The sequence below is a fragment of the Chenopodium quinoa genome, unplaced genomic scaffold, assembly GCF_001683475.1.
Source record: "Chenopodium quinoa cultivar QQ74 unplaced genomic scaffold, ASM168347v1, whole genome shotgun sequence".
NCBI lineage: Eukaryota > Viridiplantae > Streptophyta > Magnoliopsida > Caryophyllales > Amaranthaceae > Chenopodium > Chenopodium quinoa.
In genome coordinates this window covers 3,780,572-3,852,660 of record NW_018743285.1, presented here as the reverse complement: position 1 = coordinate 3,852,660, position 72,089 = coordinate 3,780,572, and the positions used below count along the sequence as shown (strand labels likewise).

Sequence of the window (72,089 nt, the reverse complement as noted above, 5' to 3'; positions counted from 1 at the left end):
ATCCGGCATTCCGCATTCCGCATGCATTGAAGCAAAATTGCAAAAAGAACTTGTACGAGCAAAAATTGAAGCAAAAATTGAAACAAATATATCAAGGCAAAGCCGACTTAGTCGGCGAAATGTATTAACACAAAAAAAAATTGTTGGTTGTTAGCCGGACCCATGTCCAGGAAAATGATACACCAAATACACGGCACGCAGGCCGGAGACTAAAATCAATAAAGTTCAAGGCTGAGTCGGGTCTTTGGCGGCTGCTTTAAGGGCAGGAGGGACGTCCGTCTCCTCATTCTCGGCCTGGACCTCCTCATTAGAGACCGCCTCAGCTCGTATGGCCTCAATTTCCTTCTTGGCCCAGTCCTCATACGACTCCGGCCCCGGCTTGCCCTCTTCCTTTGCCAGAATGGCAAGATCTGTGTACTCCATCTCTGAGTGTATCAGGGACCAAGCCATCCTCATCCGGTTTTCACAGTCTTGTTGATTCTCCTCGATGAGTCGGCTTTGTTCCGCCTAAAGGGTGGCGTCAAAATTTGCGTTGGCTGCGACAGCCTCTTTCTTTAGGCGGTCATTCTCCTTTTTGAGGGAAGAGTTCTCCGCCTTGGTTTTCTCCAAGCCTTGAAGGGACTCCTCATTCTTCTTCAACTCCGTCTGAGCGTTATTAACTGCCTCCTGAAGGTTGAAAATCTTGGTCCGGGCATCATCGAGGGACCGTTGGAGTTTTCTGATGGAGTCCGCCTGTTGCATGATTTGACTTTTAGTTTCTAAATCATGCAGAATCATGGAATATTGAGCAACGTTATTGGCTTCGGATGCCTCTCGTTTAGCTCGTCTTACCTCCTCCTTCTTGTGAGCATAGGCCTTCTTCAGCCCCTCCACGCGCAGCAAAGACTGCAAAAGCTCAGCCGGTGTTAGAAGACCGGATGTATATACTAGTAAAATAAACAAAGTTTCACGGGTGTACCTCAGCCAGGCTAACCATTACCCGGTCAGCATTGAAGGCGTTGATCCCTGGGATCGCCTCCTTCTCGTCCTAAGGAATGGCCTTTAGCATGGCCCTGGCATATTGGGTCACATCCGGTCAGCGAGGAGAATGATCTGCACCAGAAAGAGATGGTGAGAAAGCCACATACGCCCCTCCTATAGACTGCCTGCTGCTAGAAGAGTCTTCCGGCTGGAGTTGGGAGTAAGACTTTACCCGCATGGGTTGGCCAAGCAAAGAAGGGGTGAAGGGGTTAGCCGTACCTTGAGTTTCCTGAAGGCTCCGATTACCCTCATATACTACACAACCGCTTGTAGCTTTAGGTGGCATGTCAGCCTTCGATGCCTCTAGGACATCTGGTTGTTTTGGCCGAGTGATCAAATCCCATGCCAGTGTTCTTTACGGTTTTTCCTCCAACAATCACCCGTTCGGCAACCGCCTGAGCGGAGGTCTTCTAGGCCTTGTTGGAAGCGGCTACCTCACCATCAGGTCTGGGCCGGATCAACTTGGTGAAGGAGCGAGGGGTCTTGCTCCCATCCTGAGTCAAAAGAGACATTATACTTAGACGGTAAACGCCAATTTTACACAGAATGAAAGTTGAGAGGCAGGCGGGCTTACCTTGTTTTTAGCCGCCTGGGCAGCCCTTTTCTTCTCCGCATTTTCCTTGCGGAGGTCAGCGGCAGACTTGGCAGGCGTCTTGTATGTGGGTAACATTCTTAAAGCTTCCACTACAAGAAGAGACCTTTTGATTAGACAAATATAAGTACAAAAAATTGAGCAAAATAGTTAATGCAGCATAACTGTGCCGGGTGTTCCGGCAACATACGTTTTTTAAACTGGGTGCTTAACCCACAAGCGGATAAGAACGCCTCATCTCTCAAGAACTCGTGCTTGTGTACCCAATTTTTGGGTACACTTATAAGTTCCCCGGTTGAGAGAGTGGTAGTAATAAGTTCAAAGAATCCCGCCTCTATGATTACTTCGTAGTCCTCATTCGGGACCTGGGGCATCTTGCATTTCTGCCCAAGCAGCTCAGGCTTCTGGTTGTAGGTCCGGAATTCATGGTTCTCTTGCTTGGTGGGGGTGGAGACAAGGTAGAAACGGTTCTTCCAATCTGACCACTTCGATGGTTTATCCAACGTCATTAAGTACTTGGGGTAAGCGGTCAGAGTGTACCAAGCTCTCCACCCGCCTGGGCTTCGGCTTAAATAGTGCATATGAGCGAAGGCCTCCCAGCCGGGGTTTAAGCCCTGCATCTCGCAGGCGGCAATATAGCCCAGGATATTAACCCAGGAGTTTGGGGTGAGTTGCCACACGCCCAGTCCATAGCCTCTCAAGATGGCCTTTATTGTTTTGTGCAAGGGGAAGCGGAGGCCGGCCAGAAAGGCCGCTTCGTAGCAGCCAAAATACCCGTCTGCATTGCGCTGGTTGTCCTCCTAGGCAATGGTCCCCAGCTCAGGCGGGACACGGATCTTATATCCGTCTCCTAAAGGCCTGATGAGTACGAAGTTTGATATGTTTTTCTCCGTGCTAGCCCTGTCTCTAGCTGAGACTTGGATCAGGAGGGGATCACCCTTATTATTCCAGGAGGGCCTCTCCTCCTCCTCGCTATCTACAACCGGTGTAAGATAGCTGCTGCTACTTTGCCCAGAGCTAGACTCAGAGGCGGTGTCCCTGTTGTTTTCATTGTCTGAGGATTTTTGATCCTCAGCTTTAGAGATAGAGGCGACCTCTTCTCCGCCTCCCATTTTGGACCCCGGGATACCATCGCTAGGGGTGCTTAGGGTACCTCCGGGAGACTCCCTTGCTATCTCAGCCTAGTTCATCTCAAGCGACAACTCTCTAGAGCTTTCGCCTCTATAATTTGGGTCTACAACTGTCTTTTTAGTTTGAGCCATTGTGTCCTGCACAGACACGGAGACGGTCAGATTGGGAGATGAACAACGGAAGTCCCAGTACCCAGAGGCGGCACCCCAAGTCCTAGACTCAGCTATACTAGGGGACCGGTTGACCTCTAAATCATTATATGCCGGGTGTATGTTTGATGGGTCAATTTACTTTTAAAACTAAAGAAAGAGAATACAAGAAACAGGCACAAACGAAAATACATGGAAAAGCTGAAAAGGGGAGAGACGGTACCTAAGAAAAAAGTTGAGAGTATGAAGTGTTGACTGGTTGCTCCAACAAGCAAAACCCACTGATGGCTTGCAAGAGGTACAGGCGTCTAACCAGACGTATTCTTTGAGAAAGCAGGTCTTCAAGTCCAAACTAGTAAATGCACAGACGGAATACCCGTATGAGCTCTTGAAACTAACAACAATCGCTCACAAACTCCTCAAGCGGTGCTGGTTCACTGTGTACAGACGTAGAACCGGATGTACTCACGGGTACACGCAGATGGATCTCACTAGGATTCTCTCTGAAGGCCGGCTGACTCTCTTTTTTTCTGAAGACAAAGGATGCAAAGTGTGAAAACGAGAGAGAAGGATCTCTATTTATAGATAACCTCAGAAGGCGAATTGTCACCTCGCCTTTTAAAATTCAAATTAAAAAAAAAAAAAAAAAAAAACCTGTCACAGGTGCCACATGGTAAAGCCACGTCACACCTGTGAGGGGCAAATGTTTAGGGTAAAAATTCCTGAACACGTGGCCCAATGGCCCGCTGAATCATGTCAGTCCCAGAGAGGCCCAGTGGGATCCAATCCTCTACTGACACGTGGCACTTGAACCCTAGAAGGGGAAATGATCCCCTTCCACTATAAATAGAGGAACAGACCTCATTTATTGGGCATTCATAAATACAAACATGAAAACCGAGCAATATTAATTGCATAATTCTCCCTGAATCAGAGAGAAGTATTTTCCTTTTCGCACGTATTTCAATCCGAACGTATACTAACTTGATCGTCGGAGGCAGAGCTCCCACCAACCGGAGTCTTCGTGCTTTTGCAGGTACAGACATCGGACGCGCATACTAGGAATTGTAACTTTCTCGTGGGACTCTAAAAAAACCCCGAAACAGTTTGAATAACATGTTTTACATGATTTTATTGGTGATTGAATTAAATTGATTTTATTTATGATTTTTGAAATAAAGTATGGTTGGATTTTTAATAAATGTATTTTTAAAAGATTGATTTTAATATCATATTTTGAATGATTTGAATTTATTTATTTACAGGAATTTGGTTTTTAAAAGTATGTTGGATTGATTTAAAGAGTTTTTAAAAAGGTTTTGGAAAGCTTATTGAATTAAATACAAAAGGAGTTTTTGAGTTATTCTATTATAAAGTTTGATTTTGTTCAAAAGAGGAATTTCATGAGAATTATTGAATTATTTACTAAAGCTTTACAAGCATAATTATTATATTAATCCCACTATATATGCGGATTCATTGAAGACTGTAGACTTTGTATGACCTAGTCTTTCTCCAAGAATAGGCTTGAAATAATAGGAGACTAGCTTGGGGGTGTGCACACTTAGAGAGGAGGTTGAGTTTTCGAAAATAATTGATTTGACTAATCATTATTATTATTGAGTTATTGGAATTATTTTGAGAATATTGAGAATTAGATTTCGAAAGAGGAATTGGTTTTATAAATCGTTTCATCGAATTATTGAGTTATTGAGAATTGTTTTAATCATGAGTTTTGGAATCCATTGTGATTATTGGAATTGGTTTTTAAAAGCATGTTTGCTAATAAATTGAATTTACTTATCTTGCACTTATCGTACTTAGCATATTTTGCTAACCCGTAATTCTTATTTGTTTTGGTTCGCCCTGTTTACCGTAATGGTAAGCAGTGTTGACTAATTTCAGGTGGAGTCAAGAATTATGCATATGGGAGTCCCGGGAATGTTCTTCACCTATATTAGGAATGTTGGGCTTTATTCAATTATGAGTACTCATGACTTGGTTACTATATATATATATATATATATATATATATATTATAATATATATATATATATATATATATATATATATATATATATATATTATTAATAATAAAGAAAGTATTGAAGTTTCCACTGCGAAGTATTGACTTTGGTTAGTAGTTGGAGTAGCCTTGCGTATTCACGCGGCAGTAATACGCCTAAATCTATCTCTACGGTATAAATGTACGTATTATTCTAGTATTTTTGTAGAGAGATATTTGGGGGTGTTACACTAACTAATTATATTTTGATGATTTTCATGATGATGATTGTTGTGTCAATTATACATTGCTTGATTATTCATGATTTATTACTTGATCACGCTCTTCATGCAGGGTTTAAAGGGAATTTATACTTGAAATCACGCCTAATAAGATAATTAATAATGTGAATTTAGGCTAATATGATTTTAATTCAAGTGATCGCCAATAATAGATTTATTTATGCATTAATAATCAACCAACGTAGATTAAATAACTTAGGTTTTATTTGATATATGTATGTTGATCGGAAAGCGCACATGAATATCATAAGGATTAAGTAGAGGCCAATTTAGGGCGGGTTCAATCTCTTTTAGGTTGGATTCGTACCATCATCTCCGAATATCCAGTCATGGTTCTGGACCACTATGGAATTAGCGATCTCTGTGATCGTGAATGGGGTGAACGGTTTACAAGTTCCTAAAACTTGTTGGCGATTCTTTTATCTCTAGCTTCTTTTCCTTTGGACGCCACCATGTTTAAAACTCGTCTTCCATTGTTGTACTGCGACAAAAGTCTCATTCAAGAACCATGGTCCGCCATTGAGTATTCTCTCGGCATCCACAGCTGTATCGAATTTTAAGATAAAGAACCCCTTCCCAATTGGAAAGGAGTAGATATTTCCCGTTGGCTTCCAAATTTTTTGGATGCCTTGAATAAAGTAATCTGCGGAGAAAGATTTCCCATTTGCCTTCGAGATTATAGCATTTGCCCATGGGGAGCATAAGGAAGTGTATTCCTCTGGGGAAATGGCAACAAAGACATCATTATCTTCATCAAACAGGGAGGTGGGTTTATGGAAGGGAAGGTTTGGAACTGAGTGTTTAACAGTGGGGAATGGGGGCTTGTAAGGCTTCTTTGAAGGAGTAGGTTGGAGAGGTAATATAATTGTTTCGTACACCCGGGTGTACCATGCGCATGGTACACCCGGAAGAACATCACTCTATGAATAAAAGAACATGGTCCATAAAAGAACATCTTATACGTTTTAAGAGTGTGCGCATTTAATTGGGGATGAACAGTTAATGGGCTTTTGAAAATTTCAGGGTCCACTTTAATTGAAGTAATTGAGTAAAATTTTACCTTTTCTCTCTCCTAAAATTTACTCTGCAAAAAAAGTAAAAAGTAGTTCATCTTCCCCATCTTCCCCCTTTCAAAAAAACCCTATTTTACTCAAAAATCGAATCATCTTTAGAAATTTATCAAGTTTTTTTGCAATTACGAAGGCCAAAAACGATGCGTAAGTGTGAATTTCTCATTCAATTCTATAATTTTTTACTTTTAATTGTGTTTTAAAAGATAATTGTAAATCAGAAAGTTAAGAAGTTCTATGCATGTTTGAGGTTTGATTTATTTTTTAATTTTTTTAATTTAGTGAACAAAAAGTGGTAAATGAGGAAGATATTCCGTTGAAAGCAACTTTAATTTCAAAAATATTAAAGAAAAAAAAAGCAAAAAGAAAGAAGAAGGTGAAGATGTTGCTCCAATTGTGGACCCTCATATCTTGAAATCCGTAGAGAGTTTGGCAAAAACAAAGTAAGTGGAGTACAAAACATCCTTTTCTCACTTAATTTGGCATTTCAAGTTGTTAGTGTACTAAAAAAAATTGTATATCTGTTTGGTAAGGTCTCTTTTATTGTTTATGAGGTAATTTGTAATTTTGAAGTTTTCAATGCAATTAAAAATGGTAGATCTGTTTAGTAGGAAATGATTCAATGATTAATTAATTATTTCCGATAATGTTCTTTTTGAGGTAATACGACTTTTTTTTTCAAATTTGTATAATGTTCTTTTATTTAAAGTTAATGTTCTTTTATTTAAAGTTAATGTTTTTGATAATGTTCTTTTTGATGTAATACGATGTTCTTCTATTGGATTATTGCTACTGCTTTATCTACTTGGAAATTTTAGCTTACTATTGAATTGTGATATTGGCAATTTCAGCGTGTCCGTTAATTATTTTTTATTTACATCCTTCACTATCTTTAGCATAAAAATCTATACATTCATACATCCTCATATGTAGCACCAAATATAATCCCTCACATTTGGAAATGGGAATGTAGGTTAAAGGCTGACAATGTAAGATATGTTCTTTTATACTTGCATAATTTTCTTTTAAATATGTTAAATGTTCTTTTAAATATGTATAATGTTCTATTTATTAGATCTAATGTTCCTTTTTGCTGATGTGATTTTCTTTTTTGTTTTATAGTTTGGTGTCCTGAAGAAGCTAAAGATATATTATAGCAATGAAATCCTTATAAGTGCAATAAACAAGAACAAATTTGAAGTGACTAACAATGCTGAAGTATGGTTTGATTACAAGTATTGAACAATTTTTAGACAATGCTAATGTTTTATTTTGAAAAAGTAACTTGTACTTTTTATTTTGAACAAACATGTACTTGTTAGTTTGAAACATATGTAGATTTTGAATTATATGACCTTTCAACATATATAGATGTAATTTAGTTTTGTTATTAAATTTATGTTATTGAAATAAAAAAAAGCAATCAAGTTAAATAATATATAAAATGTAATATTCAAAGTAATGATATTAATTCCAAAAAATCTATTATAATTATAGTAATCCAAGTTTAGAACAAATTAAATTCAAAGAAAAAATTTAAAAAGGGGTGACATTTAATTACTCCAAATTAATCATCAGGCTCGAAATACTCTATTGAACCACCATATTCAGACCAATGTGCAATAATATTTCTCAAAAGTACAGTCAATGCTTCTTAAAAACAAAATAGGTTTTAAAATAACATCAGACATAGAGTAAAAGAACATTAAGTAATTAAAAATAACATTGATGTAACTAAAATGAACATCAAGAATTTATAAAAGAACATTAGGTACAATGCAATAGTGTAAATCTTTCTTGCATGCTCCAATAACCCAATATCTACCCAAACTAAATGATGATTATCAGTGATACTATTATAGTCATGATTGCCTTCGTCACCCCTCCACTCATCAACAACCTCAATGAAAGAGTTATAAAAATCACAAAGACCGTGAGTAATATGAAGCCTACATGAAACGTACTTGTTTGTTGTTTCACTCTTTTGAGAAGACAAAATACCTCCACTAAAGTAGTCGTTAGATTACACAGGGCACCACATCTCTTTAATATTATACAGATTTATAATCCATTTGTTATCTTGGCATTGAAATTTGTCCAGCATGCTAAAAATGAAAAAGTACATAATGTCAATAAAAAGAACATAAAAAAATTAAAAGAACATTATAAATTAAAACAATTGTTAAAAAAAATGAAATATTAAAAAAAAAGAGTTTTACATCTTTATAGAAAGAACATTAGTTCATAATTATATAAACATTCAATTCATTAAAAAGGAACAAAATTTAGAAATTAAGAGAACATCAGTTCATTAAAAAAAACATAATGTAAAACTTAAAAGAACATCAATATATTAAAAAAAAAGGAACGTGATATAGAAATAAAATAATACCTTGACCAATAATGTTCAAACTCTGCAATTGTATCAGTATACTTCAGCACAATATAAAAAAGGACATACAATCAAATGAAAAGAACATGATCTAATATAAAAAGAACATGATCTGAAATAAAAAGAACATGATCTGAAATAGAAAGAACATGATATGTAAAAAATCATAAGATCAATATAAAACAATAAAGAACATTAGTTTATATTAAATGAACATACGACGTTAACAAAAGAATATATAGTACATACAATATATACATTGATTTTCAGTGCAAATAAAAATTACAACAAGCATAACAATAAATCAAAACTAAGTTCATCATCAACATTAGACATAAATCAAACAATTTAAATTTAAACATCACAAATAAATAGAAAATTATTCTTCAATTAATTATAATTTATCAAAATAGAATGTAAAAAAAATAACATCAAACAATTAAAATATAAAAATCACAAATAATCAGCAGCATTACCTTCATCACTATTCACGAAGACTTCAGATTCTTCTCCATCATCGTCATTATCAATGCCATCATTCTCTTTAGTAAATTCATTGACAAATCTTGCAACAGAATCATGTCAAAATTCGGATTGATAAGACATGAAAATTGTTGAAAATCTCTCGGAAACGATCTCTGTAATCAATTTTGTAATTGCTCTGTTTTTTTTCTCTCTCTAAAAAATTGAATAGAATATATTTCTCTCTAAAATTTGGGGAAGAATTTTGATTCTGGCAGTTTTATAAAAGGAAGGATCAAATTGATTGCATATTTATAAGGATGGAAATGTTTGAAAATTAGGAGGGAAAGTTTTCAATCAATTAATTTTTTTATTTTTTTTAATATCAAAAGGGGAAGATGGTGAGAGATATGAGGGAGGTGCACATGGTACACCTTCCCCTACCATACTATTTTCAAATATATAAGTTGATTTTTTGTGATCTTCCATAATTTGCTTTGGTGGTGGTGGATCTGGTGGCTTATTGGTGAGGGTTGTGGACTCCCTCTCTCACCTTTTTTCTACTTAATTTTACCTTTAAAGCTTTAACCTTGCCAAAATATAATAAGAAAACTCATCATATATGTGAATGAAAACTAACTCTTTTGTATTTTGACAAATTGTAGTGAACAATCTCATATACACAGTAGAATATTCAAAAATTTATGATACCCCAATAAAGATTAGGAAAATTTGATTTGAATAATTCAACTTTTACGCGATTCATTTTTTAATAATCCAATCTTTCGATTATACATGAATAATCCAAGCTTTATATCCCATTCTATTCTATCAAGGCCAAACCAGTCACCAACCTACAACACCAGGTTATCTTACCACGTGTTGCGATTTGATTCATCAAAACATATATATTTGGGAAATTCTACATGGTGGCCTCATGGTTTTGAGTTTTTTACGTGGAAGACGAAATTTTTTTTCAGCTCTCTTTAGTGGCACCAAGGTATAGAAAAATTGACTATAGTGATCTTTTTTAGGTTTATGGCTAACTTTTTTAGTTAAAATGGTTAACCTTTGTTTTTTTTTTTTTATTAAAAAATTATTTAAATTATATTTTAAAATAATAAAAGTTAAAAAAAAAAACCAAAATAATTCCAAGCCACCTATCCCAAAAAAAAAATATTTTAAATATAATTTAAAAAATTATTTAAATTATATTTTAAAATAACAAAATTTAAAAAAAAAATAATAAAAAAACAAAAAACGCATTTAGAAATTTTTGGGAATTTTTTTTGTTTTTTTTAAATTTTCCTAATCATGTACAATCAAAAAGTCGGATTAATCATGTACAATCAAAAAGTCGGATTATTGAAAATAAATCGTGTGAAGGTTAGATTATTTAAATCAAAATTTCATAAAGATTATTATTTTCATACTTTTACTTTAATGTAGCCGGAGAATGGTCTTACAGCTTTTACCCTCCCAGTTTATATTACGGTCTACCAAATTTCGTAATATGAAATTGGTTTTCATTGAATATATTTTTTTGACAAAAATCATATATGCCAAACACTTGGGGTAGCGCCTGGGCTAACAAACCTAGTTTTACCCTAAATCGTAATTAGTAATTAGTATGCTTTAATGTTGTAGTTCTTAGTTCTTACCTCCCAATATGCATTTAGTTGAATGTGCTTTTAAAAAAAAAAGGCGTGCATTACACTTCATATAATCAGTCATAACGAGTACCATGCAAAACCAGAGTAAGATTCTAACAGCAAACAACACACAATTCATGTCCAAATTAGAAATAATAATAACATTCACTTTTTATTCTTCACATTGAATTTCCAAATCGCCAAAAGTTGAGATCATTCAACAGCTTTTTTTACTCATCTGTTTATATTTGCCCAAGTATACAAATAATTAGAGGTGATCATTAATAGCCCGGTCCAAACCCGACCGAAAAAGTAATGAGTTACTAGCCTACAATCAACAAGATATTCAAAATTGCTAGAACAGGAGTAATGACTTACTAGTCTTAACAATGACTAATGAATCATGTTATTGTTATAACCATAAATTATGGGTTTACCAAATTACAAAAAGCAGAACAGAGTATTCTGCACTTAATCTGTTACTCCATATCCCCAAAACCAACAAAAGGAAAAATAAAATGAAAATAATACCCAATTAAAAGAAAACAAATTTTGATTCTAATTACACAAGATGACCCTAGAAAGACCAACAGCAAGACAAGAAAGGAAGAAGAAGAAAAGCGAAACGAAATCTCTAGCAGACCATTTCCTGACAGCTTTGGCTTCGATCCTCATACTCTTGGCCCTTCGAAGCGCATCAACCTCCTTCAACAAATCAAACTCGATCCCTTTTCTCTTCAACTCCTCAACACATTTTCCAAGCAATTTCCAGTCCTCCTTCTCCCTCTCCAGAAGCTTCTCCAGATGCCCCTCGACATCGGTCTTGTACCGGACCGCCCAAATCACCGACATCGAGAACAGCAATGAGCAGAGAGACGGCACCCACGATTTCTTACAGGCAGAAGTATTGGCAAAAGAGATGTTGAATAGCAGCAGCAGTGAGAGCGAGTGGAAGAGGAAGAAGATGGTGTAGAGGTTGGTGATCTCTTTTCGGACACCGTCGATTTGGGACTCTTTTAGGGAGATTCGGCCGAGTATTAGGTCTTGCTCTTTCAGCCACTGCTTTAGGAGGAGTTTGTGAGTTGGGGTTTCTGCTATTTGGTCGAGTGGATGCTGTTTTTTTGAATCCATTTTCATGGGATTTTGGGGGAGAATTGTTGTTTGAGCTTTGGGGGAGAATTGTTGAGATCTTAGTTAAAGAATAGAGAAGGGAGCGGGTTTTGCAACGGTCATGTCAAGTTTGGAGTTTTTAAATGTGACTAACGGTCGATTTTGTGGTGGTGTAAGTAACGGCTTACAAGCTTTTTTAAATGCAAGTAGATTACCATTTTGTCCTTGAAGGGATTTTTAGATTCTATATAGCATAACCCAATTGCTATATAGAATCTAAAAATGGAAAAAAAATCAATTAAATGAGTATTTATTATTTTAATTTATGTTACAATTTTATCATAAATTCATAACTTCTTTTCATTTTAAATATTACCTCCGTTTTATATTATTTACAACGATTTGACATAGAATAGAGAGGAAAAATGTATAATTGATGTAAATATATGAAACAGAGGTAGTAACATATTTTGGAAAAAGTTTGGTTGACCCAAGGGGTAGACTACCCACCCCTAATATAAGGTTATGATAATTATGTTAGTGGAATTCAACTTGACTTAAATACTAATATTCTAATAATCTATTAGTAGTGAGTTGTCTACCCAATAGGTAGAGGTAGTAATGTCCAAAAATGTTCCCCGACTGAAAACTATACTATGCTATCAATCTTACTTATCAATTAAGATTAGAACACTAAAATTTATCATAATCAAATACTCGATCAAGCGAAACAAGGGAATCGATAGTAATTATATGATAAATTTAGATGTGATCAAATGGGCGAGTCGGGCAGGCTTGTACGCTAAAATTTATGCCCAAACCCACCCAAAGAGTGCGGGTTTTGCAGGCTAGGTTCGGGCTTTCAACTAAAATTGCATATTTTTTATTGCCCAAGCCCTCATTTTTTTGGGCGAGTTTGGACCAGGCCAACGGGCCGAGTTATAAATGATCACCTCTAATGATAATGTGAGCATTGTCAAAGGCGAAAAATGGGCTTATAACATCAATGGTTAGGATTATAAATTTATAAATAGACGATTAAGATTGAATACATTGCAATGGCTACAATTTTAGGTGGCCATTGAAAAACTATCCCGACTAATCCAAAAGTTGGATTCTTCATAGGGAGAAAGAAAAAAGTTTAGAATATTTTCATTAAATTAGGAATATCTTCTTATCATCAATGTTGAATAATTCCTAACATAAAAGATGACAACATGTACCATATTGGGATATATCACTTTGATTGCACCAAACTCAATTCGTTCCTTTTTTTGGTTAGTTTTTTTCATTTACAATTACAATAATACCCTTATTTACAAACATACAACTTCATAATTAACCAAACCTTAATTTTCATTACATTTTAGTGAAAAAAGTACAATTACCAACCACTCAAATTAAACCCAGGCCACCACGACCTAATTCAAATCCACCACCACTGCCCAGTCAAATCAACACCACGACGCCCAGTTGAAACCACCATCATCACTGAAATCAAAACGACAACCACAACACCCAAATCTTACCCAACATCCCGAAATCTAGTATGACCGGTTTAGGTACCTTTAATCAAAGACCAAAAATTAAATGCATCATCCACATTAGAGTCACATAATTATAGGATCATTGGGAAATGTGCCCCTAGAAAATTTCATTTTAATGAACGTGCCCCCAAAATGGGGTTAATCTCCCTATTTATAGGGTCATTGGGAAATGTGCCCTTATCTAGGTCAACGTGACCTAGATTTGGTGGGCTGCGTCGCTTTGCGTCTTTCTCGGGAATTGGGCCCTAAAGACCGTCTTTTTCCCTGCTGATTGGGAATGTCACGTGTCAGCCGATGATTGGTCCTGTTTGGACCTCTCTTGGGATGACACGTGTCACCTTCTAATTGGGCCACGTGACGCCTGTGACACTTGTCAGTTTGCCACTGGTGAACAGTAAAAACCTTTCACCTTCTAGGGAAATTACGGGGATGCCCTTGAATTTACCCCTCTATAAATAAGGTTTTACCCTGCTCCTCATTTTTGACATTTTTCACAAAGTCTAGAGAGAGAAAGTTCCAACTTCTAGAGAGAGAGAGAGAGAGTCTAACAACCGCCTGAGCGTCTTCAAGGTAATTGCTTGATTTTCTTCCCATCTGTTACAGCCGGTCAGCGCTTGATACCTCTTTGTTTCGGAAAAACACGTTTGAGGTACCGTCTCTCTCCTTCTTATCCTTTTTACGTTTGTGAATATTGTTTTAAATAAATGGATTCACCATCAACACACACGGCACAACCTAGGACAGTAGTCAACCATTCTTCTGGTACGGCTGAGTCTAGGACTAGGGGTGTCGTCTCTAGGTGTTTGGTCCACCCTAATTCTTCCCCGAATCCGACCGTGTGTGTGTTTGTGCAGGACACGATGGCTCGAACCAAAAATACGGCACAGGACCCAAAGTATAGAGAGGAAGACACTTTAGAAGTGCTGACAGACGAGGTCACACCGGTTGAGGAGATAAATATGTCGGCTGACCAAGAAGCAGAGTTTCCCTCGGGTGTAGCACTCCAAGTGATGGGATCTTGGAGGAATCTGAACAAGGGAATGAGTCCGAACAGGGAGACGACGAGGAGGCCGGCTCTGTATCCGGATTTGAGAGAAACAAGTGAAGAGGCCGCCTCTGGGTATGACTCTAAAGAGAGTAGTAGTAATTCACTATCACCGCTTGAGGATAGTGAGGAGGAGGAACGTCGTCATTGGCTTGATAAAAATGACCCGTTTCAAATGTATGTATCTTCCAAGAACAGGGCAATCATGAAGAAGGGTTTGGAGGACTTTAAAATGAAGCGTCCCCTTGGGGGGAATTATGACATCCGGGTGCCGCCTGAACTGGGCACCATAGCATAGGAAGATAACCAACCAAATGCCAATGATTACTTTGGTTGTTATGAGGCAGCGTTCTTAGCCAGCCTCCGCTTCCCCCTCCATGATGCAATAAAGGCCATCCTTCGAGGGTATGGCTTAGGCGTGTGGTAGTTGACCCTAAAATCCTGGGTCAACATTCTGGGCTACATCGCCGCCTGCGAGATGCAGAACCTCCATCCCGGCTGGGAGGCTTTTTCCAAGATGCACAACCTGAGCCAAAACCCAGGCGGTTAGCGGGTGTGGTACACACTGACCACTTACTCGGAATACCTTATGACCTTAGACAAGCCGTTTAAGTGGTCTGATTGGAGAAACAAGTTTTTTTTTGTCTCCCCCCCCAAACGGCGAGAAAATCATCAATACCGTCGTTACAATAAGAAGCCAGAATGGTTTGGCAAGAAGTGTGCCATGCCCCAGATCCCGGATGAGGACTGTGACACAATAATAGAGCCGGATTTCTTTGGGCTAACCACCATGCCCTGTCAACCGATGAACTAATAAGTGTGTCTAGAAATTGGGTACCTAAACATGAGTGGTTAAGAGATGAGGCTTTTTTGTTCGCCAGTGGTCTCAGCACCATGTTTGATTGACGTATTTAGAGTGGACATCCGACATTCTCATGCCGTCTCTGTTGTTTCTAAGCTTTTACTTGCAATTTTCTTGTTGTTTAATGATTTAACAGACGATTCTTGTTGCAAAAACCGGCAGAGGCATGCTTCTAGAAGACAAAACGCCTGCCCGCTTTGCAGCTCAGATAATGAAGGACAATGCAGAAGAAAAAAACGGGCCCAACTGGCGGCCAAGGAACATGTATGATCCGCCTGCTCTAGTCTTTCCTCAGTTTACTCTTCCTCCTTTAATATAGGCGGTTATAGCCGGTTGTGTCTTTGACACTTTGCTCTCTTCATCCAGGATGGAGACAAGGGGCCTCCCAGATCCTTTTCAAAGCTGTTCAAGAGAAAGCATGAGTACGAGGTCAAAAGTTTGGCCAAGCCTAGGAAGGTGTCCTCATCCCAGACGGTTCCCGACCTTCCGCTTGGGAAAGGATGCGTGTCTACGGCTGGGAAGAGCTTGAAAGGTTTTGGGATTGACCTCACAAAGAAGTCGAGCGCCTCTGGTACGCTGAAGAGTGGCGTGCCACTCAACACTGCAAGCGGTTCTGCAGTGGCAGTAGGCGATCAAAGCCTTTAGCCTTTCTCCCAAGGTACGGCTGGTCCCTTTGATCTTCCTTTGACCATGCGGGTCAAGTCGCGTTCTCAACCGTCGGAAGATTCTTCGGGCAGCCGACAGTCTATTGGTGGCGCCAATGTTGCTTACTCACCAAATCTTCCTTGCTCTGCAGATCTTTCCCCCAGATGGTCGGATGTGAAGCATTATTCAAAGACTATGCTGAAGTCCATCTCCAAGGAGGACAACGAGGCCATCCCGGGGGTGCACACGTTCGATGTCGACCGGTTTACGGCTATGCTGGCTTAGGTACTTTAACTCGACTCTAGCCTTTAGTATTTAGCAAGTTAATAACCGCTTGAGTGTTTAACTTGCCACATGTATGTTTACTGGTGATGATCAGAGTTGATGGGATAAAGAAGTCGTATGCCCGAAAACAGGAAGAGGGTAAGGAAGGCCAATGTCCGGGCAAATGAGTCTGCTGACGTTGCTCAATATCAATGTACAATAAATGATCTTGAGACTAAGGCCAAGTTACTAACGCAGGCGGAGTCCATCAGGCGGCTGACGGCTGCGCTGGATGAGGCGAACAAGAAAGCCTCCGACTTAGAAGTGGCACTAAAAAACGCCTAGTCTGACCTCAAGGCTTTGGAGGGCGCTGACAAGGAGAACACCACTCTCCGGGCAGACGTCAACCGTTAAAAGAATGAGCTGGCCGCGTCCCACACCAATTATCAAATGGCTCTAGAGGCTGAGCAAAGCCGCCTCATAAAGGAGATAGAACAAGACTGCGAGGAACGGATGAAAATAGCATGGGACCCAGTTCATCCGGGAACCGAATATGGTGTCTTCGATTTGAGATACCAATATACAGATCTTGTTCTAACTGCAAGGGCGGAGGGGAAGCCGGAGTCGGAGTCGTTTGATACCTGGGCGAACAAGGAGGTCTCAGAGGATGAGGAGACGGTTCGGGCCGAGGAGGAAGGAGAGAAAGAGTAATAGGCGGAAGATGCAGAGGTAAATTATACTCTCCCTCTGCCTGAGAAGAACTCCTTAGTGGCTCCGCCTTTGAATTAAAGTATTGTGTATTTACTTTTAGCCTTAGGTCGTACGCTTTTCCGACCTGTGTCCCAAGTATCTATGTAACTTTTTCAACAGTTTTATTTGACCGGACGTAGATTCGGCATGACAATATCTCTCCCGACCTTAGGGTCGGGTTTATTAACGAAACGACCGACTGAGTCGATTTTGGGATAATTTTGAGTTTCAATTTTTTCAATTTTACTATATATGCTTTGATTTTTCCCAACTTATTTATTGCATACGGAAACTAACAAACCAGTTGACCTCTTGCCCCTGGGCAGCTGTTTGGTTGGTTTAATAAAGTAGATTGATTGACTTAGGAGTTTTTGATACTTTAAAGAGTATGACAAGTTCCTTGGTCAATCAATGACTACCGTGATTGCCCCATACGAAGTACATAACCGTCCAAGGTTCAGGCGGTATGAACTTGGATACCCAGGCGGTTTATTGGCATTATCCCGTCCATTGGTCAAGAAAAACCTTTTTCACTGTCTGGGTCTTTTGTCAAGGTTAACTAGATTGTTCATAAAGATGATACACACAGGCGTCCTCATGCCCCATTGGGAGGACTAGTGAAATTAATAAAAAATTTAATCTTAGTTAAAACAACGGCTCGTTACTGGCTGACTACTGTCCATTGGACATGCGGCTTTATATGTCGTTTGGTTTCATGCTAGATTATTCAGGTCAAACGACTATGAGCTAATCCTTTTTAAGGTAGTAAGTTAGGCCGATTGTGTATGAGTTTATAGAGCAATGTACCACCCAAATGGGAGATGCTCTCTACGACGAATTCACCCGGATGGGCGTCGTCGGATGTCTTACCCTCATAAGAGCAGACAATTGGTTTAGATTTCTCCGCTTGCACATTGCATAGGCAGTGTTCCCATAGGGAGACAAATCTAATAAAGCAAAAACAATCAAATTGAAAATAAAAAGCAACTTTTCATTGATAAGCTTTTGATTTACAAAAAATTACAAGTCTCACAAGTAGCACTTCTATAAGTTATCCAGATTTCAAGTTCTGGCTAGCTTCTTGTCGTCCGGTGTTTCCAGGCGGTGGGTGCCGCCTCTTACTTCTTCATGGATCTGGTAGGGACCTTCCCAATTAGGTGTCAACTTGTCTTGCTCATTGGCCCTACCGGTTGCCTCCATTTTCCATCACACAAAGTCCCCAACTTTCAAGGGTCGTTTGTGTACTCTCTTGTTGTAGGCTCTTGTCATTCTCAGACGGTAAATCTCATGACGCAAGGCGACATTGCCCCTGTGTTCTAGAAGTGAGTCTAATACTTGCCGCATGGCCTCCTAGTTTGCCTCTTCATCATATAACATGACTCGAAGAGTTAGCTCATAATCACAGGCGAAAAATACAAATGGGCACCGGTTCAAAACCCCCATTTTGCACCGGTTTTGAACCGATCCTTATTTGAGGGATGCTAAAAACCAAAAGATTTCGCACCGGTTTAAACTTAGATTTCGCACCGAATCTTGCTGTGAACCGGTGCGAAAAATGGCCCAAAAAAATAAAAAAAAAAAACTTTTAGCACTAGTTCTTGCTGTGAACCAGTGCGAAAAATGGCCCAAAATAAAAAAAAAAAAAAACTTTTGGCATCGGTTCCGTTTCAAAACCGGTGCCAAAAATGCCCCAAAAAAATAAAAAAAAAAATTTTTTTTGCATTTTTTTCACTTAAATTGTACCAAATACTTATATATAATCATAATATACATAAAACACATATATTTTCTTCAATAACTTGTAATATTACATTTAAAAAAATTGGTGTTTGGGTCCAATTTAGTCCAATTGGGCTTAGGCATTAAATGATCCAATTAAAAGCCCAAGGTCAAGGTTCATCTCTCCAATTGTGCTAAAGTCAAAGATCAGTCCTCAAGGTAAGCCAATTGGGCTAAGGCCCAACTTCTCCATGTATGAAGAGGTATAAAAGCCATTTTTACAGGCATTCAAGAAAAGCCTCAAGCAACTAATTCTCTTGCATAGTGTTCTCTTTCTACACATTGTACTGACTTTAGCATTGGAGGGGTCTTCCTCGGCAACACCCCCGAGGCTAGTTTACGTGTGTTTACTGTGCGGGAAACCTTCGGCCCAACATTACTTGGATCGAATCTAGTCTTCTCCGCTTCATCGGACCTTCGGCAAGGTCCCATTGTTTTCACCCGAAACAATTTGGCGCCGTCTGTGGGGAAGACTTTCAAAAATCTTTAAGCCAAATTTCTAACCAAGATCATCTTGCAATTATCTTAGTAGCAATGGCTAAGAACCGCAAGAGCAAAGGCCTCCGTCAAGGAGCGGGCGAAAAGCCTAAAACCCCTACACCATCACCCTCGCCGGACCGGAACTCTCCCAAGGGTGCCAGCTCGGGGGGAGGATCATACAAGGAGGATTCCCTTTCTCCCATAATTCATGACTCTCATCATAGGCCGAGTCACTCTCGGTCTAGCAGGGGTGAGTCCGATCATAGGACACATTCAGTTCCCCAAAGCCAACCATCGACTGTGCGCCCTCATTCCCATACTCGGCCGAGGAGCCCTTTGACAGGGCCCAGCTCGGAGGAGGTGGCAAGAGCGCTGGTAGTGCTCATGGAGGCGATGAGGGCACAAAATATGCCACCACCTCGTGATCGAACTCCTCCGCATACCCGGCATCAGCGGAGGAAGCTAGACCATGATGGTGGGAAGCTTCCTTCCTTCCGGGAACTGGAAGAGTGGGAAGAGGATACCTGGAAAAATGAAAAAGAGAGGAAAAAGAACCCTCAATTTTTAAAAGGATCCTCATCCTCCCGACCAGAAACGCATAAGAGCAGCAGCTTAGCTTCTCGGCCAGAATCTACTCACCGAGAACCTGAGACTGTTCGCCGAAGCGTCCTCGACCGAGCGTGCGCAGTCGCCTCTCGTTCCCTGCGGCCGAGGCCCAGACTTCCCAGCCAGGGACGAAAACCACTCCTACCTCTCTAAGAGGGCGGAGCGCGGTCCCTTCGGCCAGGAACAAGGGCAAGGCCGTTATGCTACCCGCCAGTTCGCCATTCGAGCAATGGATACTGGAAGAGCACGTGCCCACGGTTAAAATACCGTCGCACATCACATATGACGGGACCTCGGATCCGAAGGATCACGTGGCCTCGTATGAGACTCATATGCATCTTTGCCCCAGATCCGAAGCGACTTGGTGCAAATATTTCCCAACCACTCTCAAGGGGGTCGCGCAAGCGTGGATCTCCAAGGAAGTAAAGCACGGCTCCATAACAGGGTGGGATGATCTGTCCTCCAAATTTAGGAGCAAGTTTTCCACGGCAAACCGCCGAGAGAAGACTACTGCAGAACTCATGAGTCTGCAACAGGGGGAAACCGAAAGCCTCCGAGACTATCTGACCCGTTTCAGTAACGAGTCATCCAGCGTCTCTCAGCTGGACCAGGGGCTAGCCGTTTTTGCAATGAAGAATGGCCTTCAGCCCGGGAAGTTCCTAGACTTCATGGTCATGCATACCCCGCAGACCTTGGAGGAAGCTCTAAATGCCTCGGATAAGTTCATCCGAGCCGAAGAATGGAACAAAGCGAAAACCCAACCTCAATTCGGGGGAGGGAAACAAAGACAAATACCCTTGTCTGAAGGCCAAGGCCATAAGGCAAAGGGAAAGTCAAAGGCCTTGGAGCAATCTTCGGCCAGCGACCCAAAGAAGGAAAAATCTGCCTCATACACAGGCAGATACGAGTCTTACACTCCGCTCTCTCTTCCACGCGCCAAAATTTACAGCGTGACGAAGGAGGAGCAGAGTTACCGAAAGCCGAGACCACTCCCAGAGTGGTATCAGCGAAAAAATAAAAATCAGTGGTGCGAGTTCCACGAGTCTCCGGGACACAACACTGAGGAGTGTATCCAACTGAAGGACCAGATAGAGGACATGGTCCGGAAGGGATACTTGAAAAAATACATCGCGGATCACCGCGAGAAAAAAGAATCCGAGAAGTCAGCAAAGGACTCTCGGCAAGACCTCGACTTCCCCCGGAAGAACAGTAAAAAACCGGAGGGGAAATTCTCTCCGATCAATGTTATCTCGGGAGGAATATGCTCTCGGAGGGAGCACAAGCGACACCTTAGGGCTTTGACTCACCAGGTGAACAACGCTGACATTCAGTCTCCCCAGTCGCCGGTGCCGAACATGACGTTCACAGCCGCCGACTGCCGGGGGATAACGTTCCCTCACGAGGATCCGTTGGTGATCATCGCCACGGTGGCCAACCACGACGTCAGTAAGGTCCTTGTTGACGGTGGCAGCGGAGCAAACATTCTGTTCCGAAAGGCCTACAATCAAATCAAGCTGAAGCCCAAGCACCTTACGCCGGTACCCTACCCGGTATCCGGGTTCAACGGGGCTTCAACTTATCCAGATGGGAAGGTGACCCTTCCTATCACCATCGGCTGCGATGAGGCAGCCAGGAACGTCATGATTGAATTTTTGGTCATTGACGCTCCTTCAGTGTACAACGTGATTTTGGGGAGACCCATAATTCATGAGATCCAAGGGGTCGTTTCAACTTATCATCAGCTGATGATTTACGTCTCAGACGCCGGCTTCCCCGAAAGGATACAGGCAACCAAAAGGACGCCCGAAGGTGCAACTACCTCAAGCCATCCAGTAGTCGCCCAAATGACGACAAGGATGAGGAGGAGAAAGAAAAAGAAAGAGAGCCAAGCACAAAAAAGCCGAAAGGCCTAAGTGCTTCGGCCCAAGGATCTGTACCCAGAGGTAAAGGGCCCGAAAGGGAAAAGGCTAGCTCTTCAGCTGAACAGCAAGACTCAGAGAGCCAGCCGAAAAACAAAAAGACTGGGACACCTGCTGACATAGGCAGCAGGCCAGATTATGAAGAGTCCAGTCCATCAGCAATGGACATGGACCAGCAGACTAAAACAGTTGAGTTGGCCGAAGGAGACGTTGAGAAATGTCTAACAATCGGGATGGACCTTGATCCGAACACCCGTTGTGAACTTATTCAGCTCCTTCGGGACAACAGAGATGTGTTTGCTTTCTCGGCAACTGATATGCCCGGGATAAGTCCAGACCTCATCTCCCATAAGCTTAATGTTGACCCAACGTGTCGACCAATTAAGCAAAAGATGCGGAATTATTCCGCTAATAAGAACCGAGACATCGCAGCCGAGGTCAAAAAATTTCTGGAGGCAGGCTCATCGAGCCTTGCCAATATCCAGAATGGTTGGCAAATGTGGTGATGGTTCAGAAGGCCAATGGTACCTGGAGGATGTGCGTTGACTTCACGGACCTAAATAAGGCTTGTCCGAAGGATTTCTATCCCTTGCCGAGGATCGATCAGCTAGTCGATTCAACAAGTGGCCATGCCTTGCTTAGTTTCATGGACGCATTCTCGGGGTATCATCAGATCTTCATGCACCCCGACGATCGAGCAAAGACAGCATTCGTCACGAACGTTGGGGTGTACAATTACAAAATGATGCCCTTCGGATTGAAAAATGCAGGGGCAACCTATCAAAGGCTGGTGGATCAAGTTTTTGCCGATCAAAAGGGCCGAAACATGGAAGTCTATGTCGAAGATTCGATCGTCAAATGCAAAAAACCTGAGGACCATGTTAAGGACCTGCCTGAAACTTTCGCCACCTTAAGAAAGCATCAAATGAAGCTGAATCCGAAGAAGTGTTTCTTCGGCGTGAAGTCAGGGAAATTCCTTGGGTTCATAGTCAGCAAAAGGGGGATTGATGCCAATCCCTCCAAAGTCAAAGCGGCGCTCGACCTTCCTGAGCTGAAAACAAAGCGGGATGTTCAGCGGCTCACCAGAAGAATGGCAGCCCTCTCGAGGTTCATTTCCAGAGCTTCGGATAAGGGGTTACCTTTCTTCAAAGCCCTTAAACTCCCGAAAACAAAAGAGCTCGTTTGGGAGGAAGAGCAAAAAGACGCCTTTAAACAGCTTCGGGAGCATCTGGCTCAACTCCCAACGCTGGCTAGCCCAGCTGAAGGAGAAACTTTGTACCTGTATGTGGTCGTTAGCCCAGCCACCATCAGTGCAGTACTGCTAAAGGAAGAAAGTAAAAGTCAGCAACCGATCTACTTTGTCAGTCATACACTGACAGATGCCGAGACTCGCTACCCTCTACTCGAGAAAGTCGCTTTCGCGGTAGTAGTAGCTGCTCGGAAGCTGAGGCCCTATTTTGATTGCCATCAGATAGTGGTCTTAACTGATCAGCCGTTGGAAAAAGTTCTCGGCAAGGTTGAAAAATCTGGTAGACTAGCCAAGTGGGCTTTTGAGCTCACCGAATTCAGCATCAGCTACCGTCCGAGGGCTGCCATTAAGGCTCAAGCTCTAGCGGATTTCTTGGCCGAATGCTCATACCAAGAAGCGCTAGACAATGAAAAGAAAGTCTGGACCGTGTTTACAGATGGATCTTCCACCGAAAACGGTTCGGGGGCAGGAGTAGTGATAACTTCTCCCGAAGACAAATCCTTTGAGTATGCACTAAAATTTTCTTTTAAGGCCTCGAACAACGAAGCCGAATATGAGGCAGCAATCGCCGGCCTAGAATTGTGCATCTCCCTGGAAGCCGATCATGTCTGCCTGAAAACAGACTCTCAGCTAGTTGCATATCAGATTAGCGGCAGCTACGAGGCCAAAGAGCCCTCCATGATAGCTTATCTTGCCAAGACCAAGTCAGTCATTGCAGAGCTGAAAACTTTTGAGGTTCAGCTGATCCCAAGGGGTCAGAATACTCAAGCCGATGCACTCTCCAAACTTGACAGTTCATCTCTTACCGAGCTGAACAGATCTGTATATGTAGAAGTGCGCCGAGAGAGAAGTGTTGACGAAGCACCTGAAGTGTGCTGTGCCGACCCAGAGCCTAGTTGGATGGACCCCATCCTAGCTTTCAAGCTTCGGGGAGAAACTCCCGAAGATAAAGCTTTGGCCTCCAAGATAAAGAGAACCAGCTCGAGGTTCATTGTCTTCAGGGGGGAACTTTTGAAAAAGTCCTTCTCAGCCCCATTACTGAAATGCGTGGGACCAACAGATGCAGACTATATCCTACGGGAGATTCACCTCGGCATCTGTGGGAACCACATTGGGGGAAGGACCTTAGCCCACAAGGCATTGAGGGCTGGATATTACTGGCCCACCATGATCGCATATGCTAAGGAGCTGGTCCGAAAATGCGAAAAATGTCAAAAATACGCTCCAGTTATCCACCAGCCAGCAAGGGATCTTCAGCCGATCCTTAATCCACTCCCGTTTGCCCAATGGGGACTGGATATACTAGGACCATTTCCAGAGGCTGTGTACCAGAAAAAATGGCTGATAGTTGGTGTTGACTACTTCAGTAAATGGATCGAGGCCGAAGCAGCCTCGAACATTACAGAGCAAACTGTCAGAAAATTTATCTGGCAGAATATCATCACTCGTTTTGGCATCCCGAGAGTATTTGTCTTCGATCATGGGAGGCAATTTGATAACTTACCGCTGAAGCGGTATACAGATCAGTTCGGCATCAAACTGACATATTCAGCGGTATGCCACCCGCAAAGTAACGGACAAGCCGAAGCTGCAAATAAACAGATCCTAAATGCCCTCAAGAAGAGGGTGGAAGATCAAAAGTCCAAGTGGCTGGAGGAGCTCCCTGGAACCCTTTGGTCCCTTCGGACAACTGAAAAAGAGGCAACGGGCTACTCACCTTTTGAACTGGTGTATGGTGCCGAAGCCGTTCTTCCAGTGGAAATTGGCTCTGAGAGCCTACGAGTGCACCACTTCTCGGCTGAGAATGAGCGACTGATGAGGGAATCTCTCGATTTCCTCGACGAAGTAAGAGACTCAGCCCGAGACAGAATGGCCGCTTATAAGCATAGAATCAGCAAATTTTATAACCGAAGGGTCCATGCAAGGCCTCTTAAAATTGGAGACCTTGTCCTTCGAAATGCTGCTGCAGTTCAGAAAGGCCGAATCCATGGGAAACTCTCAGCTGCATGGGAAGGACCTTATGAAATCTGTGATGAGCTTCAGCCAGGGACATACCGACTTCGGCAGTTGGATGGAACTAAGTTGAAAAATCACTGGAACGCTGATGTACTGAAAAAATATCATGTGTAAACCCTTCGGGGCAGAACAATCTTTGTAAGTACATTTTGAACTAATGAAAGGCCTTGGAGCCGCCATATCCTTTCAAAGTTTTCTCGGTTCTATCTACTCTTTAAGGGTTTTTTATTCAGCCTCGTCTGAAACCTTCGCCTTCGGGTAACTGGGTTTCAGATTGCTGACAAAACTCGTCTTTTTAAAGAACACTGGTCTTTCAGCTGAAGTCAAGCTTCAGTAAGACTTGTTCTCCAAAGACATAAGTCCATGGACAATTCTGGGATATTGCCTTAACTGAGCCTTGTATCCCAGAGAGCCATTATCCAAAACATTGCCTTCAGTTGGCCCTGTGTTTCGGATATCCATTTTTCAATGATAGACAGAAAATCAAGGATAACAGCAACAATTGGAAATTGTTTATTCAGCCTCGTCTGAAACTTTCGCCTTTGGGTAACTGGGTTTCAGATTGCTGACAAAACTCGTCTTTTTAAAGAACACTGGTCTTTCAGCTGAAGTCAAACTTCAGTAAGACTTGTTCTCCCAAGACATGAGTCCATGGACAATTCTGGGATATTGCCTTAACTAAGCCTTGTATCCCAAAAAGCCATTATCCGAAACATTGCCTTCAGTTGGTCCTGTGTTTCGGATATCCATTTTTAAAAGAGCTCTAGTCTTTCAGCTGAAGTCAAGCTTCAGTAAGATTTGTTCTCCAAAGGCGTGAGTCCATGGACAATTCTGGGATATTGCCTTAACTGAGCCTTATATCCCAGAAAGCCATTATCCGAAACATTGCCTTCAGTTGGCCCTGTGTTTCGAATACCCATTTTGAAGAAATAAAGAAATTGTTTATTCAGCTGAAGCCATACTTCAATTTCTGTGGGGGGGGGGGCAATAAGCACTACCAGTGCAAGTTTATGTTCAGCAGAATTGAAGAAACAGTAAAGCATTCAAAAACAAAGCAGCTGAAGAAAAGAACATCAAATTAATAATTTATGCTCAGAAATTGAGCTACAAGTTCAAATAAACTGTATCGGCAGCCGCCCACAAGCGGAAAATAACAGCTGCCGAAATACGTACAGAAGCAAAAAAATAAACTGTTTTGTACGACAAGGCAAGCTGAAGCAAAAAACAAACACGACAAAAAAATTCAGAAAGCGGCAAGTCTAAAGTTGAGCGCATGATGAACCGCAAGATTCTGAAGACGACTGCCCGAGTTCCTATGCTTCAGCCCGAGGATCAGACTGGTCAGCATTGTTGAGCCCCATGGTGGTCTCAGCCCCAGCAGCAGAAGAAGCAGGCTTTGCACTCTGCCGAGCCTCCCTTTCCCTCTGTTCAGCCTCCAACTCCATTCTCTCAGCTTCTTCTTCTGCTTCCTCAGCCTTAAGAATTTCAGCTTCGACTGGAGTTGCATACTTCATATGAGGGTCTTCGGGATTCTGGACCCATTCAGCACATTTGGACCAGTCCAGCTTCGGCTCAGCATGAAGGCAGACTCTTCGGCACACTCTGAACCCGTTTCTGAAACCATTTCATATTCTTCCTGGGTATAGACACGGACTTTGAGTTGAGCCTCAGCATCAGCCAACTTCTTCTGGGTCTCCTCCAAGTCCTCCTTGGATTTCTTCAACTCATCGGTGAGCTTGGAGGAGGAACCTTTCAGCTCATTCAGCTCCTGCTGAACTTGGGAAGCCTCTGTCTGAGCCTGGGCCACTTCTTCCTTTTTGGCCGTCAGCTGATCCTCAGCTTCTTGGAGCTTAGCTCTCTGAGCTTCAGCAGCAGCAGAATCTTCTGAGAGTTGGACATCCCTGGCTTGGAGCATCTCTTCAGCAGCCATTCTGCTGGCTTCAAGAGCTTCTAGCCGTTGCTGCACTTCAGCTTGTGCAGCAGCTCCTTCCTGGATTCGGCTCTCAATGGTAGCCTTGAATCTGGAGATGTCCACTCCCATGTGCTCCTTCCATCAGTGGGGGAAAAACTTCCTTCTCCATAGCGTCGCAGAAGGTTTTGAAGGCTTCAGCAGCTTTTTTCTCGTATTCCTCACCCTTCTGCTGCTTCTCTTCAGCTGCTGCTTGCTTCAGCTTAGCAAGCTTTAACTCCTCTTCGGCTACCTTCTTGTCGTGCTCGGCAGCGTCTACCCTATCTTGTAGGGTATCTATCAGCTCTACAGTGAGAGTCTGATTGTGCACGAACTGAAAACAGGAGCACAAGTTAAAATAAAAAAATAATAATAAAAATAGAGCTGAATTTTAGAGGAAATAAAGGCAAGGAAAATCACCTGCATCATCAGCAGTTGGTTAGACCTGGCTGGGTCAGGAACTGATCTGCTGGATTCGCCCATCCCAACAGTGGCCTTCAGCGACCAGATTCTTGCCCTATCTACTTCGGACGTGCCAGCAAAATCGCCGAAGTAGGCTGCAGCACCTTCTCGGTTCTGACCCCATATGAGGTCCCAGATGTGATCTGGGATTGGAATTCGGGGGGCCGAGAAACCCATTTCTCCAGACTGCAGAGTCTGGAAGGAAGGAAAGGATGATGACGGAGCTTCTTTAACTTTGGATGGCTCAGCATCCTCCTTCTCAGAAGAGTCAATTATTATGACCTCTTCTTCTTCAGGGGTGAGGACGAAAGCCTCAACCTCTCTTGCAATGTCTGTCGTGAAACCCTCAGCACTGGGAATCACGGCATCCTTATTCTTGTGCTCAGCAGCACTCTCCTGAACTTCTTCTTGGACCCCTCCCTTAGATTCGGGAGTTTTCTGATCCACCTCCATCTCAGGAGGTGGCGGAGGGGTCTTTTGAGGTGATTGAGGTGGTGGCCGGGGAACCCTCGGCGATCCATTGCCTTCCTCGGGTTCCCTTATTTCAACGCCGATGGTCATCGGCCTCCGCTGAAAGTCATGCGGGCCGATGATGGCCATTCTTCGGCGCCTTTTCTGAAGCGGCTGCTCGTCCATGTCTGAGTCTGAAGACTCTTCTTGTATCTGGTCTTCGGGACGAACAGGGGCTTTCCCTTCTCTATGTCTGTTACTCTCTTCAGTCTGTAAAAGACAGGGGGGAGGAAGAATGTGAGTACAAAAAAAAAAAAAAAAAACAACAAACAGACAAAGTTAAGTCTGAAAGCTCACCGAGGTCTTCAGCAAAGCCTCGTCTTCTTCAGCTGCCCTAGCTGCAGCTTCTTCTTTAGCAGCCCTGGAGGACCCTTCTCCTCCTTCACAAGCTTCAATAACCCGTGCAACCTCTTCGGCCGTACGGGCAGCTTCAGCTTCTTCGTCCAGCAGCTGAAACCAGGGATCTCTCTTCTTCCACCAAGGCTTCTGCCTCTGATACAGAGCAACAGCCTCAATTTGGAAGTGGGAAGAGTCTAGATGAACTTCCCTATGCCTTGGTTCAGTGATAGAGGGGGCCCGATCAGTTACAACTCGTTCTCGGTTGACGCCAAGACGAGCGTAGTTAATGCCGACGTTGGTCTCGTCCCGTTCTGAAAAAGAAAAGGGGAAAGGTCAGTTCAGTTAGGTTGGCACAGCATAAAAAAGCGAAGTGAGGAGAAAAAGAGATAATTAAAAAGCCTCGGCCCCAGCCGAAGAAGCTTACCATCCTTAAACTTTCGGCTGAGGCCAACAGCTGCTAGCATGTTCTCTTGGAAAACATAATGCGTATCGGGGAGCCAAGTCTCCGGGATATGTTGCATTCGGCCGCTGCCCCCCCGATTCGGCAGCTTGTCGAAGATATTCTGTTGATTAAGGTTTGGATCTGGGCCGTTATCTGCGGGGGGACCTAAACTTCCCATGTCGGGATCAGGCTCAGCAAGGTACCGGGGAGCGCTGAAGACGCAAGGGTGGCTCGGGTCCGTGGGTGCCCTAACCCAAATCCATTGACCTCTCCAGTCCTTGTTTGAAGAGTCATTCGGCCACATGGTTAGGTACTGGGGCCGAGACTCAATCCGGTACCACCCAGAACCATGACTTCCGTGCCCACTTTGAATATTTGGCACTAGCCGATGAAGCTTTTTGAAGCAGTGCAGGTTCGGCACATACTTGAAGAACTTGCAGACCCATAAGTATGTCATCACCCTTCGGATGCTAGTAGGAGTTAGCTGACATAGGGAAATATTGTAATGGATCAGCAAGTCTCGGACGAATACGTCCAAAGGGAACCTCATCCCATACTGAAGTTGTCTTGTGTACACCCCCACATACCCCGGGGGTGGACGATGGATTCTATCGGATGCCACGGGCATTCGGCACCAATACCCATCAGCTTCAAGGATGCCGTAATGCAACTCGATTTGTTCGGCAAACCGATACTGTTCGGCATTCTCCACCCACCATGAGTAGGGGCGGTTCTTTATCATGGACGAAGCTACTTCGGCATCCTCCCACTCTGAAAACCCGGGGAGGATATCCCAAAGGACAGCGGGAACTTCATCGTCCCGCCCAGAAGCGCTCGGCCCCTCCGTTCTCTGAGGAGGAGCCGAGGAAATTGGAGTCGCCCTAATCCCTTCAGCAGGGTCAGACTCTGCTCTTTGTCCATTCCAGGTCCTAATCCTGTTCCTAGGATCGGGAATTGGCCTTGCTCTTCTTGGAGCACGGGCTCTACCCCTAACTCCTCTTACCATTGATAATTTCGAAGAAAAAAGTCGAAAAAAAGAGGGAAGGAGTTCGAATTCGAAGAAAAATAAACTAAAATCAAAGGAATTTACCTTAATCTGAAGCGAAAGTTGCCGATTTACGAGTTCGTAGTGGCAAGTCTCAGTTTCTAAGCTTAATGCTCGGGGAATTTGCGAAGTTTTGATGCGGGTTCTTGGGTTCTCTTGAGAATTCTGGGTTTGTGTTGGTGAATAAGTGAGGAGAGATGACGCGCCTCTGATTATATCTCCAGAAATGGGAATACGGGGAGTCCGCGTTTCAATTTCTCTTAAATACCCCACTAAGTAACCGTTAAACACACGACCTTGCGATTAAACTGCCCATTACCCGTCCAACTTCCACAATCATCCGCCTTAACCGTTGTTATCTCAATAATTACGGTTTAAATTCAAATTTTTGGATTAATTAAATCATTCACTTCCCTCCTTTTCTGAATTAAATCAAACCCGAACCGTCATCCTTCCAAATCGGGTCTGGGGGGCAAGTTGCTTGGGTCCAATTTAGTCCAATTGGGCTTAGGCATTAAATGATCCAATTAAAAGCCCAAGGTCAAGGTTCATCTCTCCAATTGTGCTAAAGTCAAAGATCAGTCCTCAAGGCAAGCCAATTGGGCTAAGGCCCAACTTCTCCATGTATGAAGAGGTATAAAAGCCATCAATATTACATTTTTACAGGCATTCAAGAAAAGCCTCAAGCAACTAATTCTCTTGCATAGTGTTCTCTTTCTACACATTGTACTGACTTTAGCATTGGAGGGGCCTTCCCCGGCAACACCCCCGAGGCCAGTTTACGTGTGTTTACTGTGCAGGAAACCTTCGGCCCAACATTACTTGGATCGAATCTAGTCTTCTCCGCTTCATCGGACCTTCGGCAAGGTCCCATTGTTTTCACCCGAAACAACTGAAAAAAAAAACAGAGAGAAAAATAGGTCTTCATTTTTACGCTCCAAACATAGAAGGTCTAATAACTCCTGCAAGTTTATCCACTTGAATCTCATCTGCATAAAAAGGTTAAAGATGAGGATAATAGCTAAAATATAAACCAATCATCAAAAGCAACTTGATACATAGCATACCAGTTTGCGCTCTTCCATCTCAGGCTCAGCAGCCCATGACAAGATTGTCACAACATCTTTGCCCATCTGCAATAAAAATATCAATTGATAAGTGCAATCGTGCAAGGATTAACCAATATACTAGGCTCGCTTGTCTAAGAAAACAAATTTCTGGGAATGGGAAAAACTGAACCTGAGCTTCTGTTGTAGAAATTCCATCCTCATATTCAACAGCACCGTCATTAAGCACCTTAGGCATAGCTATATCGTCCCCAGGGAAGTATGGATTGTAGTGCAAACCTTCTCGGATCTGCAGCACCCATAAAAAGGCTCAATAACCAATCGTAAGAAGTAATCAGAACACTTAGGAATAACACAACAATGACACCACATAACCCGTCTGAAATTTGGGCCTCAAGAAGCACAGGAACAACCATATACTATATGAGATTAAACACTGTATGATAACAGAAGCCCTGGAGTTCTCTTAAAAAAAATAAAAAAAAAAAAGAAAAAAGAAAGAAGATAATGCACATCTCTACCACAATGAACAGTAAGAGTAATAACAATTCCAGTTGTTGAGTATCACACAAAACTGAGAACTGAGTGTAAGCTTTTTAGCAATAAAAAACATTGCACTGAACAAAGGAAAAACCTACAATAAATTCTTCACAACTCTTTTCTGTAATTGCTAAAATATCTCTCAAATAGAGTCTTTAATGATTCCACAAAATATTACCACACTTTACTCTTCAGTTGGATTCTTTACAACTAGTTGTTGTCGTAAAGCAAAAAGAGAACTTCAAGTGAAATGTTTCATTGTGTGAAACAAGCACTATCTATTATTAGAGTAAATGGTGGACAAAAGGCATATATATTTCAATTGTCATTGCAGCCTAGCAAAGCTTCCATCGTATTCTCTAGGATTTTGACAACGAGCTTTTTACAAGTCATTCAAAATTCAAAAGTCCCTAGTTACCTTAGTACCAAATTGCACATTTACACTAGCCAAAGATTGAAACACTGAGGCTTTTTCTCAACTAAATTAAATAAGTTTCGGAATATAAATTACAAAGATTGACAAAATAATTCCAAAGTTTGGAAGTACCCCTCCCTAATCAGTCTCATGTACCTGTAACTTATTAAACATGTTGCATCATTTTTTAAATGTCTTTATTCTCTATCTTCTATCTCTGTTTCCTTTCTAAAAACAACTACTGGGCTAATGGCAAAGTGGCCACTGTACCTACCACGGCTACCAATACTGCCACACCATTAATTATTTGTATAATCATTGATTATAATATAAATATTATTATGTATATTCTTAAGCTTTTACCTTAAATAGAGCCTTAATTATAACCAAATGACATATAGATCTTACCAAATAAATGAGTCACTCACGAATGATTCCTTCATGGCATCACACTAGTAACAACCTCACCGTGCCAAACCCTAGGTGAGTAATTCTCATTTATACTACGTTAAGCTATATACATGAGTACAAGGATGGCACTAAAATATGATTAAGGCTACAGTTAAGGAATACATAAGAATTTACATTCAAAATTTCAAATAATGCAAGACAATACAAATATAATTAACATAATTTAACATAAGCTCACCACTACACCCACTTGAGAAAGATGAACCACAAGCAGATCAACTGGGAGGATAAATAAGTAAACAAGACATGGAAAGTGGAAAATAATGTTCAGAAACACTGGCCAAGGTTGGTGCATGCAGGATGAGCAGGCAGAGCACACAGATGAATCATAACTTACAAACTCAAAGCTGTTGCTGCTGTAATGACCTCATGAGATATGACCTCGAGTAAGGGCTCAGCGATTCAGGAAATTTAACAGCCCTAAAACATCTTCCGTTGTCGACAAACAAAGACTAGGTTCACTAATCGAGAACCACTCCACCAACAAGAATTCATATCTAGATGGGAATTGGAAAGCTTTAGATTATGAATCAATAAAATAATAACAATGGTCTCAACTGTCTGGACAATTTGAATTGGATATAACACAATAGTTGGGAAACCATTGTCACATCTAGATATGGGAATGTTAGAAGTCATACATGTATTTTTAGAGTCAGTAACCATGGGAGTTCTGCTAGGGCTATTACACATCTCTGGTTATAATCACAAACCAAAAATTAGCAATTAAAAATCAGAAGTCTACAACAAAATCAAACAGCGATGTATTGAATACACAAGTCTAAAACCTGAAAAAATTAGGGTTAAACAACACTAATAGCAGAAAAACATGAATCAAAAATAAAAAAAAAAGTAAAACCTAGGTTTAGATATAGGAAGAAAAATACTAGCGAGAGAAAACGTTGCCATCCTTAGCACGCTTAAGAGAAAGAGTAGCAGAAGGTTAAGACTCAGGATCTGGAGACTCAGCTTCAACTCTCTTCCTCTGCTTGGGCGGGTTGCTGCTTGTTGATCCACCTCCTTTCATCATTGAACAAGATATCAAAATTACAAGAAAAATAAAAAAGGGATTTCTGGGAATAAAAAAATTACAATAATCATCAAACAAGAGGGACAAAATCAAACTTAAAATCAAACATCACATACAAACTAAAACTTAAAAACAAAAACCAAATCACAAAATCCAAAATCAAAACCCAAAAACTGAACGAAATCGAAACCCATCAAATCCTACAACAGTGAAAACAACAGCCGAACCCACTAATTCCACCAAAGACGTAAATGCGCCACCATGAAGAGTATTCGCAGTATTCTACAATATCATCCCCAAAACAATTTCGGAGATTCAGAGTCAAATTAGAAACCCTAATTACAAAACCTAGCAAAAAGTATCATAAAAATTGAAGAGAGAGAAACGAACCAAGAGACGTTGAGGAACATTGAAGGAGCAGAGAATATGACCATGTTCGATTTGATCAATGCGAAGCCCCTTCAATGGAGAATTTCGAGTACGCTTCAATGGAGGAGAGAGAGGCAGATGAGAGAGGAGGAAAGATCGAGAAAAGAAAGAGAAAGAAAGAAGATTGGCCGGGTTTTTTTTATTTAACAATAGATTTCGCACCGGTTTAAACCGAACCGGTGCAATTAACTCATTTTCCTCACCGGTTTGGTTAGAACCGGTGCGAAAACTCTTTCCCTCAATTCTGATTATTTTTTTTCGCACCAGTTTTTTAAAAACCGGTGCGCATTTGGCGGTGCTCGTTTAAGTTTTTTCTATTAGTGAATGCTCGATAGGTAAGACGGCTTCAGCATCGTACACCATGAGGAATGGAGTTTCACCGGTTTCCCCTTTTGATGTTGTTCTGATGGCCCATAAGACGTCAGTTAACTCTTTTTCCCATAGACCGCCAACTCTTTCAATTTTCTTTTTTAACCCGTCTGAGATTAGCTTGTTGAAGGCTTCAACCTGGTCGTTTGCTTTGGGTCGATTGATTGATGCAAAGCAGTGAGAGATCCCTTAATCTCCTAGCCAATTCTTGAGATTAGGCGTCTCAAATTGAGGGTCATTGTCAAAGACCATAAACATAGGTACCCCAAACCAGGTGATGATGTTCTTCTAAATAAAAGAGATAAAACCCTTTGTCTTGATGCCTTTGACCGCCTCTTTTTCTACTCGCTGGGTAAAGTAGTCAACGACAGCTAGAATATACCTTCGTCCGCCTGACGTAGGTGTATACGGACCCAAAATGTCCATGCCCCATTTGGTGAATAGTAATGGGCTATGAATGGCTATCAGGTCGGTGGGCGGACGGTGGATGAGCTTGCCAAACCTTTGACACTTGTCACACTTTTTCACTATTTCCATGGCGTCTGCCTCTGAGTCGGCCAGAAATATCCTTACCGCCTAGCCCTAATTGCTAGTGCCCTGCCGTCTATGTGCAAGGCCCAGTAGCCCGAATGTAAATCTTTCAGAATCTCATGTCCCATTTCTTGGGTGATACATTTTAAAAGAGACTTAAGAAAGCCCTTCTTGAAGAGTTCTCCATTGAGGATCTCAAAGTTGGCCGCACGTTTTTTCATAGCGGCCATTTCTAGATATGTATCCGGCAAAGTGTCGTCTAGAAAATAGGCCCGGATGCCGTCCATCCAGGTTGAACTTCGGTCAAGCACTCCAATGAGGTCTTCTTCAATGCTTCGTTTTTTCATCACTTCTAAAAAGACTGACCGAGGTGTATCATAGGAGGCGAATGATGCCAGCTTAGACAGAGCATCCGCCTGATTGTTCTCTGACCTGGGCACTTGACTTAGATGAAATTCATCAAGTGTCTCAGCCTCAGTTTTGACCGCCTACAAATATTTTATCATAGCCGGATGAGTGGCCTCATAGTCACTATGGTATTGGCTACGACCAACTGTGAATCAGAGCAGGCGTCAATTTTCCTTGCCCTGCCGCCTTACACATGCGTATACCAGCTAGCAAGGCTTCATACTCAGCCTCATTATTTGAGGCTTGAAGCTTAAAATGTAGTGGATATTTGTCCCCCTCAGGAGACTGACATATTATCCCTACACCACAGTCATTCATAGTTGAGCTCCCGTCTACTTACACCTTCCAAACTTGATCAAGATTTTCCGGTTTGACCGGCCTTGTCATTTCAATAATGAAGTCGTCGAACGCATGACCCTTCACTGCCTTCCTTGGTTCAAAAGAGATTTCAACACTTTGCATTTTAATAGCCCATTTGAGCATTCGGCCGGATGACTCTAAGGTTGTCATTGGTCTCTTAAGGGGTTGGTTTGTATAGAGCACCATCGGATGTGCCAAGAAGTAAGGTTTCAACTTCTTGACTGCCATGAACAAGGCGAGACCAAAATTTTCAACCGTTGGGTACCAGAGTTCAGCATTCTGAAGAACATGGATAATGAAATAGACCGAGAGCTGGATTCCGTCTCCCTCAGCAAGGAGAACAACATTCAAGGCATGATCTGAGACGGCTAAGTACATGTAAAGCATCTCCTTGGGCAGGGGGCTAACAAGCCTTGGCAAAGAGTGTAAATGTTCTTTAAATTTTTGAAAGGTCGCCTTAGCATCATCCCCCCATTTAAACATGATCTTCTTTCTGATTGCTTGGAAATAATAGAGGCAATTGTCACCTGACTGGCTGAGGAATCTCCCCAATGCTTCCACACAACCGGTTAATTTCTAAACTTCCTTTACAATGCGGGGTGATTTCATATCAATGACCGCCTGTATCTTCTCTAGGTTGGCCTTTATCCCTCTTTGATCAATCAAAAATTCGAGAAACTTCCAGACTCAACTCCAAAGACACACTTCTTGGGATTGAGCATGACCTTGTGTCGCCTGAGGTTGGTGAAGGTTTCTCGGAGGTCAACAAGATGATCCGTCTGTAGCTTGGACTTGACTATCATGTCATCAATGTACGCCTTTACATTCATTCCAATTTGATTAATAAATACTGTATTAATCATTCGTTGGAAAGTAGCAGGCACATTTTTCAAGCCAAACGGATCAGTGACAAAGACCGTCTTCTCTTTATCTTTCTTCCATAGGGGTATTTGATGAAAGCCAGAATAGGCGTCCATAAAACTCATCAAATCATGTCTGGCTGTAGAGTCGACCAGACTAACGATCTTTGGAAGCGGATAACTTTCCTTCGGACATGCCTTGTTCAAATCTGTGTAATCAACACCCATGCGATAGGTACCATTCGGCTTCTTCACAACAACAACATTCGCAACCCAATCTGGGAAATGACATTGCCGAATGAACTCGGCGTCTAACAACTTTTTTACTTCGGCGTCTGCAGCCTGACTTCTCTCCTCGCCGTGATTTCTTTTTTTTTTTTGCATAACGGGCTTCTTCTTTGGATCCACGATGAGCTTGTGTACAGCAAGATCTGGGTTGATGCCTAACATCTCTTCCACTTCAAAGGCAAAAATCTCCTTATTCCTTCAACAGATTATGCAAGTATGCTCCCAGCTTTGCAAAGGCAGCCGTCCCCACCTTAACAATACATTTCGGACGTGTGTCGTCTAGAACAATATCAATGTGTTCACCAGCTGACTCGGGACGAAGCTCATCTGACTGTTCCCCGTTCAGTGATTGCCATTGCTTTTCTTTCTTCACAGTCACCAGCTGGTAGGCCTTTCTTTTATCGCCGATTGCTTGTGGAGCAGGCTTTGGTTCCTTGACATCGTCAAGGTCTATTGGCTCCACGTCCCTATCAACAACTGTGGGCTTGACGTCTGAGAGGTAGCACTCTCAAGCCGTCTTCTGGTGTAAAATGCTAACAGAACCATCATCTCTTTCAAATTTCAGCAGCATGGGGGACGGGAAAATGGCTGCCTTAGATTCTTTCAGAGTCGGATGGTGTAAAATGAGATTATAGGTGTTCATCTCTTCTACCACCAAGAACCGGACGACCATGTAGCGCCCTTCTCCATTCTCTCCCAGTCGAATGGGTATATCAATCCGGCCGACAGGGTGCACAACTCCACCCCCAAAACCAACTAGGGGGTGACTGACTTATACTTCAGCTTGGACTGACACTTCCAGCTAATGATGCAGACAAGATACCGATATCAATGAGGATCCGACCAACCCTTTGGTTGGCTACCTTGCATTCGATGACAATAGGGTCATCATGTGGCCGACGGACTAGGCCCCGGTCCTTCTCAGAGATGATAACCTCAGGGAAGGTGTCGATAGACGCCTAACCCTCATCGACCGAGTTGACATCCATATTTCTGGCGTGGTCCTTGGTGCTTTTGATAGTTGGACCCCCTCTGGCAAAGCCGCCTACTATGGTGTGAATCGGCTCCTTATCTTTTTCAGAACTACTAGTAGGCTTTGCTAACTTTTTTTTATGGTTGTCTAGGGTCCGTCTTCAGGGTCACCTTGGACTTGAGGATGTAAGACTTCAACACCCCTTATCAGCCAATCTATCCAACAACTGCTTAAGGTTGTAGCAGTCATAGGTGTCATGGCCAATATCCTCATGGAAGCAGCAGTACTTATCTTTTTTCGATTTTTGGCGGAACCCTTCAAGGCTGCGGGCTTCTCAATAGTCACCCGGTCTTTTATCTCCATGAGGATGGAGTAGCAGTCCTTATCAAACTCGTACCTTGGGATGTACGATTTAAACTCTTTCTTTTTCTTCTTGGACGGCTGATCAGAGTCGTTATATCGCCCAAATTTCTTTTCTCTTCAGCTTTCTGAGCCGGCTGTTCTTGCCGACGCCCTTTTTATTTATCAGACTTCTTTGAGTTCGACTATTTGCTGGTGGAGCAGAGCTCGGTCGCCTGTATATAGGCTTCTACCTCCATCATCGCTTCTAGAAGAGTTGACATTCTCTCCCGGACGAGGTCAAACTTAAAAGTCAATCCGTCTTTCAAACCCTTGAAGAAGTCTGTATAAGCAACATCGTCAGACAATCCTTGGATTTGGATTCTCACCAGATTGAACCGCCTGACGTATGAACGGAGCCCCTCCCTATCTCCTTGTTGTACCGCACCCAAGTCAAGGCTTGTCTTTTTGGCGGGTATGTTCATGGAGAAGTTTGAGGCGAATAAGAACGCAAGCGTCCTAAAATTATTGATGCACCCAGCGGACTTCTAGGAAATGCCCTTCAGTGTGGGTGGGAAACATCTGCACCATGCAGCATTATCTAACCCTTGTAGGTACATGAGGTGGGTGTATGGCAACAGGTGGTTTCTGAGTTGGTGGTACCATCATAAGTACCCACCATGACATTTTTAACCTTGGTCGGCTGTGCCGCCTGGGTTATCTCCTTAGAGAACGTAGAAGGTTGTTCTTCAAGTTTTAGCAGACGGAGCTGCCAGTCTAGTGGCTGGACGTTATATGCTGCCTGACCCCTGAAAAGAGCAGGCTGCTAGTAAGGCTGGGCATATGGCATGTATGGCTGTAGGGGCACATACGAGGCTAAACCGATCATCTAAGGACTTGTATGGACGGACGGGCCGCCTGACAGGTTCTCCTATACAGATTGAGAATACCTCATAGAGTTATTCTTGAAGTTATCTAGGAAGGTCGACGTTGAAGTCAAGTAAGACAGTTGCTGGTTCTTCTTTTGTTCAATAATGAATCGAGCATTAGAAACAGTCTTCTTACTGCCACCCGGCTGATTATGCTGGATAGCCTTCCTTTTTCCCTGGGCTGGGAAGTGGAACTTGGACAAATCAATCAAACGCCAGGTCCCCTCCTTTGTTTTAGGGTGCGAAGTGGGATGCTTGTCTTTAACCGACTTAACCTTCTCAGAGTGAGAGGGCTTCTTGGCCGACTGACCCTTGCTGGGACCAGTCGTCCTCTTGGAGATCAGATCCTTCATCTCTCCCTTGAAATTTGTCATGAATTTCATGAACTCGTCTCGGGTGATGTAAGCAATCTGTCCTGCCGCCTGGGGTTGGCCGGTTGACTTACTCGGACCTGCTTGACCGTCGCCGCGTTCCCTGTTATCTTTGGAACAGACGCGCCTGGTAATGAGGGATCCATCTACGGGCATATATGTTTCGACCTTTGGATTGGAATCTGTATCATGGTTTGAATAGACCTCAGCCGTAGGCTGCTTCTTTATAGGAGGCAGTACAGTCTCTTGAGAAACCATCTTAAAGGTACTCTCCCCACAGACGACGCCAAATATTTAGGGGTTTTTTGGATGTCTGCGGGAGAGTGACATCACCAAGACTAGATTCCCTTCCCTGTACCTGCAAAACAACGGAAGCTCCAGTTAATAGGAGTTCCGCCTCCGACGATCAAGTTAGAACTGGTCGAAATAAGGTAAAAAGTGCGGTAAGTAAAGTAGATCCTCTCGGATTCCGAGATCGGGTGTTTTCTCTGATGTGAGAGAATTGATTAAATGTAATAAATGAATGTGCCCCAAAATAGGGTAAATCTCCCTATTTATAGGGTCATTGGGAAATGTGCCCTTATCTAGGTCAACGTGACCTAGATTTGGCGGGCTGCGTCGCTTTGCGTCTTTCTCGGGAATTGGGCCCTAAAGCCCTTCTTTTTCCATGCTGATTTGAAAGGCCACGTGTTAGCTGGTGATTGGTTTTGTTTGGATCTCTCTTGGGATGACACGTGTCACCTTCTAATTGGACCAAGTGGCTTGGGTATTTTTACCCAAATCAATCGCGGATTATTATTATTATTATTATTATTATTATTATTATTATTAAGTGAAATATAAGGCGAGTTGGTTTTATTATTTTGATATTTTTAAAAAATTATTTTAAGTGGCAGTGGGGAGGGGAGTGGAAAATTATAAATTGTTTCTTTTTATTATTTATATTTTAATTTATAGATATTTAAACACTATTTTTTGTATAAAAATTTCACAAATACTTCTGTTAAAATCGTGCATTGGTGAACTAATCTAATAACTTGAATAAAGGAATGTAACATAAGATGCAATAAAGGAAGGTAAGGGCTTGTTTACTTTAGCTTATTTTCATTTCATTTCAATCCAATTTAGTTTTTTATTTCCTTTTTTCATAAACAATTCATTTTAGTTCAGTTTAGTTTAGTTGTTTTCAGTTAATGTAAACAAGCTCTAAGTGCATTGTAATAAAAAAAAAGGAAGGTAAGTGCATCAAGGTAAATTAACAACTTAACATGTACACCATACTATTTTTTTTTGGATCAAATGAACAATTAGGCCACGCTTGTGATGAGGTAATGTATTAAGTGGTAATAAAAGTCAAACATAAGAAAACTAAGGTAATTAGAGGTGTTAATAATAAGGGGATAAAGTGGTGTTGGGGAGGATAAAGGGGTGTTGGTAAGGTATACATGATGTGCATAAATAATAAGAGTGAGACATATGAGGGGTGATAGTTACCCATCACCACCATAGGGTAATAGTTACCTTTATTTTGGGTAATAATTATTCAATATATATCTTTTATTTTCACAAAAAAAATGTCAGTATTCTTTTTTCACCGTTTTAATTTATATTTTTTTCTTATGATTTGAATTTTATTACCCACTAAATTATTACTCTCATCTCAAGCGTGACCTTAGGAGCAATGACGGTCTTAAGTTTTAGTACCACACCTCTAAAAACCTTAACCAAGTAGGTAAGTAATTTACTTACATCCAATAAATATGGACATGATTACATAAGTACATACCCACTTTTCATTAACATAAACATAACCAAAACACGGCGAACGAATTAGCATACAATTAAAATAGAGTATACTTGTATAAAAATAAGGCAATAGGATCTCGATGTTCCAACTCCCAAGACGACTTTTGTACGTAGTAGACTGCTTTTTATTGCCTGAGCAACCTTATACATATAAAACCCACACCACCAACTACATTAGTTGGTCCATTTTCTTCATCTTTGTTTCCCCTAAAAAATAATGTCATAGCCATCATTTCCTTATACTCTCTTTTCTCTCAAGAGCTATCTTCTTCAAAAATGGCGGCTGCTGCTTTGAATAGGATCAGACTGAGCAACCTTCCTCGGCTAACATGGTGGTGCCGCTACATGATTGTGGCGATTATGATTGCGTCGTGCTCATCTGCTCAAGCGCAGAATACTACTCGCCGAGCTACCACCGCTCCGATTGAAGGTTCTTTCTCTTCTTGTTTACACACTATTATCTACTCCCAGCTTAACGAAATAATAACTACAATTCATTTTTGACGCATTTTGAGAAAGAGATTTCTGGGTCTAAAATTAATTGTAGTTAGAAAAATTTGTTAAAAACCATGTTATATACGAAGTAATATAGTTATAAATTTTTTTTTATCAAAGCACACCTATTTTAAAATTTTGTTTGTCGAGATCCACCTCTCCCCGAATTCCGATAGTTGACTTGATTTTCCGGCATTGACTTGCACGTGTAAATCACGTGACTTACTAAACCCTCCCCCCAAACCCTTCCCTCTCTACTTTCTCTCTCCTCTTCCCAAGATAATTACCGCTCCTCTAATGAAGAAGACGAACCCACTCTGCACAAAATCAAGCCCCATAATCTCAAAATCTGGCTTTGAATCCTGTGTTAGGTGCTAAGGGTAAAACCCAAGAGTGAAATCAAGAGGAAATCCTCTGTTTTTGATGCTAAGGATAAACCCAAGAAAAGCATATCAAAGTGTGACGATCGTCGGTGTTGATGACAGTGGTCGTCGATGTAATGGACGAATAAGTGTGTTTTAGTAGGTCACGTGACTTACACGTGATAGGTCAATGAGGGAAACTGAGTCAATTATGGGAAATCGAGGAGAGGTGGCTCTTGACAAATTATTTTTTAAATCAGGTGTGTTTTGGAAAAAAAACAAAATTTAATGGTTTTTATGTAATAATAAAATTTGTATTTTATAAGATGGTTTCTAATCAAATTTTCCTTGTAGTTATTACTTTGATAGGGTAGTAATATGTAATTGATTTAGTTATAAAATTAATCTGTTTTCATATACTTGTGGATCACAACTTTAACTTTTTCTTCCATTCTTTTTGGTTGCACCATTTTTTGCACTTGAGAATTGCAAATTACTACTTGAATTGTTTTTTGGCAATGAATTGTCTATGTTAATACATACATGTATATATTTGGTATAAATAGTGTCAAAAGTCGAATTTAAGAAGAATAATGAATCAATTGTATTAAATAGCATTATTTTGGGTCTCTTTTGTCATTATGATGAGTTTGTGATGATTGATTTATTTCCCATCTTTAGTAGTCACATGGACACCACAAAAAGGGCTAGAATCCACTTTGGGTTCGTTCTGTAGATCAAATAATAATGCAATTAAGGACATAGTGGACGTTATTAGTTGTTCATTGCCTTTTTTATATACATATACTAGTATATACATACTTGTATCTGTTAATGATACTATTAATAGGAAGGAGACAACGTTCTAAGAATGGTCCTTCTGTGTTCTCGCAATGTTTAGAACTTAGGACAATGATAGTACTTCCTCCCTAATATAATAAATGCAACAATTTTACATTTGATACTATTCACAATTTTCACTTTAACCGTAATTTGTGAGTTGCACATAAAAAAAAAATTATAGTCATTTTTTGGGTCTCGTTGGATTCGTCTCAACTTGTAGCTTTTTATGATCTAGTGTTTATATTTTTTACAAATACATAATTAGAGATATTAATCTTTAAAGTCTTATCTTGACATGCGTAAAAAGTACAATTGTTGCGTTTATTTTGTTACGGAGGAAGTAATTTTTTGGTTTTTCCTCAATAGTACCCATTTGGGTTTTCTCAGGTGTACCCACCTTTTTCCAGAATTTTCATGGATAACCATCAACTTACAAACAATTCTCTTCGATAGCCAATTTGTTAACTCAAAGTTAATCAATCCGTTAGTAAGCAATTACCTGTTAATAGCCTAAATTTACATGCAAAAAGAATAGCTCTCTCAAGGTTTTGGTGTCATTCTAGCCCTTAATTGATCACCTTTGAAGCCAAAATTTGCTAAATAAAATTGACCAAATTCACCTCGCTTTATATTATATTAATGAAACATCTCAATTTGCGTGCATTAATTTGAATCCAAATAAAATAAAATAATTAACAAATTGGCTACTGATAATAGTTTTTGCTAAGTTTATGGGTACCAATAAGAATTCTGAAAAAAGACGGATAAATCCGAGAAAACCCAAAACTTCATGGGTGTGTACCAACGACAAAAACCCATTTTTTTTTTTCTTCTTTGGAGCATAAGTTTAAAATACTATGTATAGGTGAGTGGTCAGCATTTGAAAAAAAAAAATATTAAATTTATAAATTATGCATAACACATGTAAAATTTCCAATATTTCAATTTAGAAGAAAGAACTCTATCTACCAGCCACAAGGTAGATTACTTTTAATGAAAAGTGTTAAGAAAGAATGATAGTGAAATCTTACCCAACTTAGGGCATGCTTGAAAAAATTGATATTGAATTAAACTGAACTGACCTAAATTGATAAGAACATAACAGAACAAAACTAATCTGAATTGAACTCAAAAAATTCTATCTACCGGCCACAAGGTAGACTACTTTTAATGATCACCCGTCACCACAATAATAAACATATAATATAAACTTACGTAAAATTAAATAAAAAAGAATGAAGTGATGCCGTACACACATTATGTAATATAAAAAAGAATGAAGTGATGCCGTACACACATTATGTAATATTATGTAGAGTGGTAGAAACATTATGGAAAGGAAGATCTTTTATTATTTTATTATGGCTTTGAATTTGTTAGTTACAATTCGATTGAATATTTATTTGGTCTTTCATTTTCATTCTATCAACTTCAGTACCTTAGTCCCTACCAGGAATTTAACTTCGATCAATTCGTAGGAGTGTAGGACACCAGGGGTGGACACAAATGTGTTGTTCTCCATGTGGCTAGTGGGCACAATGTAATTTGCTCCGTTTTTTATCAGCTATTCCACTTTCCTTTTGAGATGCTTTTAATTAGATGTTTTATTACTTTTTTTTTTTTTGGCATTAATTGGGTATTAAAGTTACCACTGTACCTTACTTTTTAATGATCACATTAGTCTTTTTATTACTTTTTGAGGGGACCATATGGGTATTATTGAAAAGTAAAGCATGTAAGTTTTTTTTTCTTAAACTTTGTGTCATTTTGACGTGGAACAACTAATTAAAAACGGAGAGAGTAGTTATGTATCAATATATCTACCAAATTACCCTCATTACCTTATTTTAATGGTAATATTCTCACTACCTGGCATAATTTTGGGGTTGACCACTTTGACCCAATAAATTATCAACTACTGTACTACAATAACTGTAAAATGCAGAAACAGAATAAAAAAAAATATCTTGAAGGTAAAAAAGATAATGCAAATGAGAAATGAAGACTTTAAAGTCTAATTAAGATGTGATTTGTGGAAATAATGTAACGATAATGTTAATTGATGTGATTGTCACTAATTAAACATCATCTCAATTTTCATATTTTGGTCAATGCCTCGTTCATAAATATCCTTCCACCATCTCAATGACTGACTCAGTGACTCTAGTTGTTTCTGCCCCACATGTATAAGCGGTACAATTATGCATGTTACATTCTTACATATTCCAATAAATCAAGTAGGAGCTCATGTTCATCTTTTTCCTTGTATGATTAGTATTGAATATTGATTAGGGGATTTTGCTCCCACCAATCGGAATGCGCCACGTGGGCCAATCAGGTCCTGCCAAGTGTCCCCCAGTTGGACCTTTCAGGGCTTGCCACGTGGCACACGCTTATTCGTCCACCCTGGACTTATTATGTCATGACACGTGGCATACTCCATGCCTAATGGAGAAGCCGGTCACCTAGGCCCAACTTCCGAGGGAAGCCCAATCAGCCCAAGGTTAACCTAAACCTAGATTGGCACGTTTCCCGAGGTTATAAATACCTCCCTTAATCCTCATTAAGGGAGAGGACGCAAAAAAACGCAGATTACACACATTAAACACTCTCACCTAGAGAGACCCAATCACTTTAATTTCCGCATTAATTACTCCTTAATCAAGTACTAACTTGACCGTCGGAGGCGGATCTCCAATCATCCGGAGCATCCGTTTGTTTTGCAGGTACAGGCGTCCGGTTCCAGTCTCGGAATTGTAACTCTCCCGCAGGACATCAGAAAACCCCGAAACATTTTGGCGCCGTCTGTGGGGAGAGTACTTCTGAGATGGCATCCACGTCTGTACCGACTACTGAAGAGAGGCGTCCCCTAGACGACCCTTAAGTTCAGTCGGACCACGATACTGAGAATGAATTTGAAGTTGAAGCTCACACAGCTTCAGACGGGACCCTAAGGGCCCGACGTACCCGTCATACCGAAAGGAGGGAACAGGAACATCTTCAAACTGGAAGCGAGCCAGCAGGCGCACCGCCTGTTCGGCAGCAGCCGACTGATGGGTCTGCTCCCATCACAAGGAACGAACTCATGACCTTCATGAGGGACTTCAAGGGAGAAATTCAAGAGTTGATCAACAAGGAGCAGTCGGCTAAGAAACCCTCCACTTCACGGAAGAGGAAGCCAGTTCAAGGGCGAGAGGCGACCCCTCATCCTAAATCTAGGAAGTGGGAGCCACCTGCCCTTGATTTCACAAAATACCGTTTTCCTACTCCAGGAAATAGGAAACTTGTTCGTCATATTCAGGCGGACGGGTCGAGGAAAACATACACAGACGCTCGGCTACTGTTAGAGCAGAAGAAGAGTGACCGATTGTCAGAGTCGGCCTCTACTTCAAACTTCCAAGACAGTCTGCGAAATACCTCGATGAGGCATACTCAGTCGTATCATGAGGGTCAGTCAGGCGGCACCTCCCGTCAGTCCGGCTTTCATAGCGACCAGGCGGTACCAAACTTACCGTTTGTACCGCAACAACAATATTTTTTACAGCCACCTCCGTTTGGTGGACATGCAGCAAAACATGTCCAACCTATGGACTGGCAGCTACGGTTGCTTAGACTTGGTGAACAGTCGTCGACCTTCTCCAAGGAAATTACTGAAGCCGCTCAGCCGGCCAAAGTGAAAAATGTATTAGTAGACGCCTATGACGGCACTACTAACCCAGAAGACCATCTGATGGCATTCACCAACCTGATGTACCTTCAAGGGTTGGATGATCCCACTTGGTGCAAGTGTTTCCCAGCGACTCTCAAAGGAATCGCACAACAATGGTTCGGCAACCTGCCGACTGGTTGTGTAAATAACTTCAAGACGCTTGCTTACTTATTCACCTCCAACTTCGCCATGAACATCCCTGCGAAGAAGACGACCCTTGATTTAGGAACAATTCAGCAGGGCGAGAAGGAGGGGCTTCGTTCTTACATCAGGCGATTTAACCTGATGAGAATACAGATTCAAGGGTTACCGGATGAAGTAGCCTATACTGACTTTTTCAGAGGTCTTAAAGACGGGTCGACCTTCAAATTTGATTTGGTCCGAAAGAGGGTGGCGACTCTTCAAGAGGCCTTGATTGAAGCGGAAGCCTATATACAGGCGACTGATCTTTGTAGTACGCTAAAACAGTCAGACGGGAAAAGGTCCGACAAAAGAGAAGGACGACAGAAGCAGTCGTCAAACAAAGACGAGAAGAGAAAAGAGGTTTGGGCAACTGATTCCTCTAAACAGCCGTCCCAGAAGAAGAAAAAAGAGTTCAAACCATACTCCCCAAAGTATGTGTTTAACAAGGATAGCCAATTTATCCTAAAGGAAATCAAGGGACGGATCTCAATTGAGAAGCCGGTCCCCATGAAGGGTTCTGCAAACAACCGGAACCAAGAAAAATTCTGTGATTATCATGAAGATGTTGGTCATCACACCAATGAATGCATCAGTCTCATGCGGTATCTGGACCGCCTGGCTGAGCAAGGTGATCTTGACACTTATGTCAAGAAATCTACGGGGAACACTTCCTCGAAAAAGCATTCGGCCAAAAAGAATCAACAGGCCGACAGCTCCGATACAGATGATGCAGTCGTCTACACCATTGCAGGCGGCTTCTCAGGAGGAGACCCCACTATTAGGGGCAACAAAGACAATATCAGACGACTAGATGTAAATTCCGTTCACCAAGAACGACCCTCCAAATATTCATTTCCTGAGATTGTCATCACTGAAGAAGATCTAGGAGGGGTAAGAGGGCCGCATGACGACCCTATCGTTATTGAATGTAAAGTGGCCAACCAGAGAGTTAGCCGAATCCTCATAGATACCGGAAGCTCCTCAGATCTCATCAGTAGCAAATGTCTGTCGAAACTAAAATATCAGACTGATTGCATACATCCGGCATCCCACCCTTTAGTAGGGTTTGGAGGAGGAGTCGTCCACCCAGTGGGACGAGTGGATTTACCCATCCGCCTGGGTGAAAAAGGGGAAGGACGACACATGGTAGTCCGGTTCCTGGTAGTAGAAGAACTCTTGGCCTACAACATGATTCTGGGACGACATAATTCCAAGGCTGTTATAATCCCATCTCTTATGTTGCTCAAGTTTGAGAGGGATAATGGAACAGTCGGGTCCCTAAGGGGAGATCAGAGGATGGCCCGAGAGTGCTATCTCTCGGATGTCAAGCCCACTGTTATGGCCACTATGTCGAGCGGTGGAAAAATAGACCTTGACAATGTCAAGGAGAGTGCGCCTGTTCAAGAAGCAGGAGGCAAGAAGAGAAAGGCATCCCAGACAGGGGCCGCAAGAAAAGACAGAAAATAGCAATCATTGGCAGAGGAGCGGTCGGATGAATTCCGCCCTCAGCCAGCTGGTGAGCATACGGACCTGATCTTAGATGACTCGCGTCCTGACAGAACAATCAAGGTTGGGACGACTGCTCTAAGGGACCTGGGTGACGACTTTCACAAACTATTGAAAGAATACAAGGACATCTTTGCATTCGAAGTCCATGAAATGCCAGGCATTAGTCCTGATCTGGCGGTACATAAACTGGCCGTGGATCCGAAAAAGAAGCCGGTACGGCAGAAGAAGCGGAACCATGGCGAAGAAAGAAGTCAGGCGGCAGCCGCCGAAGTTAAAAAATTACTTGATGCAGGGTTCATTCGGCAATGTTACTTCCCAGACTGGGTTGCAAATGTAGTGCTTGTTAAAAAGCCGAATGACACCTGGCGAATGTGTGTAGACTACACAGACCTAAACAAGGCGTGCCCCAAAGACAGTTACCCTCTGCCTAAAATTGATAACCTGGTCGACTCAACAGGCGGCCATGCTTTGATGAGCTTTATGGACGCCTACTCTGGTTTCCATCAAATTCCTTTATGGAAGAAAGATCAGGAGAAGACGGCCTTCGTCACTGATCAGGGGTTATACTGTTACACGGTCATGCCGTTTGGTCTTAAGAATGCCCCGGCCACTTTCCAGCGAATGATAAACACTGTGTTCTTGATCAGATTGGGAGAAATGTCGAGGCATATATTGATGGTATGATTGTCAAGTCTAAACTTCAGAAAGATCATCTGTCGGACCTCCAAGAAACTTTCGCCACACTCAGGCGGCACCATGTCATGCTCAATCCCAGGAAATGTTTCTTTGGAGTTGAGTCTGGGAAATTTCTCGGATTCCTTATCAATCAGAGAGGAATAAAGGCGAACCCTGAGAAGGTGCAGACGGTCATCGACATGCAGTCGCCTCGTACCATCCGAGAGGTTCAGAAGTTAACAGGTTGTCTGGCGGCCTTGGGAAGATTTCTAAGCCGATCAGGCGACAAATGCCTATACTTTTTCCAGGCAATTAAGAAAAAGGCAAGGTTTGAATGGGGGCCGGATGCTGAGGCGGCCTTCCAGAAATTGAAAGTTCACTTGCATTCCTTGCCGAGGCTGGTCAGCCCTTTGCCCAAAGAAGTACTCTACATGTACCTGGCCGTCTCTGATCATGCGTTAAGCGCTGTTCTCCTTGCTGAAAGAGACGGCTGTCAGCTCCCGGTCTACTTTGTCAGTCACGTACTGAAAAATGCCGAGTTGAGGTATCCCTTAGTGGAGAAATTTGGTCTTGCACTCTTCATGGCTGTTAAAAAATTGAAGCCCTACTTTTTGGCACATGCAGTCGTCGTGTATACAAACCAACCTATCAAGCGGCCACTGACCATCATGGAGTCGTCAGGCCGAATGATCAAATGGGCCATAGAAATACAGAGTCTCGAAGTCGTCAGGCCGAATGATCAAATGGGCCATAGAAATACAGAGTCTCGAAGTTACCTTCGAGCCTAGAAAAGCAGTGAAGGGGCAAGCCTTTGCTGACTTTATTGTTGAGATGACTCGTCCTCCTGACTCTCAAGTTCCAGACCAAGTCTGGAAGGTATATGTGGATGGAAGCTCTACTTCAAATGGTTGTGGAGCAGGCGTCATATGTCAGTCGCCAGAGGGCGACAGGTACGAATATGCTCTACGCTTCAGTTTTCAGGCCTCAAACAATGAGGCAGAATATGAAGCTTTACTAGCCGGAATCCGCATGTGCAAGGCGGCAGGGGCAAGAAAAATAGACGCCTGTTCCGATTCACAATTGATAGTGAGTCAGTACAATGGCGAATACGAAGCAACCCATCCGGCCATGATCAAGTATTTACAGGCGGTCCGACAAGTAGTCGGCTCCCTTGAGGATTTCCATCTGACCCAAGTGCCGAGATCAGAAAACAACCAGGCGAATGCACTTTCAAAATTAGCATCATCCGCCTCCTGTGATACTCCTCGAACTGTTTTTTGGGAAGTAATGGAGAGGAGAAGCATTGAGGAAGACCCTATTGGAATCTTAGACAGAAGCTCAACCTGGATGGATCCAATCAGGGCATATCTGACAAATGGTACCCTGCCGGATGATCATCAACAGGCGGCAGCACTGAAAAAACGAGCAACCAGTTTTGAAATAATAAAGGGAGAACTTCACAAAAGGGGGTACCTTCAACCCTTCTTAAAGTGTGTTACTCCAGAAAAGGGGCGAGAGATACTAGATGATCTTCACTCTGGTTACTGTGCTTCCCATATAGGCGGTAGGACGCTTGCTCAACGGGCAAGGCGGCAGAGCTACTTTTGGCCTACTTTAGAAGCAGATGCGATGGAGATGGTGAAAAAATGTGACAAGTGCCAAAGGTTTGGCAAACTAATTCACCGTCCGGCTACTGACCTCACTACCATTCATAGCCCACTACCGTTTGCTAAGTGGGGCATGGATATTCTGGGTCCATATACGTCTGCTACAGGCGGAAGGAGGTACATACTTGTTGCCGTCGACTACTTCACTAAATGGGTAGAGGCGGAGGCTGTAGAGGGAATCAAGACGAAGGATGTAATTTCATTCATTTGGAAAAATGTCATCACTCGGTTCGGGGTTCCCATGTCTATGGTTTTTGATAATGGTCCCCAATTTGAGACGCCTGTTCTCAAAAGCTGGTTGGGTGACCAAGGAATTGCACACTACTTTGCATCTGTCGGCCGTCCACAAGCAAACGGCCAGGTAGAAGCCTTTAATAAAATCATCTCAGACGGTCTCAAGAAAAAGATTGAACGAGCAGGCGGCCTATGTGCGGATGAATTACCACATGTTCTCTGGGCCATTAGGACGACTGAAAAAGGGGCGACTGGAGAAACTCCATTCCTCCTAACTTATGGTGCGGAAGCTGTTCTTCCAATAGGACACTACGAGCCGACTCTTCGAGTAATGCTATATGACGAAGAGGCAAACTAGGAAGCCATGCGCCTGGCATTAGACTCATTTCCTGAAAGGAGGGGCAATGCTGTCTTGCGCCATGAAATTTACCGCCTGATAATGACTAGATCGTACAACAAAAAAGTACACAGGCGTCCACTCAAAGTGGGGGACTTTGTACTTAGAAAAATGGAAGCAGTTGGAAGGGCTAATGAGTCTGGCAAACTAACTCCCAACTGGGAAGGACCCTACCGAATCTGTGAAGAGGTCAGGGACGGTACCTACCGTCTGGAAACACCAGACGGCCAACCGTTGCCTCGAACTTGGAATGTAGATAATCTTAAGAAATATTTCTTTTGAATGATATAAATAGTCAAGGGCTACTTAATAAAAGTTTGCATACTTAATATTCAATTTTGTACTAAGAGGGGCACGCCTACTAACAAACAGTCGGCTACTCTCCATACTCAGTTTTCATTTTTACTTAAGAGGGGCATGCCTACTAACAAACAGTCGGCTACTCTCCATGTTTAATTTTTATTCTTACTTAAGAGGGGCAGGCCGCCTATACATAAACAGTCGCCTACTCTCCATTGAGTATTTCGCTTTATCATCAGAGGGGCATGCCGTCTGTACCTTTACAGTCGGCTACTCTCCATTGAGTATTTTACTCTATCTTCAGAGGGGCATGCCGTCTGTACCTTTACAGTCGGCTACTCTCCATTGAGTATTTTACTCTATCTTCAGAGGGGCATGCCGCCTGTACCTTTACAGTTGGCTACTCTCCATTGAATATTTTACTCAGGGGCATGCCGTCTGGATATATAGTCGGCTACTCTCCATAGAAGAGGGTCGACTGGTTCCAAAGCACACAGCCACCCCCCTTATACTTAGCTAAAAATGATCAGGGCCTGGCCGACCCTGTGCCTAAACAGGCGGCTACCCTCCTCTTACTTAGCACCTACGTTCACCAAGAACTAACCAAGGCCACAAGCCGAATGATCAGTCCAGGCGCCAAGCCAACTGATCCAATCTTTAAACTAATACGACCTGTCCCAACATCATAGCAGGCGTCCGGCGGCATCCCTCCGGATGAAATTCGTCGCAGAGAGCAGCTCCCTTTTGGGTGGAACATTGCTCTATAAACTAATTACACGACACCTATACGACTGTCCCCAAGGGCAACCACGTAGCCGTTTTTGAGACAAGGATAACTCTATCACTAACCAAACCAGTGGTAGCAGTTGACATCTGAGTCAGATGACCGCCTGTATTACTTGGGATAAATGCAGGGGGTACCTCTTGAGTTAATAGCCAACAAACATTGGCGAATCAAAAGGTTCAGCCGGCCTCCGCCGCCTGGTACCTTTACTACTCAAGCAGGAGTGACGGCGACTGAGTAACACCAAAGTTAACTCATAGTCACTCTCTCAAACTTAGTATGGAGCCTAAAAGGTATGAGTCGTCCGCCTGTTTTTAGCAAACAGGGGCTCTCAACCACTACTCCTGCTAGGTTAACAATCTATGAGTTAAAAGCCAACAAACATTGGCGAATAAAGGGGAACAACCGGTACCCACCGTTTGATACATCTACTACTCAGTTACTTGGCGACTAGGTAACAATCATGTTTACTTGGTCACTCCTTAAAAATTTAGTATGAAACTAAAAAGGTGTTCATACAACACCTGTTCACACTAGATTAAATATGTCGGGGAACAGTCGGCCTAGACGGCCTAAAGTCTCTAGCCTAAAAACATGACAAGTAGGAAACCACTTTCCTACTTGGTTAATTTTACAAATGACAGAACCGCCTGCCTAAAGGGGATCCAGTCTTTAAAATGGTTCGAATACCGATTGTATAAATGACCGACTGATCGTCTAGCCTGAAAACAGACAACCAGTCGTCCAGGGGCATAAGCGGCGTGACTAACTATCCGTACCTGTCTGCAACTATCGGCCATGTAAAACAGTCGGTATAGTGTACAATTGGATATCAGAATATTCAATACTTAAACAAATTTGAAGCAAAACAAAAATATTCATTAAAAGGAAGCCGGTCATTAAAGACCGGCAAAATATTCAGAGCCCCGGCCTCCTGGCCGGGTAAATACAAACAAACGGCACGCAGGCCGGGGAAAAAAGACATAAATCTTATGAAGGGGGCAGATCTTCAATATTAGCAGCTGCCGCCTGGTCAGCACTCTTTTTGCTGGACTCGGCTTCAGCTGCATCCTTCTTTGATGTATTACCCCCAAGCGGCACAAGCGCCACTACCGGCTGCTCCTCCTCCTCCAGCGCCTCTTCCTCAGCAGCCGCCAGGATCTCTTGATTATATCTATCAGAACACTGGCGGTACGTTTTTTCCCAGGAGGCAAAGTCGGCATTGGGGAAGAGGCGGCCCCAAGTCATGCGCTGGATTTGAGCAGAGTCTTCCATCATCTCCCGGACCAGCTCTTTCTTTTCTTGCTCGGCCTTTTCCGAGAGCTCCTGAGTAAGACTCTTCTCCTGGGTCACCAGGCGTTCCTTTACGCTCGCCAAGGATTTCTCCAAGGTTTCGTATGAGGACATCTTTTGGCGAAGAGGTCTCAGCTCGGTTTTGAGGTTGTTGATGGTCGCCTCCAGCTCGCTATTCCTCTTCTGGGCCGCCTCTAACTGAGCCCGGATAGCGGCGGTAGCCTGCGCCTGATAATAAAGAATATCAACTGTCAGAACTTCATTTTGGGCAATTTGAAACATTGCCTTATCACAGTCAGAGGCGGCCATAGCTTTTGCAGCCTTTACCTCTTTGTTCTTCCGGTCAAGCGGCTTGCGAAGGCCGTTCACTCGGAGCAGGGCCTAAGTAAAAAGGGGAAAAGGCGTCAGTTTCCAAACAAAAAAGAAAACAGGCGTCCTGGAATTCAAATACTCAAAAATATGCTAAGTATACCTCAGCAAGGACCCCTGCAATCCCGTCTAGGTCAAGGGTGCCGACACCCCTGACCGCCTCCCTTTCAGCTGGAGGTACGGCCTTGATCATAGACTTGGCCACTTCGACCAAGTCAGGCTCCTGAGGGCCGGCTGCATCAAGCATAAACAAACGGATTAGACCTAGTAAAGGAGGGAGCAAGTCTAAAATTTACAAGGACAATTTCATACTTCTAGGTGGCCCAGCTGGAGTTTTAGAAGAAGTGGCCGGCTGTTTCTCAGCCGCCGCATGTTTCCTGGCAGAACCAGGAGAGCTCGCAACAGTCGTCCTCCGAGCCTTGGGGTCCGGCTGTTGGGAAGAAGAAGCTCTTGGAGCGCCCGTCTAAAAAAGAAGAAAAGAGTCAGTATATGCATAAACACAACTCCAAAAAGAGGGTTAAAGGTTCGAAGCCCACCAAGGGTGCCCCCTTGTTGGGGGAGTCGGTTGAAGACTGTTGCATGATGGAGGCCCGCAACATGGCCGCCGCAGTCTTGGAGGCGGTAATTTTGCTCATGGCGTCCGCTGCAAAAACAAATAGCAAAGTTAATAAAAGTCATAACAAGAAATGCACGGAACAACAGAGTATTCGACAAACCGGCTACCTCTTGAGCACCGACTGCTGAGGCCACAGGCGGCCAAAAATTACTCGTCGTAGAGCCATTTGAAGCTCGGGACGCAGTGCAGGGGTACTTGCTCTCGTACCCCTGAAGTAGAGTTCACCTTCGACTCTACTTTGAAGAGTCCTTTATCTAGGATCTCTTTCTTAGCCTTGGGGGGAACAGGCGGCATGCTGCGGCCGCCTGCAAGAAGGGGCGGATTCCTGTTCCACCTGTTGAAGCGCTTGTTCAGCTCTGTGTCTGAACTCTCAATAATAAGGAAGGTGCTCCGCCAGTCCTTCCATTTGTTTGCTTTACCTCTCGTCATGAGGTAGCCCCTGTGGCTCGTCAATTGATACCAGCCGGTACCGCCTGCCTTAGGGGTCCGGCTGAGGTAGTTCATGTGGGCGAAAGCCTCGAAGTTCGGCTCCACCCCGTGCAGTTCGCACCCAGCCACATAGCCGAGTACGTTGACCCAGGAGTTCGGGGCTAACTGCCATAACCCCAACTCATACCCATCCAAGATCCGCTGAACAGCCGGATGTAGTGGGAAGCACAGCCCAGCCTTGATGGCCGCCTCGTAGCAGCCAAAGCAGGCGCCATCATAACTGGTACCAGCCGGCCAGACGACTGTGTCTTCTGGATCCGACACGAACACTAAAAAGCCGGGGCCCATTGTGTGGTTTGCGATAAAGCTCTCCACTTTCTCTTGCATGGCCGTGATCCGGCCCCGAGGTACCGTGCAGTAGTAGGGGGTATTTTGCTCTCGGTGAGAGGCGGATGGCTCCGCCCAATCGTCCCCCTTCTCAACTGCGTGAGAAAGCCTCGCCTCTTGTAGGCGACTGTTTTTCTCTTCTTTGTCCAGAGAAGCATGGCCAGAAGAGCTAGACTCGGAATCGTCCTCTAACGAATCCGAAGAGGACGACTTATCCCCTCTCCCGGAGGGGCCCGCCTCCTCTCCTTTAAAAGGAGCAGGAGAGAATGTAGAATTGTCAACTGTAAAATGGGAAGGGGTCACTTTGACTCCTCCCTCAGAACTGCCGGCTTTCAAGCCGCTTTGTTTCACTTCCACATCTGGCGCCTGGTCAGATGTTTCACTAATCGGCACCCTGTGGGAGGAGCCGTCTGAGTTTGAGATCCTGGCAGTCTTTTTTGTTCTGGCCATCATGCTCTGCATAGACACAGATACAGTCGGACTTTGTATAAAGGGCAAAGATGGGTCCAGAAAAGGGCAGGCGACACTCCTAGTCCTAGATTCAGCCGTCCCCGGTGACCGGCTGATCACTAACCTAGGTCGTGTCGTGTGCTTCCGTGGTGCCATTTCAAAAAAGAATAAAGTAAAGAGAAAATTAAGAGTAAGAGAACCGACGGTTACCTGAACGAGTGACGATTGATGAAGTTCTGAAAATCCTTTGCAGTCGGCTTGTCAGAGCAGGCGGTAGGCAGAAAGGGTCCAAAATGTCAGAGCAAGTTCAGGGGTCCGAATGTTCTCTCACAAAGTTTTCAAGTGTGAAAATGACCGAAGTCAACACTCCTTTATATAGGCGAAGTGAGAAGGCGAAGGGTCACTTCCAGAATTCAAAATTTTGGCAGGAGAATCTCTCGGCCTCTCGCCGAGTGACACCTGTAGCAGGCCGTCGCCTGTTACAGGGCGATACCTATCACAGGTAACACGTGACCAGTCACGTGCCACCTGTGAGGGGCAAATGATTAGGGGATTTTGCTCCCACCAATCGGAATGCCCCACGTGGGCCAATCAGGTCCTGCCAAGTGTCCCCCAATTGGACCTCTCAGGGCTTGCCACGTGGCACACGCTTATTCGTCCACCCTGGACTTATTATGTCATGACAAGTGGCATACTCCATGCCTAATGGAGAAGCCGGTCACCTAGGCCCAACTTCCGAGGGAAGCCCAATCAGCCCAAGGTTAACCTAAACCTAGATTGGCACGTTTCCCGAGGTTATAAATACCTCCCTTAATCCTCATTAAGGGAGAGGACGCAAAAAAACGCAGATTACACACATTAAACACTCTCACCTAGAGAGACCCAATCACTTTAATTTCCGCATTAATTACTCCTTAATCAAGTACTAACTTGACCGTCGGAGGCGGATCTCCAATCATCCGGAGCATCCGTTTGTTTTTCAGGTACAGGCGTCCGGTTCCAGTCTCGGAATTGTAACTCTCCTGCAGGACATCAGAAAACCCCGAAACAAATATTTTATCAGCTTTCGATACACAAGTTGTCATGAGAAACGATATTGACACACCACAAATAATAATTCAATTAAGATAGTAGGAGGTCAATAGTGAACTAGAAATCGACTAGTCGAGCAGTCCAAAATTACTTGCAGGGACTAGGGGTTAGCGAGTAGTGGCTTTTACGTCTGGTAGACAAAGTGTTAGGCCCTTATGTACGTAGTGTATAGTTCTTATAGGTCAATGTTATAGAGCCCTTATCTCCGATAGGTTGTATATATATACCTGTTTATACTCTAATATGAGACTATGGAAAATTAATTCTTGACACGGTATCCCATATTCATATTAGGACACATGAGCAAGACATTGAGATCTGTACTAGATAAGTAGTGAGTGGCTGCTCGAGGAAATTAATAATCCATTATCAAATTATTGGGATGCCAGATTGACAAATTAACAACTGTAGCTGTCATATAGCAACAAAAATGCATCAAGACTTGGAAATTAATGTACTCCAAAGTCTTCTTCCTTTAGTTTTGGCTTTGTTCGAGGACTCATACTATCTTATAATTGTAAATAGTCAAGTCAATGAGATAATCTTACTGAATATCTTTATTATTAAGACTTATAAATGTGTGGATCTATAGGGTGTACGGAAGGCCGACACATATCCATGGTGAGATATCTATAGTGTGTTCATTTGATGTTTTCATTTGGAAACGTAGGAAAATCGAATCTAAGGACAATGGCATTATAAAGAACCAACCTCAGCAAAATGTTAAATTATCTATCAACTAAATTCACCTCCTAAAGAACTATTAAAGATAAATATTGTTGTAATTCTAAAGGGTTTGAGAGACAAGGTGATATTAGCATATGCTTCGTTCCGAGTTTTTATAAACCACATTTTTAGTAATATATAGGGTAAGATTAACAAATTAAAAAACCCTTGGTGTAGATAGTCTGTTCTTTGTAGGACACCATAGTGTGTAATGATGTTGGTGGTTTGATCATTTTGATGGAGTATAAAACATAATCTTGGGCCTCAACCATTAGCTTAAGCTTTTGGTTGAGTTGGTCCTCTAACATGATATCAGAGCTTAAGCTAATGGTTGAGGCCCAAGATTATATTTTATACTCCATCACATTTTACAGAGCTCAAACAATATAATATTGTCTGCTTTGGTACCTTTACAAACGGTCTCATACTTGAATTCAAGAGGTTGAAACTTGAAAGAAAGCAATCTTTAATTTTCTATCATCATATCCCTTTTTTTTGTTCTTCATCCAACTAACTGTGTTGCTATGTACTTACACTTGAATATCAATCCAATTTGAATGTGCAGTCCAAGCTTTGAATACAATTCTAGAGCAGTGGCAAACTCCTGCAAACACTGACCAGTGGAATACAACAGGAGATCCTTGTTCGGGTGCAGCCCTTGATGAGTCTATTACTATTGATGACACTGGCTACAACCCCTTCATAAAATGTGATTGTACTTATAATCGTAACACTACCTGCCACATTACTGCTTTGTAAGTTGTTGCTGCTCCTGGTTCAAGTCATATATATACTCCATATACATCTATTGTCTGTTTTGTGCTCCAAGTGACTGTTGCAGTTCTTATTTTTTTCCTTCAACTGATTTGTCTTCTTGTCCATTAAGCCCGAAAAAACATAAACATAACTTCAGGAAGCCTTAGGCAATATGGCATACCACTGAACGTAAGGAATCCTACAATCATTGTTGCAGTTTTAGTAGTATGTAGGTTGTGCAACTGTATTGAAAACTTATTGTTTCACAGAATCACGAAGGTTTGTTTCTAGGAGTATTCGGATAAAAGAAATGCTCACCACTCATGTTTGTTGACATGATCATTCATCACTGAAGCTTGAGTCAGCAAGGATGTAATTAATGTGAATATGTGCAACCTGTTTTGGGCTTACCCAAGTCAAGCGTCTTTACTTCAATAAAGCGATCACCCATGTATAAAACTCTTCCTTGTTTAGGTGCTTTAGTGATATAGTTTTTGCTGTTATCAAAATGATGTAATTATGTCTCTTTGAAAGTCCCTTCTTTGAAAGAAATTTTCATGCCTTTGCAAAAGCCTTTTCCTGATGGTCTTCCTTACTGTAAGTGGTAGAATATAAATAGACAAATAGTATTGGTTATGTAAACATTAGTACCACAACTTTGTTTTGTTCAGTTGACTGTATAATTTATATTGGCATACCTGGTTATTCTCATTCCAACCCAGTTCATTCCCCTTGGAAAGTATTGATTTTGAAATTAGAAAGGATCAACTGATATATTGGGTCAAATTATGACAGGAAGGTATATGCACAAGATGCAAAAGGCGTGCTACCAGATGAGCTCTGGAATTTGGTCTACCTCACTAACTTGTATGGCTTCTCTATATAATTTGGCACTATCAGCTCTGTTTTAACTTTTAAAGCAAGCATCGTCTCTTTGCCTAAGAAAACCCATCATAATGCAGAGACTTGCTATGTCTTTTTGTCATGTAGGAGGCTGGGACTAAATTACTTGACAGGCCCTATTTCTTCAGGCATTGGAAACTTAACTCGCATGCAATGGCTGTATGTATATCAAATAATTTTCAAGTTTTGTGAAAGTCTACCCTTTGTTTAGTTTTTCTTTCTCTATCTTTTCTAATCCAATTTATATTAATTCTAGAGATTTCGGTACTAATGCATTCTCTGGACCAATTCCGAAAGAACTTGGTAAACTTACTGATCTGCGATCACTGTAAGTTTTCGGTATCCAACATGTTCACTTTACATTCCTTAACAGTATTTTATGTCATTAAAAAAGAAAGAAGCTAGACAATTAGACATCATATCTGAATTGAAGTATATAATCCATACTTACAAAAGACATGTAAAAGTCGGATCAATATTTACTTTACTAAGAGAATAAGTGGCTTAACTCCGTATCAAAATATTCCATTAGAGCCATAATACGCACTCTCTCTGTCGTTTTTTTACTAGCACCTGTCACATTTTTTGGTCAATAGGTCCAAGTAAAAAAAGACCTAGGAAGTAGTTTTAAAGGAGTCTTTAAATGAAATTGTCTCCCTATAATCAGCATCACATTTGAATTAATAGGGACTATGACCGCTAATTTCTATTCATAAACGTGTGTGGATTTCTATGTCGATTCTTTGAAGTGCAATAGATGTGATACGTAGTATGCTTACTTTTGCAGGGGTATTGGTGCAAACAATTTTTCTGGTTCTTTGCCATCAGAGATTGGAAACCTGAAAAAATTGCAACAATTGTAAGTCTTAAGAGTCTTGTTTATTGAGTGATGCATATTGAGATTGTTTGTGGCACAAAAGTTGTAAAAATTCCTGCTATCTGCTTGTCATTACTCATTCAATAGCTCCATAAGTGATTGTAGCTTTCAAGACATACATATATGCTGTATTGGTGTTTTGCCAACTAAATGTGTGATAGAAAAGGATGTAGTGAAAATAATTTTTGAGGAATTACTGGGTTATCGTTCTGATGCTGGATATAGGTTTACTTCAAGGCCTTTATTAAGGGACAGGTACTGGCTTACAATTTCCTTCCCAGTTCCCATACCTTGTGCAATTGCGCTAAAGTCTTCATAGGTTGTCAATAACGTATTGATAAAATAAGCAGAGAGATGAATCTTTCAATGCATTCATATCATAGAAGTGCATCTCCTCCATAGCCCTTATCGACGATGATTCTGAAAGTTATTGCAGCAGTCTTGAAGACATTCTTTCAATAAAAAATTGTCTGTTGTTAGTTCATATTGTACTTCTATTAATAACAATAACATCTACAAAGTGGAAATGATGTGCTTAGAAACAAACCATCTGCACTACATGGCAATGTAATTTTATGCTAGTGTTCTATACCAACCTTGTTATGGAGCAATTAGCATTGTGCATAAAAGCTATAACCTTTTGTTTTCCTTAACAGGTACATTGACAGTTCTGGTGCAAGTGGTGTAATCCCTTCAACATTTGCAAATTTAAAAGACTTGCAGACTGTGTAAGAGCTCACAATGATTCGACCCACCCATCCTGTACTCATTTCCAAATACTTACTTAAAAGAGTTCCTTACGGAGTTATATGCAGTATTTTATCGCTTTCACTGAGTGGCAACTTTTGATCATTCAGGTGGGCATCAGACATGGAATTAACGGGTTCTATACCTGACTTCATAGGGAACTGGAGCCAACTAACAGAACTGTGAGAAATTCACTCAGAAAATTCTGATTTCACATTTTACCTGTTCTTCTTGTCAATTCAATAATAAATAATTTGGCAGTAAAAGCTTTGGTAACTGAGCCAGTGCGTAAGACATAGAGTTTATGTTAATAGTACTCAGTCTTAGTATATTTTTGCTTTGTATTAATATCTGGTATTGTGTGATACTATAAATGTTTCATGTAGGAGGCTTGAAGGAAACTCATTCCATGGACCAATACCATCATCATTTTCCAAACTAACCTCATTGCAGCAGTTGTGAGTTGCTCCCTTTGTTGTTTTTATTCTGTCTTTCTTTCTAGTCTGTCTATGTTTTTGTTTGTGACTCATTAATATAAAGGCGCATCTGCATTCTTAAGAAGACATTCAGACAATTAAGTTTTTCAGCTGTATCTGTCATGCAGGAGAATAAGTGGCTTGTTAAATGGGAGCTCTTCTCTGGATTTTGTAACTAGTCTTACGTCCTTAAACATCTTGTAAGATCACATGATTCTAGCATACATATGAGCTTTTCTTAGCTCTCATTTTACTATGCCTTTTTTTGCACTTGATATTTTGAAAACTTTTTTTGTTTTCCTGCAGAGTTCTGAAAAATAACAACATCACAGGCCCCATACCTCGTAGTATAGGAGCACTGGAAAGTTTGACACAATTGTAAGTTGTTATTCAACTAATTCTAAATCAATGTTGTTGGATTACTTTATGTATCTGGATGTGTAGAGTCAAATATATTATTACAGTATGAAATTCGCAGTGGAAAGTAATATATTTATGTGTAGCAGTTGTTGATTTATGAAGTTTCAAAATCTTGTTGGACAACGAGAAATTAAGTTTGGAATTTATAAATAAACAAGAGAATAAGATTCTTTGGGTGCATGCGGATCTAGGGTAATACATTAATTCAAGCTAAGAAAAAATTCTCCATCTTTCCCTTCTAATCACATCACCACTCCATCATCCCTTTGTACCACCTTAATTCACCTTCATTTTCCAAAATGCCAATCCAAGCACGCCCTGAGTCTTAAACAAGTACCAAATGGAGCTCCTACATAGATAAGACTTCCTAATTGTCTTTGTACTTTTATAGTAGTTTGGATAAACGAAAATAATTTTCTCCTTATGACCACACGGAATGACCGCTTTTGGTTCATGCACAATTATGGAACTAAGGCTTGGATTGATTGATTAAAGGAATAACATGAAGTTGGACTTATTAAAGTAATTTCCTTAGTATCCATTGAAGTGTTCGGAAGTGGTAGGCTGGTAGCACTTTGCTTCACTCTATTGCAGTAGCTAGAATCATTTAAAATGTTGATGGCGATTTTATTTACATGGACATAAAGACTTACTTTCTTTAGTAACTATGTGTTCATATTTATTGTCTTTTGGCTTCTATTTTATTTCCTTTGGCATTGACGAAAGCGAATGACATCAGGGACCTAAGCTTCAACAGCTTAACAGGACAAATTCCAGACTCTGTCTTCAGTCTCAGCACTCTTGCTTACTTGTGAGTATTGTGCCTTGTTACTCTTCTGGCAATATCTACTGTTAATAGTTTGGGCTGTCGTTTCGTTCTTTTATCTCTGCAAAACACATAATTCAGATATTTAATGAGGTTTCTTTCTTTGTGCTCAGGTTTCTTGGAAATAATAGGCTTACCGGGGCTCTTCCTTCTCAGAAAAGCTCATCTCTGACTACTATGTAAGCTATGTTACCATGCTGAAATTATTATCTATTACAATCTTGTAATTACTTCTGACAACTCTAAATTGTACAAAATGTTTCCTACAATTGTACGATTTTGAATATCTACTACAATTTTTTCCCACTTTTCTATTGTCTTTTTTGTTAGATAATACTTGCCAATTTTTCTTTGTATATAGTAACAATATCTTATCTTTTTTGCATACAGAGATTTGTCCTACAATCATCTATCTGGGAGCTTCCCTTCTTGGGTCAGCCAAACGAAACTACAACTGTATGTTTTGTCTAATCTTCTAACCATCCCAATGCTGAATTGCAAAAATCCTATTAGTATCATGTTTCATATTCTGTATACTTTGTTCTGTTTCATATTTCACCTATTTCTTATCAAAGTTGATTGTGAATGCAGTAATTTAGTTGCAAATAATTTCTCCGTACAAGGCTCAAACAGCAGGTTAGAATTTTTGCTAAAATCAGAAAATTTTCTAGATGATTGCTTGACTGATGATTTTCTTTGAATCCAAAATATGTTTACCTTCATTAATAATGATTTTTTGAAGTACAAGTTTTTTAGAGTACTATTACAAACGGTCCTTATCCTTCCAGATTCTAGGATCGGAAGGCTTAACCTTTGATTTTTATTACCCAATGTCGATAACTTTAGCCTCAAAGAGTGCATGTCGCACAAGCCCTCCTCAAATCTTCTGTTGAAATACTCTTAGATGCATGTTATTTCAAGCTGAAAACCTCCTAGTCCTTGCTGCTCTAGAAGCATGTTAAATACTGAAGTATTTCATTATCTTATAACAGTAGCAGCATTCCAGCATCCTTACAATGATTATTTGGGAATTGGCTAACAATGTCCGGTGTTCCTGTAGTAATTCTGTTGTTTCAGAATCATGGTGTACAGTTACTGTTATAAAAGTTACTTGAAAATTGAAATTAAATATAAGCCAACTTTGTTTCAATGCATTAGATGTGGCTCACACCTAGACACGGCTTCAAGTTGTGTTGTGGCTGTTGCGGTTTAATTCATGGTCTTGCGGAGTTTAAAAAGGCCTATACTATGTAGTCACGATGCAGCAAATATTTAATACCCTGCATCTACTACAAAAATCAACCATGAATATGTACTAATTTGTAGCTTGCAATATAATTCGTTGTTGTATTAGTTGTAATGTAATACCTTGTTTATGCTTAGCATCTAATATTTTGATTGCAGATCTTTGCCATCAGGGTTGAACTGTTTGCAGAACGGATTTCCTTGCAACACTGCTGTTGGACGTTGTAAGTATATATTTACTTCTTTTTTGGCCTTTGGTTTACCTGTTGTTTGTTGGGAAATTTCAAAAACTTTATGTAGTGACTAAAGCTTATCAAACATATAGACACTAGACTGTAAGAAGAAACATTTCTAATTCAGTTGGCGGACACAAATTTATCTGTTTTCACTTATTATTAATGTCTTAGGCATCAATGAGATATCCAGGTAGCAGCTGCTCTTGATAAATTTGTACTTATCTTATATTCTTATGAAGACGGGTTTTAGAGAATAAGCCACTTATTTCTCCTAGTTAGGTAATATTGTCCGTCTTTGAAGAATAGGCCAGTTACTTTGATAGAAGCCTAAGGGGATGGAAAGGAAATGGTTATTGTCTGAATTTACAAATATCTCAGATGAATCATGTACATCGACCTTATTAAGTAGTTGTAAATTAGGAGTAGACCATTTAAATGGTATACTTAATTATATTCAAACATAGTTTTATTTTTTCATTATAATCTTGACACTGTACCTTGAACTGGAAATTGGCATTGGATTTGCAAATTGCAGAATCGCGCAAATACACTAGTTATCAATCTAAGTTAGAGGTCATAGATATAATTAAACATACTTGTGTAATTGAAATACTTCTTTAAATTCAAGTTGTTGACAATTTATTATAGAAAATCATTGGGTAAAGGCATTTGAGACATACCAAGTATATTCAGTTTGGCAATTTGTTTCAAATGGTGTAGCCAAGATATTCAACAGCTATTCAATGTTGATCTTGTGACTCATCTTTTGTGCAGTTTCTGACTTTGCAATTAACTGTGGTGGTCCACAAATTAGAGCATCAAATCAAGTTGTATATGAAAGTGGAAAGCAGACGCTTGGTCCTGCTACTTATTTTGTGCCAAGCAGTGATAAGTGGGCTGTCAGCAATGTTGGATTGCCAGCATCAAACAACAATGTCACTTATACATTTGACAGTCCGCGCCAATTTGCTAGCCAAGACTCTGAATTATTTCAAACAGCTAGACTGTCAGCTGGATCCCTACGGTACTATGGACTCGGGCTTCAGAATGGTAATTACAGCGTGCTCCTACAGTTTGCAGAGAATCAAATTGAAGACAGTGGTACATGGAAAAGTCTTGGAAGGCGTGTGTTTGATATTCTTATTCAGGTAACAGTTAGAACTTGTGTTGTTTAAGAGATTGTTCTGACATTGTTTGTGCAGCTTACTACTGTTTCTTGTAGCCTAACTTATTGTTATTGTAAACCAGGGAAATCGGGTGGAAAGAGATTTTGACATACGCAAGGCGGCAGGGGGTCGTTCATATAGACCTGTTCAGAGAAACTATACAGCTCGGGTGACTGAAAATTTTCTTGAAATACATCTTTTCTGGGCTGGAAAAGGAACATGCTGCATACCTGTCCAGGGAGCTTATGGACCTTTGATATCAGCTCTCAGCGTTACTCCATGTAATTTAATGTTCATTTAGTAGGATAGTATTTCTATCTGCTTATTTCAATTTTCATGAAGTAATCAACTACATTCTGATTTCCAGTGTTTCAACCAAGACCTATAAGCTCAACAACAAGTCATACAGCTGCTATAATTGTCGGAATAGTTGTTCCCGTTATTCTTCTTGCGCTTCTTTCTTTGGGTGCATGTTGGTTTTTTAAAAGAAGAAAGAGATTGCGTGCAGCACAAGATGGTATGTCTAGTATAATTTTTATTTTACTAATATATCTCTTTATAACAATGCTACTATCATATGAACCTTGAAGTAGTAAGTTATTACTCTAGAGTAAACTTTCCAAGCTAAGAGTCCAAAATAATGTCATGCCTTGCTGAATTTTATGATTTTATATAACTTGCATTGGCCAAAACATCTGCAATCACTTCTGTTAGTATGTAGTAGATTAACATGGAAATTCATTTGTTTGGTGCCATTTTCATTTTTTCTGTTATATTTGCAGAGTTGGCAGGCATCGATGCCAAAGCATATAGTTATGCTGAACTGAAGTCAGCAACTGGAGATTTCGACCCTTCAAACAAGCTTGGTGAAGGAGGCTTTGGATCTGTCTATAAGGTAAACTAATGTACCTGTTAATAATAAACATGATGCTTCATCTTCTGTTATAAGGTAAACTAATGTACCTGTTAATAATAAACACGGTGCTTCGTCTTCTGTTATAAGGTAAACTAATGTACCTGTTAAACTTGTGCTATGTCTGTAATTACAGGGAATCCTGAATGGAAATGTAGTTGCAGTCAAACAGCTGGCTGTAACATCTCATCAAGGGAAAGACCAATTTATAACAGAAATAGCTACGATATCTGCAGTACAGCACCGAAACCTTGTAAAGTTAAATGGATGTTGCATTGATGGGCAAAAGCGTTTGCTTGTTTATGAGTACCTAGAGAACAAGAGTCTTGATAAAGTCTTGTTCGGTATAACCTTTCCCCTCCCTCTTTCTTAATAAGCTTCTGTATGTTGAATATGCAACTCATGATGCAGGACTCATTTTAATTATCTGCATTCATCTTTTATTCAAATGACAGGAGAGAATAAATTGGAACTTAATTGGGCTAAGCGCTTTGAGGTGTGCTTGGGGGTGGCAAGAGGCTTGTCTTACCTTCATCAAGAATCACGCCTTCGAATCGTGCACAGGGATGTTAAATCCAGTAATATCCTGCTCGATTCAGATCTTAATCCCAAAATTTCAGACTTTGGTCTAGCCAAACTTTATGATGAGAAAAAGACTCACATGAGCACTAGTGTTGCCGGCACAATGTAAGATCCTCATACCAAGGCAACTTACTTTGATTGTTAATAATGCACTTCTATTTACATGCTTTAATATAAGAGCGACATTGATTAGTCCTATTTTTCTCTTAGTTTTCTCAAGTTTGACTTTTATTACCCCCTTAATACATTACCCCCATATCAAGCATGGCCTATTAATGTATTCGTGCAATCTCTTACAGTGGATACCTTGCACCGGAGTATGCCATGCGTGGCCATCTTACAGAAAAGGTCGATGTGTTTGCTTTTGGTGTTGTTGCTCTAGAAATAGTCAGCGGGAGATCCAATCATGTGCCCACCTTACCTAAGGAAGAGATGTACCTTCTTGATTGGGTATGATGATACTTCTTTTGTGTGTTTTGACCATCTATTGTGTGCAAAATGTAATAAATGACAGTAACGTGGCTTCATGAAGAGGGAGAAAGAAACAATATAAAAGTGCCAAGCCAACTTCTCCTATGCCATTGACAACTGATTTCTTGTATATATATTAATCTACCTTGCTAATGTAGGCATGGCATCTATATGAGAACGGATTAGACATAGAGCTTGTTGATAAGAGATTGAAAGTATACAACAAGGATGAGGTGAAAAGAGTGATCGAAATAGCATTCTTATGCACCCAAACATCACCAGGGCAACGCCCTGCAATGTCTCGTGTGTTGGCGATGCTATCTGGGGATGTTGAAGTGGGAACTATTCCATCAAAGCCAACATACTTGACTGATTGGGCATTTGATGATAACTCTAGTTTTATTACCAGTGAAGCTTCAGAGTATTCAAGAGCTGGATATTCTTCTACAACTACAAGTAATTACACAACTAGTTGAGGTCTGAATTCGCCTGCTGATAGTGAGCCTTGTTCTCAGAGGATCTATCATTTCAGTTATTTGTATAGTCATTTAAGTTTGGAAAGCTGATCGTATATCAGCTGAAAGTGTCATATAAAAACAACTTTCTTATATGTAAACCGCAGTAATATTGTTAATGACTTTGTTTCAGTTTTTAAATTTGGTTTGCTTGTTCAGAAATTTTCAATCAATAGTCTACATGTATTTTGGTTTGCTTATTCAGAAATTTTCAATCAATTGTTTACATGTATTACGAGGGTGCTCCTTGAAAAGAAATTTTTCAATCAATAGTTTATTAAGAGTTTGAGTGTGCTATCAGATATCTTTGGTAGCGATCTAAGTTTTGTCAAAGTAAAATTTAATTTGATCCATTTTGATATGTATTTGGTTGTTACTCATTTCTATTACAGATGTTGTATGACTTGCAATCAAAGAATTAACCTTCCCCTTGTTCAAAAAGAGTTTGAGTGTGCTCTTTTCAATTTTATTTTTACTCATCTAAACTTTTCTCAACTTATTTGAACTTATCGAATCTTTTCTCAACTTAGCTTATTTTGTAAGCTAAAGAACCTTATATTTAATTATATGAAATTATCAAAAAAAAAATTTTCTAAAAATAAATAAAAATAAGGTGAACATAAAGCAACAAAAGAAAAATTGGTACTTGTGGACAAAAAACTAGTTTTTTTTTTTTTTTTTTTTTTAAAAAATAAAAAAATAAAATTAATTTAGGTATGCATGCAAAAGATTTAAATATAATAAATGTTGTTTAAAAGGGTGTTAATAAGTTTTTTTTTTTATTTTTTTTATTTTATTTTTTTTTATATTGGAAAAGGGTGTTATTAAGTTGTTATATAGGAATTGTGTTATGTGTACACAATATGGATTCAGTGAAATAAAGTTGTTTTGGAGAGTTGCATTATTCATTATTCCCCTGAGGAGGCCATGAAGAAGACGATCAAGGGCATTTACCATAGAATATTGTATGTAATGCCAAAGAAAACAAATAAATTAAACAAAATCGGATTCGCTCAAAGATATTATTATTATTTGGAAAATCTGTCAAAAAAAAACTTTTAAATGCCTCATTTTGCAAGAAAAAACCTTTTAAAAGGATCCTTGTTAAAAAAAACCACCACGATCACTTTTTTTGTTCGATGAAACCTCTCCCCTCTTTTCTGGCATTGACTCAAAGATTCAGGCGTTGACTCCTTATTTTCTCTACTTACACCCAAGTTTTTTTTTATATTTGCACTCCCTCCTTACTTTTCCCCTCTTATTTTTCCTCCAAAGTTAATGCCCTGTATTCTCTCTCTCCTTTCTTCTCTCCCTCCATGAATGCTCAGCACTTCAATAACATCACTTTGGGTTTCTCTCTCTCTCTCCTTTGCTCACGCCATTAATATTCTAATAATAAACTAAGGTTAATTCATCAAATTATTAATGCAAATAGTATGAAAATTGGGGCTTTTTTTACCACAATTGACAAACTCACTTATTTGCTGCTGTCAACGGCTAAAGGAGGAAGAAATGGGTCGTTTGGTCGCAAAACAAGGTTTCCTAACTACACAGTTAAGAACAAACCAAGGTGAGATCTTCAATTTCGTACTCAATTGCATAAATTGCATAAAATTAGTTAGGTTTCAACAGAAAAATTCGACATTGGTGAATTTGTACTATGCTGCTTAAACCAAGCCCACAAACTGTTAGAGAGAAGAAGGGTGGAGTAAGTACTACAATGGTGGAGTGAGTACTAGAATTGTGGAAGAAAGGGATTAAAAACCCTAGTTTACCTTTCTATTGATTTGATTTATGGAGGTTTGCCCTAATTTTTCTTTTAATTAATTTGGGAAGATTTGTCCTAGAGGGAAAATTACCCAACAGTAGGCTGCAAGTAGAGAAAATAAGAAGTCAACGGCTGAAACCTTGAGTCAATGACGGAATAGAGGGGAGAGGTTTCATCTAACAAAAAAAGTGATCGTGGTGGTTTTTTTTAAGAAAGATCCTTTTAAAAGGTTTTTTCTTACAAAATGAGGCATTTAAAAGGTTTTTTTTGACAAATTTTCCTTATTATTTTTTTGGTTCAAATGAGCCACTAGGGCCAAGATGAAAATCGATCCAAAATCTCTAATCAATTCAGCTATTCCTCACTTTCAGCTCAAAGATATTATTGGAAGGCTGTAATTAGCTTTTACCTATTTTATTTTCAAGTTTGCTATAGATGATTTTGGTGACGCTTAGAACCCTTCCAAGAAGTTGGCCAAGCCTATCATGATATTTTTAGAATTTATAAAATTTTGTTTACCTTTTCTAAAAAAATAAATAAATAATATAATAAATGTTTGATTTAATTTAATATCTTCATTTTAAATTCCTTATATGAAATCCTAGGGGTTACGTGTATCATTTTTAAAGTATATCATGTATGCAAACGAGGAAACAAGGATATACAAGGATACTAGAGTGACATCAACGGTGAATGAATATAAGTTGGTCAAAGAAACTTTCAAAGTATTAGCCCTAGAAACTAAAACAAGCCTAGTCCATCGTTTTACAATCTATGACCATTAAGAAAACAGATACAACTTGCATTCAAGCTATTTTACAAGTGTAGTGAATATACCTCAAACTATATATGCTTTCAGTATGTAGTTAAAAATCCCCACTGTCCATGATCCTTAACTTCTATCATTCAATCATCTTATCGGAAGAGTCAAAAAAATTAATTCATATGTGAAATTGTGAAGAACAATCAGTTGATAGCAAGAAGAATACAAAACAAGCACCAATCATCAGTCAGCCATGTCCTGTGGTGTGCAAGTGTTGACAGACGATTATCGTAGATATTTCATCTTCATATCACAATGTAGTTTATTCATGTGGTTTAGAAGATTGCCAACAACAGTAGGCTAAGTCACTTCAATCACCTGTAATATCTCTTCTTCCACAAACCATCAATTGTTGAAGACTCAGTCAAGTTCATAAATGATCAATTAAGAAAAGTGCATACCTAATGAATTCAAGAATCAATTACTTATTGGACTGAACCATAACAAAGTTTACACATAGAAATAGGAAAAGCATAAATTGTACATCATCACAAATTCACAATAACTTGACAATATAACTTGACAAGTGTAATCGGAAAGTGTAAGTTTTGAAAAAGACTAACTCACATTAAAGTATTTAAAAAAGCAGATTAAAAGTTACCCAAAAGATATAACAAGTTTTCTCAAAACTATTAAAAGTTACTTTGAAGGTCTTATATCAAATAAATATTGCTTACTCTGTATTTTTCTCATTAAATTACTTTAAATGTGTAAAAATGATCATATTACTCTCTTTAGAACTCATAATATGTGTCTATGTAAATCACCTCTTTAAGTACAATGAGAATAAATTCAAAACAAAAGTTACCATGAAATTAGTTTATTAATGTTACATATAAAATAATAAAAGTTAATCTATAGTTGAATGTCTTTCAATAAAGTTAATGAATACTTACTATCTATTATTCCATACAAAACTTACACAAAACAAATTTGCTATCCCCATTGGGAATTCATTTTATTGTCTAATTCACAAAGTGATTTCATTCAAGTTGTTTTCCAACTATGTGCAAGGTAAATTTGTCATTCAAATTGATTGAGTGTCATGATAATGGACTAATGGTACTAGTTTAATGTCCTATTAATTGACTTAGTTTATTCAAGATAAAGTTAGAATGGTGTACGTTTAGGATCTAACTATACTTGACACTTCACACTTGACACTTGACACTATAGTCTTTGTTGGGAATTTGGATCAATTATTTCTTATAAGAGCAACAAACTATTTCTCTAGTTCACAAAGCAAGAAACACCCAACTTACTAGAGTCATATCCCAAGTGTGAAAGAATAAGGAATTGCTCCCTTTTATTCATCTAAGCAATGGTCTGGCTTTGTTCTAACACTCGCCCCATCTTACTATTAATACTCCTACAATCATTATTTACAGCAACCCAAAATAGTGGTAATATATCAGTAGGCCAATCACTTCCTATCACCATCAATGGCTCTCCATGGCTTTCACCTTCGGGTGATTTTGCTTTTGGCTTTTTCAAACTTCCTGACTACAGCAACCTCTTCTTGCTTTCCATTTGGTATGCTAAGATTTCCGATACTATTGTTTGGTAAGCAAATAATGGTACTCATGTGCCTAAGGAATCAACAGTAAAGATTACTGCAAATGAGGGTCTTCTTAGTGACCCTCAAGCTCACAATATATGGAACTCCTCTAATGAGTTGGCTAGCACTGGGGTGGGCTACGGTGTCATGAATGATACTGGACATTTCGTTCTCAAAATAAGCAACAACAATGATCCTGTTTGGTAGAGCTTTGATCTTCCCACATACACCTTGCTACCTGGCCAGCTTTTGAAAATAAATGGAACGATTACCTCAAGGCGGTCAAAGACTAGTTTTGGTTAGGGGAG

General features: G+C 40.9%; 2 protein-coding genes and 1 pseudogene across 2 annotated transcripts; 2 read left to right on the top strand and 1 right to left on the bottom strand.

Annotated features, from left to right (window-relative positions):
• Positions 1-10,984: 10,984 nt before the first annotated feature.
• On the bottom strand, positions 10,985-12,121 carry LOC110735566. Its single transcript, XM_021915757.1, has one exon. The coding sequence runs from the start codon at positions 11,910-11,912 to the stop codon at positions 11,334-11,336; it is 579 nt and encodes a 192-aa protein (XP_021771449.1). The 5' UTR covers positions 11,913-12,121; the 3' UTR covers positions 10,985-11,333.
• A 28,898-nt stretch (positions 12,122-41,019) lies between these two features.
• Positions 41,020-67,929, top strand: LOC110735779 (probable LRR receptor-like serine/threonine-protein kinase At1g56140). The gene is made up of 24 exons (XM_021915963.1): positions 41,020-41,409; positions 58,065-58,254; positions 59,051-59,122; positions 59,246-59,317; positions 59,415-59,486; positions 59,946-60,017; positions 60,692-60,763; positions 60,893-60,964; positions 61,169-61,240; positions 61,387-61,458; positions 61,565-61,636; positions 62,418-62,489; positions 62,618-62,683; positions 62,895-62,960; positions 63,096-63,140; positions 63,909-63,973; positions 64,760-65,133; positions 65,234-65,432; positions 65,519-65,668; positions 65,934-66,046; positions 66,201-66,408; positions 66,520-66,751; positions 66,946-67,096; positions 67,276-67,929. The coding sequence occupies exons 1-24, from the start codon at positions 41,256-41,258 to the stop codon at positions 67,591-67,593; spliced, it is 3,051 nt and encodes a 1,016-aa protein (XP_021771655.1). The 5' UTR covers positions 41,020-41,255; the 3' UTR covers positions 67,594-67,929.
• Positions 67,930-71,544: 3,615 nt separating this feature from the next.
• Positions 71,545-72,089, top strand: part of LOC110735829 — a 2,407-nt pseudogene continuing 1,862 nt past the window's right edge.

Coding starts and splice junctions, on each gene's coding strand:
- LOC110735566 (XM_021915757.1), bottom strand. CDS start 11,912: ATGAAAATGGATTCAAAAAAACAGCATCCACTCGACCAAATAGCAGAA.
- LOC110735779 (XM_021915963.1), top strand. CDS start 41,256: ATGGCGGCTGCTGCTTTGAATAGGATCAGACTGAGCAACCTTCCTCGG. Junction 59,487..59,945: donor CTTACTGATCTGCGATCACT/GTAAGTTTTCGG, acceptor TTACTTTTGCAG/GGGTATTGGTGCAAACAATT. Junction 66,752..66,945: donor ACTAGTGTTGCCGGCACAAT/GTAAGATCCTCA, acceptor AATCTCTTACAG/TGGATACCTTGCACCGGAGT.